The sequence below is a fragment of the Bufo bufo genome, chromosome 10 (genome assembly GCF_905171765.1).
Source record: "Bufo bufo chromosome 10, aBufBuf1.1, whole genome shotgun sequence".
Lineage (NCBI taxonomy): Eukaryota > Metazoa > Chordata > Amphibia > Anura > Bufonidae > Bufo > Bufo bufo.
The window spans coordinates 147,455,478-147,527,566 of record NC_053398.1 but is presented as its reverse complement, the minus strand read 5'-3'; positions in this window follow the sequence as shown (position 1 = coordinate 147,527,566).

Sequence of the window (72,089 nt, the reverse complement as noted above, 5' to 3'; positions counted from 1 at the left end):
GTACAGACAGCCTATCACACCCCCTATATACCAACCGAGGGAACTGTGTACAGACAGTCTATCACACACCTTATATACCCACGAGGGAACTGTGTACAGACAGCCTATCACACACCTTATATACCCACCGAGGGAACTGTGTACAGACAGCCTATCACACACCTTCTATACCCACCGAGGGATATGTGTGCAGACAGCCTATCACACTTTATATACCCACAGAGGGATATGTGTGCAGACAGTCTATCACACCTTATATATCCACCGAGGGATATGTGTGCAGACAGCCTATCACACTTTATATACCCACAGAGGGATATGTGTGCAGACAGCCTATCACACCTTATATACCCACCAAGGGATATGTGTGCAGACAGCCTATCACATCCCTTATATACCCACCGAGGGATATGTGTGCAGATAGCCTATCACACACCTTATATACCCACCGAGGGATATGTGTGCAGACAGCCTATCACACCTTATATACCCACCGAGGGATATGTGTGCAGACAGCCTATCACACACCTTATACACTCACCTAAAGAATTCTTAGTGCCCCCATACTAATACGGAGTTGACCCCCTTTTGCCTTCAGAACTGCTTAATTCTACGTGGCATTGATTCCACAAGGTGCTGATAGCATTCTTTAGAAATGTTGGCCCATATTGATAGGATAGCATCTGGCAGTTGATGGAGATTTGAGGGATGCACAATCCAGGGCACGAAGCTCCCGTTCCACCACATCCCAAAGATGCTCTATTGGGTTGAGATCTGGTGACTGTGGGGCCATTTTAGTGCAGTGAACTCATTGTCATGTTCAAGAAACCAATGTGAGATGATTGGAGCTTTGTGACATGGTGCATTATCCTGCTGGAAGTAGCCATCAGAGGATGGAGACATGTTCTCATTCTGTTTACCCCAAATTCGGACTCTACCATTTGAATATCTCAACAGAAATCGAGACTCATCAGACCAGGCAACATTTTTCCAGTCTTCAACAGTCCAATTTTGGTGAGCTCGTGCAGATTGTAGCCTCTTTTTCCTATTTGTAGTGGAGATGAGTGGTACCCGGTGGGGTCTTCTGCTGTTGTAGCCCATCCGCCTCAAGGTTGTGCGTGTTGTGGCTTCACAAATGCTTTGCTGCAGACCTCGGTTGTAACGAGTGGTTATTTCAGCCAACGTTGCTCTTCTATCAGCTTGAATCAGTCGGCCCATTCTCCTCTGACCTCTAGCATCCACAAGGCATTTTCGCCCACAGGACGGCCGCATACTGGATGTTTTTCCCTTTTCACACCATTCTTTGTAAACCCTAGAAATGGTTGTGCGTGAAAATCCCAGTAACTGAGCAGATTGTGAAATACTCAGACCGGCCCGTCTGGCACCATCAACCATGCCACGCTCAAAATGGCTTAAATCACCTTTCTTTCCCATTCTGACATTCAGTTTGGAGTTCAGGAGATTGTCTTGACCAGGAGCACCCCCCTAAATGCATCGAAGCAACTGCCATGTGATTGGTTGGCTAGATGATTGCATTAATGAGAAATAGAACAGGTGGCACTAATAATTCTTTAGGTGAGTGTATACCGACTGAGGGATATGTGTGCAGACAGCCTATCACACACACCTTATATACCCACCGAGGGATATGTGTGCAGACAGCCTATCACACTTTATATACCCACAGAGGGATATGTGTGCAGACAGCCTATCACACCTTATATACCCACCAAGGGATATGTGTGCAGACAGCCTATCACACTTTATATACCCACAGAGGGATATGTGTGCAGACAGCCTATCACACCTTATATACCCACCGAGGGATATGTGTGCAGACAGCCTATCACACCTTATATACCCACCGAGGGATATGTGTGCAGACAGCCTATCACACTTTATATACCCACAGAGGGATATGTGTGCAGACAGCCTATCACACCTTATATACCCACCAAGGGATATGTGTGCAGACAGCCTATCACACTTTATATACCCACAGAGGGATATGTGTGCAGACAGCCTATCACACCTTATATACCCACCGAGGGATATGTGTGCAGACAGCCTATCACACCTTATATACCCACCGAGAGATATGCGTGCAGATAGCATATCACACCTTATATAACCACCAAGGGATATGTGTGCAGACAGCCTATCACACCTTATATATCCACCGAGGGATATGTGTGCAGACAGCCTATCACACACCTTATATACCCACCGAGGGATATGTGTGCAGACAGCCTATCACATCCCTTTTATACCCACCGAGAGATATGTGTTCAGACAGCCTATCACACACCTTATATACCCACCAAGGGATATGTGTGCAGACAGCCTATCACACCTTATATACGTAACCAAGGGATATGTGTGCAGACAGCCTATCACACCTTATATACCCACCGAGAGATATGTGTGCAGATAGCCTATCACACCTTATATACCCACGAGGGATATGTGTGCAGACAGCCTATCACACCTTATATACCCACGAGGGATATGTGTGCAGACAGCCTATCACATCCCTTATATACCCACCGAGGGATATGTGTGCAGACAGCCTATCACACACCTTAAAAACCCACCAAGGGATATGCGTGCAGACAGCCTATCACACCCCTTATATACCCACCGAGGGATATGTGTGCAGACAGCCTATCACACACCTTAAAAACCCACCAAGGGATATGCGTGCAGACAGCCTATCACACCCCTTATATACCCACCAAGGGTTATGTGTGCAGACAGCCTATCACAACTTATATATTGACCAAGGGATATGTGTGCAGACAGCCTATCACAACTTATATATTGACCAAGGGATATGTGTGCAGACAGCCTATCACAACTTATATATTGACCAAGGGATATGTGTGCAGACAGCCTATCACACCTTATATACCCACCAAGGGATATGTGTGCAGACAGCCTATCAAATCCCTTATATACCCACCGAGGGATATGTGTGCAGACAGCCTATCACACCTTATATACCCACCGAGGGTTATGTGTGCAGACAGCCTATCACACACCTTATATACCCACCAAGGATATGTGTGCAGACAGCCTATCACACCCCTTATATACCGACCGAGGGATATGTGTGCAGACAGCCTATCACAACTTATATACCGACCGAAGGATATGTGTGCAGACAGCCTATCACAACTTATATACCGACCGGAGGATATGTGTGCAGACAGCCTATCACAGCCCTTATATACCCACCGAGGGATATGTGTGCAGACAGCCTATCACACCCCTTATATACCCACCGAGGGATATGTGTGCAGACAGCCTATCACACCTTATATACCCACCGACGGATATGTGTGCAGACAGCCTATCACACCTTATATACCCACCGAGGGATATGTGTGCAGACAGCCTATCATACCCTTTATATACAGTGGCGTAGATAGAGAAGTAAGGGCCCCATAGCAAGGATCAAACCAGACCCCCCACACAGGGCTGAAGGGTTTCCACCTAAACCCTTTTCAATGACCATTGGGCCATTTTTCCACTGCCTCATTTGCTAAAAGTTGTTCCTTTAAAAGGTACAGTCCTGACCAAGTTTTCACGCCCAGTAGAAGAGGAGATGATCCCAACTTGGCCCCCTCTTGCCCTGGGCCCCATAGCAGCCGCATGGTCTGCCACTATGGTAGTTACGCCCCTGCTTATATACCCACCGATGGATATGTATGCAGACAGCCTATCACACCCCTTATATACCCACCGAGGAATATGTGTGCAGACAGCCTATCACACCCCTTATATACCCACCGAGGAATTTGTGTGCAGACAGCCTATCACCCCTTATATACCCACCGAGGGATATGTGTGCAGACAGCCTATTACACCTTATATACCACCGAGGGATATGTGTGCAGACAGCCTATTACACCTTATATACCACCGAGGGATATGTGTGCAGACAGCCTATCACCCCTTATATACCCACCAAGGGATATGTGTGCAGACGGCCTATCACCCCTTATACACCCACCGAGGGATATGTGTGAAGACAGCGTATCACAGCCCTTATACCCACCGAGGGATATGTGTGCAGACAGCCTATCACACCCCTTATATACCCACCGAGGGATATGTGTGCAGACAGCCTATGACACACCTTATATAGCCACCGAGGGATATGTGTGCAGACAGCCTATCACACCCCTTATATACCCACCGAGGAATTTGCGTGCAGACAGCCTATCACACACCTTATATACCCACCGAGGGATATGTGTGCAGATAGCCTATCACAACCCTTATATACCCACGAGGAATATGTGTGCAGACAGCCTATCACACCTTATATACCCACCGAGGGATATGTGTGCAGACAACCTATCACACACCTTATATACCCACGAGGGATATGTGTGCAGACAGCCTATCACACCCCTTATATACCCACGAGGGATATGTGTACAGACAACCTATCACACCTTATATACCCACGAGGGATATGTATGCAGACAGCCTATCACACCCCTTATATACCCACTGAGGAATATGTGTGCAGACAGCCTATCACACACCTTATATACCCACCAACGGATATGTGTGCAGACAGCCTATCACACCTTATATACCCACCGAGAGATATGTGTGCAGACAGCCTATCACACACCTTATATACCCACCAACGGATATGTGTGCAGACAGCCTATCACACCTTATATACCCACCGAGAGATATGTGTGAAGACAGCCTATCACACACCTTATATACCCACGAGGGATATGTGTGCAGACAGCCTATCACACACCTTATATACCCACCAACGGATATGTGTGCAGACAGCCTATCACACCTTATATACCCACCGAGAGATATGTGTGCAGACAGCCTATCACACACCTTATATACCCACCAACGGATATGTGTGAAGACATCCTATCACACCTTATATACCCACCGAGAGATATGTGTGCAGACAGCCTATCACACACCTTATATACCCACGAGGGATATGTGTGCAAACAGCCTATCACACACCTTATATACCCACCAACGGATATGTGTGCAGACAGCCTATCACACACCTTATATACCCACGAGGGATATGTGTGCAGACAGCCTATCACACCCCTTATATACCCACCGAGGGATATGTGTGCAGACAGCCTATCACACACCTTATATACCCACCAAGCCCGCTCAAGGTGATCAGAATAATGGGACTCCACTGTGTATTATGTGATATTAATCTGCTGCTTGTCTTCCAGAAGCTGAACTTTTAATTTTTTATTTTTTTGTGCATTTTAGAATTTCAGTATTTGTGGTTTAAATAAATGTCATAATTTTTATAGGCTGGTCACACATCCCAAGTAAGTGGGGTTATTAATTCAGATGACAGCTTGTATAACATTACTATTTATAGGTCAACTGTATGAAAAAACTCTGGAAATAAAAGAACTCTGGATATTACAGCAATGTTCACTGAATGCCCTGAATCGTGTGAACTGCGAAAAAAGTATTAAAAAAATCAACAGTATTAAGTGATTAAATTAAAACAAGATTCAGAGGAGAACAAAGTCATGTCCAGTACACAGAATGACCTATGACCTACAAGACCACAAGCTGTCGATGATCATGGTGAGGATGATGATGGTGATGAGGATGATGTTGGTGGTGATGATGATGATGATGGTGGTGGTGGTGATGGTGATGGCGGTAGCAACTTCCCTTTAACTGAGGTGTTTTGTGATAATATAAATTCATCTAATTTGCATAAACCATTGTCATGGTGATATGTATCCTTGTATCATATTATATGTTAGTAACAACTTAACTGTAATATTTACAAAAATGCTACTAAAATGATTTTATTATTACAACAGACCATACTAATATCCTTCTTTTAGCTTTTCTTTACAGATCACTGCCTGTGATTATTACTAATTTGGTTTCTGGATTTCCTGCCCGTCCCAGAGCCATGCCAGCTGCCAGATACCCCAATGCCCTGTGCTGCCCAGACCAACGTCCTGCAGAATTCCCCAGATAAACTCCCCAGCAAGCTCCGACTGGAATCACTCACAGCGACCATTAGTCTTTCTGCGGCTAATCCCCGAATAATGGTCGATATAAACAGACCTGGAGAAATGTTTTAAAGGCTGAGGATTTACTGTATTTGACATTTCTAAATTAGAAACTTTACAGCATTAAGTCCTCCATTTTTTTGGCAGTTGGGCGGTGGAGGACACTGATAAACGTGCAATAATGATAGTACGAGCTGCTGCTACAGACCCATAAACCTCAATGTGTCCTCATATAACTTCACCACACTCTGCATGGATTTTATAGAACCAAGTCCGCGGGGGCAGAGGGGCTTCAGTGGAGATCTCACAAACTTTATAGAAAAACTGCTGTCAGAGGTGAAAATGGCTTTGTCCAGGTGGCCCAATGGTCTGCCCTGAGCTGCTGTTAATGTGACAGACCAAAGGCACCTTCTGGGGTAAATACAGGATCCAAGATGCTGCAGACATTGCAGGGCCATGCAGAGACTTGGATTGAGGTCTGACAACTCTCTTCTCATGGTCTTGTGGCGGACCTGGAGGACAGCCTGAGGAAGCACCAAGAGTCAGATTAGTCTTGTATTCCATCTCTCAGTCGTGGCTCAGTATGGTGAGCAGGCACAGGTCATGTCAGGCGGCAGAGAATCAATGTCCAGGAAACAGGCAGACGTCAGTACACAGGCAGACAAAAGGACATAGCTCTGTTACAAGGGCAAGCAGACCAGAGGACCTGGCAGGATCTGTGGAGACCAATTGCACAGGCAAGGACTAAAGGAAACGACCTGGGCTAGATAGGAGCAGCTGATTAACAAATGGACATAACCATGCAGCAGCACACAGAGCAGGAGAGGATTAACCCTAGCAGTAGTAAAGACAGAGGTACAATGAACACAAGCCCTAGTTCACACACAGGAAGCAGGGACAGGACAGCAGTGGCAGTGAACCGCCATTGTAAGAATCCCGTTCCCAATTACTTTTCTTCAAAGTGTCATTCCAGCCGCGATCTATCAGTAAAATGGTGATAAGAAGGAATCTTGCATGCATTATATACTTGTATCGGGGCAGCACGGTGGCTCAGTGGTTAGCACTGGTGCAGCACGGTGGCTCAGTGGTTAGCACTGGAGCAGCACGGTGGCTCAGTGGTTAGCACTGGTGCAGCAAGGTGGCTCAGGGGTTAGTACTGGTGCAGCACGGTGGCTCAGTGGTTAGCACTGGTGCAGCACGGTGGCCCAGTGGTTAGCACTGGTGCAGCACGGTGGCTCAGTGGTTAGCACTGGTGCAGCACGGTGTCTCAGTGGTTAGCACTGGTGCAGCACGGTGGCTCAGTGGTTAGCACTGGTGCAGCAAGGTGGCTCAGGGGTTAGTACTGGTGCAGCACGGTGGCTCAGTGGTTAGCACTGGTGCAGCACGGTGGCTCAGTGGTTAGCACTGGTGCAGCAAGGTGGCTCAGGGGTTAGTACTGGTGCAGCACGGTGGCTCAGTGGTTAGCACTGGTGCAGCACGGTGGCTCAGTGGTTAGCACTGGTGCAGCAAGGTGGCTCAGGGGTTAGCACTGGTGCAGCACGGTGGCTCAGTGGTTAGCACTGGTGCAGCACGGTGGCCCAGTGGTTAGCACTGGTGCAGCACGGTTGCTCAGTGGTTAGCACTGGTCCAGCACGGTGGCTCAGTGGTTAGCATTGGTGCCTTGCATCACTGAGGTGCTGGGTTCGAATCCGACCAAAGACAACATGGAGCTTGTATGTTCATCCTGTGTTTGCGGGGGTTTCCTCCCACACTACAAAGACATATTGATAGGGAACTTAGATTGTGAGCTCCTGGGGACAGCGTGATGTGAATGTCTGTAAAGCGCTGTGGAATATGTCAGCAATATATAAGTGCATAAAAATTTTTTAAATATTTTACGTCTGAACTAATTGAGAAATGTTTCCTAAAATCGAAGTATTCCTTTAATTTCTTGGTCATTCACATTGCACAGGTCCCGGTCAGTCCAAGATTACTTTTCTTCACTGGACTCAAAATGATTGAATATGGGATATAAATGTATGCAGTTATAAAGAAAACCAAGAAAGACGGTGCCCCCCATATAGTGCCCCCCATATAGCGTTCACCCAGGCCTAAAGAGAAGGTGTGACAGCGCCCCCTAGTGGTGGCACCCTCCCTGCTCTTGTGCATGTGGAGCTCTGGCCTTATAAAGGCATTTCTGCTCCATAATCCCTGCTATTGGAGTTGTCTGTGACCTTTCCCTTCCAAACTCCCACAACCAACTAGTCAGAGCCCAGAAGGGGAGAAGCTGCATAAATCTCAGCGCCTGACAGGGACCACCTGGTATCTGCACCCTGCATTGTAGGTGCTGGGCCTGTCCGTGCTGCTGACTGGGCGTTTTTATCAAGTTTTATGGCTGTTGCAGAGGAGAATCTGTCTGTTTACACCGAGGAGAATTATATTCACTGTCCCTGAGAAATAGAGAGTGATTCCCCCTCTCATCCCAGCCACCTGCCTTCTGGAGGCATCGCCAGGACCCAGCCCGCTGGAGTGCGGCCGACATCTTTACTGAAGCTTTCCTATAAAGACTATACGGGGAGAAGTCATTATATTAAGCCGGTTTGTGTCTTAGAGGACAATTCTCTATATCCGCCAAAGATGCATTCCACTGGCTATTACATGATCTGTGCGGCCATATTGACACATCTGCTGTACCAGTAAGAACATATAGGGGCACATTTACTAAGACCAGCGCTTTACACCGCACTCAGTTTCCCCTATGCGCTGCATTTAGATTCATGTAATTTATGACGAGACGTGCGTTTTTAATGCTTAAAATAGTTGCAAGTCCCTTAGTAAATGTGTCCCATAGTATTACCTGTAAACCTCTGTCCCATTCCTTGTACCACTCCAGACTCCTCTGTCCCCTCCAGACTGATCTGTCCCCTCCAGACTCCTCTGTCCCCTCCAGACTGATCTGTCCCCTCCAGACTCCTCTGTCCCCTCCAAACTGATCTGTCCCCTCCAGACTCCTTTGTCCCCTCCAGACTCATCTATTCCCTCCAGACTCTTCTGTCCCCTCCAGACTCTTCTGTCCCCTCCAGACTCTATTGTCCTCTACAGACTCCTCTGTCCTCTCCAGACTCCTCTGTCCCTTCTCCAGACTCTTCTGTCCCCTCCAGACTCCTCTCTCCCTTCTCCAGACTCCTCTGTCCCCACCAGACTCTACTGTCCCTTCTCCAGACTCCTCTGTCCCCTCCAGACTCCTCTCTCCCTTCTCCAGACTCCTCTGTCCCTTCTCCAGACTCCTCTGTCCCTTCTCCAGACTCCTCTGTCCCTTCTCCAGACTCCTCTGTCCCTTCTCCAGACTCCTCAGTCCCTTCTCCAGACTCCTCTGTCCCTTCTCCAGACTCTACTTCTCTCTTCAGACTCCTCTGTCCCTTCTCCAGACTCCTCTGTCCCCACCAGACTCCTCTGTCCCTTCCAGACTGATCTGCCCTTCCAGACTCCTCTGTCCCTTCTCCAGACTCTTCTGTCCCCTCCAGACTCCTCTCTCCCTTCTCCAGACTCCTCTGTCCCCACCAGACTCTTCTGTCCCTTCTCCAGACTCCTCTGTCCCCTCCAGACTCCTCTCTCCCTTCTCCAGACTCCTCTGTCCCCACCAGACTCTTCTGTCCCTTCTCCAGACTCCTCTGTCCCTTCTCCAGACTCCTCTGTCCCTTCTCCAGACTCCTCTGTCCCTTCTCCAGACTCCTCAGTCCCTTCTCCAGACTCCTCTGTCCCTTCTCCAGACTCTTCTTCTCTCTTCAGACTCCTCTGTCCCTTCTCCAGACTCCTCTGTCCCCACCAGACTCCTCTGTCCCTTCCAGACTGATCTGCCCTTCCAGACTCCTCTGTCCCTTCTCCAGATTCTTCTGTCCCCTCCAGACTCCTCTAACTCTTCTCCAGACTCTTCTTCCCTCTTCAGACTCCTCTGTCCCTTCTCCAGACTCCTCTGTCCCTTCTCCAGACTCCTCTGTCCCTTCTCCAGATTCTTCTGTCCCCTCCAGACTCCTCTGTCCCTTCTCCAGATTCTTCTGTCCCCTCCAGACTCCTCTGTCCCTTCTCCAGATTCTTCTGTCCCCTCCAGACTCCTCTGTCCCTTCTCCAGACTCTTCTGTCCCTTCTCTAGATTCTTCTGTCACCTCCAGACTTCTCTGTCCCTTCTCCAGACTCCTCTGTCCCTTCTCCAGACTCTTCTTCCCTCTTCAGACTCCTCTGTCCCTTCTCCAGACTCCTTTATCCCCACCGGACTCCTTTGTCCCTTCCAGACTGATCTGCCCTTCCAGACTCCTCTGTCCCTTCTCCAGACTCTTCTCCCTCTTTAGACTCCTCTGTCCCTTCTCCAGACTCCTCTGTCCCATCCAGACTCCTCTGTCCCTTCTCCAGATTCTTCTGTCCCCTCCAGACTCCTCTGTCCCTTCTCCAGACTCCTTTGTCCCCACCGGACTCCTTTGTCCCTTCCAGACTGATCTGCCCTTCCAGACTCCTCTGTCCCTTCTCCAGATTCTTCTGTCCCCTCCAGACTCCTCTGTCCCTTCTCCAGACTCTTCTCCCTCTTCAGACTCCTCTGTCCCTTCTCCAGACTCCTCTGTCCCATCCAGTCTCCTCTGTCCCTTCTCCAGACTCCTCTGTCCCTTCTCCAGTCTCTTCTTCCCTCTTCAGACTCCTCTGTCCCTTCCAGACCTGTCTGTGCTCCCCAGACTCCTCTGTGTCCTCTGATCGGGTAGTTGAAATAAAACACACTGATCATTACCTCCCCATTCACATTAGGCACCCGGTTGGTGCTGTCTGACATCTATGTAATGTGTGCGGTCAGCCTAATGGGCCTTCTACACAAGCTGATGCCCAATTATTGGCCTGAGTAAAAGTTCTGCTGATCTCCGGTCCAACAAGCAAGTCCTAGAGTTTTTTGGGTGATTGCAGCATTTATCTGCCAACAAATCTCATCATTCATCAGCAGTGCATCGATCTCAGTGTGCAGGGGACGTGCTGCCAACAAATGAAAACTAGGAGGGATGAATGATCGTATTGCTGTACCCCTGATGATAACTGCATGTAAACTGCATTTAACAAGCACTGTATTAGTTAAAATGCAGAAATCTCCTGCAGTAAAAGGACCCAAAGTCCCTGAGTCCTCAGCCGCCGCACTGGAACGCTGCTCTCAGCCCCATCTGTCTCCAGGTCATGACATTGTTGGAGACACCTGGTTGTCCCTGTGCTGATATTTTGGATAGCATTTCTTGATGGAGACACATGACCCAAATCTGATCATGAGAGCTAGACGCGTGACTTGGCTGCTGAGAACAGGGGCAATATCTGCAAGCTTTGGACATGGAGAGGAGCTCTTGGCTTAATGTAGACAGCACCGGGCAGCATAGGAGTTGTAGTCTTATACAGAAAAACTGATCCAGGGGCGGACTGGGAACTTAAAGTGGCCCTAGAAAAAATACTAAAAGTGGCCCCGTTTTGTAGTTGGGTCCAAATTGATGGAAGGCAGGGCCAACGCAAGTAGACGGGGCCAGCAATACCATATTGTGACACATTATACCACCCAACAGAGCCAAATACCACAGTCCATCACAAAATACTGCTGCCAGCAGCACAAAATAAATCCCCAAAATCTTCCAAGGGCCGGTTATGAGGAGGGCTCCGGCGGCCCCTGGGCATCGGCCCACCTTGAAATTTGGCCAACTGCCCCTGAACTGAACTACTGCATCCTCTGGAGCTCAGCTTTATTCAGTCACCAAAATGGGGTTCACAACTTAACCAAGCAGGTGTGGAAGAAATGTGTTCCCCGGGAAAGAAGTTCTGAAGTCAGATCTAAGAAGGAAACATGCCCTGATGTTTGGAGAGCGGTCGTAGGCGGACAGACCAAGATGATTTTTATGTGAATCTGCTGACTGTTCCTGGGAATGGAAGATTGTCCGCACTTTGGCTCCTTCCCTCAAGTCAGAGGATGGAGGACTTTAAAATAAGAAGCCTCGTGGACTGACGTCAATGCAGCGGTGACACTTCCTCCAGCTATGTGTGTCTCCTGCCAGAAAGCAAGAGCTGGAGAGACGGAGAACTTGTTCTATGTGTGTATATGTTCCATTACACAGAGCCTCCATGTATCTCCAGCAGTCACTGGACTTCACTCGCTGCTCTGACATTTGTCTTCCTCAGATCCTTAAGACTTGGAACCACTCATCTATATTCTTCTGAAATGAAGGACATTAACGGATTTTCCCTACTGCTACAAAATGCGGCCGAGCCAAGAATGTTCCAGAAGAAGTAGGAACTGGAGAGCTACATAGGAAACACGGCAAGCTCCAAAATTAGAAACAGGGAGCAATGCAGATGATGCCCATGTGGACAGGGACTGTAGTAAGAGTGGTCGTGCATGAAGACAGGTCAGGAGATAATGGTGGTCCACATCCACACATCTTCTCTCAGAGGCAGCAGATATAACAGGAGTGCTGTCACCTCCAGGCCACATCACTTGGTGCCACGGTTTCTCCCGGGCGCTCCCAGGTATCTCCCCCCTTGCAACCATTGCTCACACTATAATAGGATTTGGCGCGCCCACCAAATAGTACTATTCTTATTAAAATGTTGGCAGTGGGTAAGCCATTGGCTGGAGCACCTTGATCCATTGTGACCAGACGGGTGAGCCACTTTAGCATTGCTCCCACTTTGCACTGCCTCTGTCCTACTGCTACACAGTCCACGGTGTCTACCCCTATGCTCTGACTTCCTCTGCAATGCTCAGCTGCATCTTTGTCATATCTCGTCCCTGGGGTGGCGCACCTTGGTGGCTGGCGTCACCCACCTCCACTGCTAGCTAACTACACACAGGAATCTACAGTCCACACCAGTGTCTTCTCTCCTTTGTTTGACCACGAGGTCGGCCTCTACTTCTGTATATTGCCTCTGGGGAACTGTTAGCTTGCTGCGGGATGTAACCCTCAATCCGACCCCTAACACGGCAGTTAACCCTTTCACTGCTACCAGAGGTTCACATAATACAATGCAATACACATTATATTCAGCGGGGCACATTTACTTGCGACTATTCTTGGCATAAAATAGTGGCAAATCCCCTTTTTTTAAATGCTTGTGCAACAATATTTAGTAGCACACCAGGCTTTACGCTGTGTCCACCAGTTGAAAGAGGCGTAAATGTTAGTGAAAGGAGCAAGAACTGCCACAGATCATCCTGATCAGGGGGGCATCTAGCCTTTCTGCCCCATGCCAAATTCTCAACCTAACCCCTTCCCTCCAGCCTTACTCTTAAAGGCATACTTGGAAAACATTACACATAGTGCTACGAAGCATAAGGGTTAATATAGCGATACAGTTGAATATGCAGCGATCAATGCTTCCCAAGGCCTTTCCGCTACCCCCCCCCCCCCCCCAGTGCTGATCATCTGTAAGGTCCCTTGACGCCCTGTCCTAGGCAAATGTCTCTTCTTAGTTGTCGGTCCATAGTCACCATTTACATCCAGTTATGACTATAATTCACACAGGGCATTTTACCCACAGCACATGACACTGGAGGTCCCCGTCCCCGGTGACGCTGCTGGTTGTCACCGCACGGCGCTCACCCGCATCCTCACAGCAGATTTTTGTCTATCCATAAATTTACAATAAAAAACAAGCCGGAGTGAGCGGACATTTTTCGGGCATTCTACGTGTGGTCGTATCGGATCTGAACAAACTTGTTTTTATTGATCGCCGTCCAAATCGGCTCTAACCCGGGCTTTGATCATCTCTACGGGAACGGCAGGATGCTATAATAAGGCTGATTCTATTTTAGCTGCCTTATTACATTAAGGAACGTCTCTAGGAAAGAGGTTACTCATTGAGAAAATTCTGCCAAAGTCAACTCAGGAACACATTATCCCATGCGCCACTGTTACGAGAGCGGCAGAACACAATCCCTGGATATCCAACATTCCCCAGTGAACGGGAACCCACGCTGACCCGGCCACTGATATCGGACCATCGCGGTCCGGCTCACTCACATTCCTCAGGGTACGCGGCCAGTTCCTGTTTCATTACATTTTTGCTACACGGCCAATGTTTTCTGGAGCTTTATGGGGATGTTCTGGATGCTGCGTGGTTCACGGCTCTGCTACATTGTTCGATGTGACCTTTTGCCCCAGTGGCCGCTCAGAGTTACTTGTCTCACACAGCAGCTTAAAATCTGTTTTGTTTCCAATTTCTTTTTCAGTTCCTCATAATTTCAAGATCTCTGCTTACTGTCAGTGAATGTGAACATCACACATATCCCAAGCTGATATTTATCACAGCTGAGAGTTTGATACAGTTGTATCCAGTCTAGAAAGTCCTCCGATCAGCAGTGCAAACCTCCTGCCCTGATTAGTTTGTTACAATGTATCAGTGCAGGTAAAATGTATCGGTCTGAAGTCCAAGATATTTACATCAAAGGGCACTATCTATATTGGACATAATTGTAACAAACCCTCAGCTGTAAGATGTATTAGGTCAGGACATATGTTTTTGCTTCTGGCTGTAATCAAGATGTTTTCCACTTGCTGACAGCAAGCAGAGATAGTGAAGAATTGAAACACAAAGTCCATTAGAAAGTTGAAAAACGTTTCACTTTATAATGTTTAAACCTTAATCTAATCTGAACAGGAAGCCAGGAGGATGAAGCCCCGCCCCCCTGACTCCTTAGAGAGAAGGAACTTCCTGTCTGAGGGTTGTCAGGTGAAGTCACGTGAGATGGGTGCAGAGCTGAGTTTGTGCCCCTGTAGGATGCAGCGCAGTGTCCCTGGATAGTCACAAGTAATAGAGGGACTACAGGTCCCAGCACAACTGGTAAGAATACAGCTCTGCCCCGAGATAAAACTTCAGTTGAATTATACAGATGTCTTCACGTCCTCCAAGAACATTCTGTGTGATACAGTCTGCTGAGCTGTGTATCTAATCCTATCCTGTGTGATACTGCCTGCTGAGCTGTGTATCTAATCCTCTCCTGTGTGATACTGCCTGCTGAGCTGTGTATCTAATCCTCTCCTGTGTGATACTGCCTGCTGAGCTGTGTATCTAATCCTCTCCTGTGTGATACAGTCTGCTGAGCTGTGTATCTAATCCTATCCTGTGTGATACCGTCTGCTGAGCTGTGTATCTAATCCTATCCTGTGTGATACTGACTGCTGAGCTGTATCTAATCCTCTCCTGTGTGATACTGACTGCTGAGCTGTGTATCTAATCCTATCCTGTGTGATACTGTCTGCTGAGCTGTGTATCTAATCCTATCCTGTGTGATACTGTCTGCTGAGCTGTGTATCTAATCCTGTCCTGTGTGATACTGTCTGCTGAGCTGTGTATCTAATCCTATCCTGTGTGATACTGTCTGCTGAGCTGTGTATCTAATCCTATCCTGTGTGATACTGTCTGCTGAGCTGTGTATCTAATCCTACCCTGTGTGATACTGACTGCTGAGCTGTGTATCTAATCCTATCCTGTGTGATACTGTCTGCTGAGCTGTGTATCTAATCCTATCCTGTGTGATACTGTCTGCTGAGCTGTGTATCTAATCCTATCCTGTGTGATACTGCATGCTGAGCAGTGTATCTAATCCTATCCTGTGTGATACTGCATGCTGAGCGGTGTATCTAATCCTGTTCTGTTTGATACTGTCTGCTGAGCTGTGTATCTAATCCTATCATGTGTGATACTGCCTGCTGAGCTGTGTATCTAATCCTATCATGTGTGATACTGTCTGCTGAGCTGTATATCTAATCCTATCCTGTGTGATACTGTCTGCTGAGCTGTGTATCTAATCCTATCCTGTGTGATACTGACTGCTGAGCTGTGTATCTAATCCTATCCTGTGTGATACTGTCTGCTGAGCTGTGTATCTAATCCTATCCTGTGTGATACTGCATGCTGAGCAGTGTATCTAATCCTATCCTGTGTGATACAGTCTGCTGAGCGGTGTATCTAATCCTGTTCTGTGTGATACTGTCTGCTGAGCTGTGTATCTAATCCTATCCTGTGTGATACTGCCTGCTGAGCTGTGTATCTAATCCTATCCTGTGTGATACTGTCTGCTGAGCTGTGTATCTAATCCTCTCCTGTGTGATACTGTCTGCTGAGCTGTGTATCTAATCCTATCCTGTGTGATACTGTCTGCTGAGCTGTGTATCTAATCCTATCCTGTGTGATACTGTCTGCTGAGCTGTGTATCTAATCCTATCCTGTGTGATACTGTCTGCTGAGCTGTGTATCTAATCCTATCCTGTGTGATACAGCCTGCTGAGCTGTGTATCTAATCCTATCCTGTGTGATACTGTCTGCTGAGCTGTGTATCTAATCCTATCCTGTGTGATACTGTCTGCTGAGCTGTGTATCTAATCCTATCCTGTGTGATACTGTCTGCTGAGCTGTGTATCTAATCCTATCCTGTGTGATACTGTCTGCTGAGCTGTGTATCTAATCCTATCCTGTGTGATACAGCCTGCTGAGCTGTGTATCTAATCCTATCCTGTGTGATACTGTCTGCTGAGCTGTGTATCTAATCCTATCCTGTGTGATACAGCCTGCTGAGCCGTGTATCTAATCCTATCCTGTGTGATACTGTCTGCTGAGCTGTGTATCTAATACTATCGTGTGTTGCAATATTTACCATTATATATCTTTAGTATCTAAAGTGTTGTACCCTACTGGGGGAGCCTCACAGGGATATTCTTTTAGTCTCTTTGATACCCGGGGGGGGGGGGGGGGGGGGGGGGGCGACAAGTTGTTTAGGAAGCTGGAATAGTAGATACACTGTAACTGGTCCCATGAAGTAGATACGCTGTAACTGGTCCCATGAAGTAGATACGCTGTAACTGGTCCCATGAAGTAGATACGCTGTAACTGGTCCCATGAAGTAGATACGCTGTAACTGGTCCCATGAAGTAGATACACTGTAACTGGTCCCATGAAGTAGATACAATGTAACTGGTCCCATGAAGTAGATACGCTGTAACTGGTCCCATGAAGTAGATACGCTGTAACTGGTCCCATGAAGTAGATACGCTGTAACTGGTCCCATGAAGTAGATACGCTGTAACTGGTCCCATGAAGTAGATACGCTGTAACTGGTCCCATGAAGTAGATACACTGTAACTGGTCCCATGAAGTAGATACACTGTAACTGGTCCCATGAAGTAGATACACTGTAACTGGTCCCATGAAGTAGATACACTGTAACTGGTCCCATGAAGTAGATACACTGTAACTGGTCCCATGAAGTAGATACACTGTAACTGGTCCCATGAAGTAGATACGCTGTAACTGGTCCCATGAAGTAGATACACTGTAACTGGTCCCATGAAGTAGATACACTGTAACTGGTCCCATGAAGTAGATACACTGTAACTGGTCCCATGAAGTAGATACACTGTAACTGGTCCCATGAAGTAGATACACTGTAACTGGTCCCATGAAGTAGATACACTGTAACTGGTCCCATGAAGTAAATACATTGTAGCAGCTTTTAGAATTGAGACCACACGCATTTGCAGGCAGGTTCCACCTGAACAGTGAACGCATGACTCGAGAATCGCCTGATTGCAGAGGTGACGTAATGAGGGCTCTGATTGGATGCAGAATTAGAACCTCAATGGCCTCCACCAGCATGAGACTGGTACCTAGGGCCCATCAAGGCTGAGTCTGAGGCCAAATCTTTCCAAGAAGTAGATATTGAAGTTTCACATTATAGGTTATCCCAGAATTGCCCTTCATGACTCTGGGAAAGCTGGGTGACATACCATAGGTTAGTTCTCTTACGGCCGGTCATCTACAGGTGAAACTCGAAAAATTTGAATATTGTGCAAAGTTCATTTATTTCAGTAATGCAACTTAAAAGGTGAAACTAACATATGAGACTCATTACATGGAAAGCGAGATATTCCAAGCCTTTATTTGTTATAATTTGGATGATTGTGGTTTACAGTTTATGAAACCCCAAAGTCACACTCTCAGGTCCCCGTTGCTCGGGGGGTATGGATTAATTAGCCGACTAGAGTCTGACACTTTGAGCCGAGAATATTCAACCTTTTCACGAAATTAAAATTTTAAGCTGCATTAATGCAATTCCTTTTAATTTGCATTACTGAGATAAATGGACTTTTGCACAATATTATTTTTATTTTTATTTTGCCTGTATATGTTTCTGGGACAGGGATAGTTTTGCCACTTGTTGTGTGTTGTGTGGTCTGTAACTTCCTCTCCTGGAGGTGGACAGTTCCTGCTGAAGGATATGAGCTCCTCGTTCTACATCTGCAGCAGAGATCCCGGTTTGATGGTTCATAGGTAAATTTGTTCTGATTGATGCATAAAAGCTGAAGGAAGGGTTTATATCAAATTAGCAGAACGACATGATTTTCTCCTGATTGCTGGCTGCACGCTTGTATGACGGGCACAGAGTACGCAGAGGCCAAAGTCGTCATCATCCCAATATGTTTCCAGCATGTAATCGTTATAGATTAATAGTCCGGTATATAACTGTACAGCCGGTATAAGGGCACTTTCACACTAGCGCTATTCTTTTCCTGTATTAAAATCCGGTAAAGGGTCTCAATACCGGAAAAAAACCTCTTCCGTTTTGTCCCAATGCATTTTGAATGCAAAGCAATCCGTTCAGGATGCATCAGGATGTCTTCCGTTCTGTCCCTTGTACGGTATCTGACTGGAAAAAATACTGCCGCTTGCTCCGGTATTTTTTCCGGCCAAAATTCCGGAACACTACTGCACTTGCCGGATCCGGCATTAATTTCCATTGAAATGTATTAATGCTGGATCCGGTACCAAGTGTTCCGGAAATTGCCGCATTGCTAGATCTGGTTTTCCGGTCTGCGCATGCGCAGTTGTTTCTAGCTATGAAAAAAATTAAATAAATACCGGATCTGTTATTCCGCATGATTCTGTTTGCATACGGATTTCCGGATCCGGCAACAGAACTGCCTGCCGGATTCTAACGACGCTAGTGTGAAATACCATAACCCGGGTTATGTGGTGGGTTTGTCCGATTGTGAGGAACCACAATGGGAGAAGGAAATGCTTGGTCTATTGTTTGTGGAGCTGAGCTGTACATGATGAGAGTTGGAGTACATGGTGAGTAGTGATGGACGAACATCGGCTGGGACGATTCACAAATGTGCGTTTGCGGTGGGCCCCATTCACTTTAATGGCGGGCGAACCTGAAAAACCTTCAGGTCATATTTGCAGCCAGCAAACACTTACTAGAAGTGCACAAATAGTCCCACAACATGGACAGTGACCTACCAGAGGGGGGTCATTGGCAAAAACTCCCACCAAATTTCTTTATTTTAATCAGGGGCCATTTTTAATGCGTCTTAAGGGGAAAATTTCAAAAATGTGCCCTGCTGGAGCCTACAATTTTTTTTTATTTCCTATCGGTTTGATGTATACAAATGTGCAGCACTCCACGTTTTTGTATCCTGCAGAGTCCATTAAAAAAATCCAGACGTTAATGTAAAAAAAAATTCTACAATGGAACAGTATGGTGAACGGACGCCACTGTACGGCATCAGTCTGAGGCATCTGTAACGTATACATTAAATGGATGGCAAAAATAGGATGTGAACCCATCACCAGTGTCAGAATAAGCCCCAGTACACGGTGGAGCAGTGTGGCGGAGAGGGGAGGCCGCCATGTACTGACAGAGCGCTGCCTGGTCCTGGTGGTCAGGGGTGAGGACTGTGCTTCCCAAGGATCATTTTCTACTGGGAAATACAGGGCCCAGAATAATGCACTAGAATCTATATAATATAAAGATATTGGCCCTACCCCCGAATGATAATACAATTAGGGGGTCATTTATTATATAGAAATACGTATATGTTAGGCGTATTTCTGACACAGATTGTGGCGCTAAGGTCCTTAGCACCGCAATCTGCATATTTTTACCACTCATGCCAGGTATAAAAAAAGATGGCGTGGGCAGGGAAAGGGATACAGTTATGGCCATCCAGATATTGGATACCACCGCCATACCGTGACCGGATAACACCTCTGTACAATGACCGGATAACACCGCCATACCGTGACCGGATACCACCGCCATACTGTGACCGGATAACACCTCTGTACAATGACCGGATACCACCGCCATACTGTGACCGGATAAAAGGGTATAAGAGAACACAGTACAAGGAATGACTAGGGGCACTGCACAGGGTGTGGTAAGAGGGCACAATGCAGCATATAAGGGGGCACAGTACGGGGTGGGGGGCACAGTACGGGGTGGGGGGCACAGTACAGGGTGGGGGGCACAGTACAGGGTGGGGGGCACAGTACAGGGTGGGGGGCACAGTCACATGACCATGTGACATTAGAAGGTCCTTATGGTAAATGCGGTTCATACGCCACCATAATGAGAGGCAGAGGAGTGAGACAGGGGTGCGATTATGTGGCTAGAGATAAAAAAAATTTAACTGTCGGCCCGTACAGGCTCTAAAAATAAGGCAATAGGCGTTCACCTGACAGCAAAGAACTTTGGATTCTATGGCTGGAGGTACATTAGGCGGTCACAAGATAAATATGTAACTGTCGGCCAGTACAGGACCCAAAAATTAGGCATTCACCTGACAGAAAAGGCCTTTTATACCGCTGTATATACATAAGACACGGACCATTCTTTGTTCTGGGTGGTGGCGGATATGTGTGGGCTGGCATGAGGAGATTCAATTACACATGGTCGTCACAGGTGTTGAATTCCTCCGAGATCCATGCCTCATTCATTTTTAAAAATGTGAGGTAGTCCACACTGTCGTGAGCTAGGCGAGTGCGCTTATCGGTCACGATCCCCCCTGCTGCGCTGAACGTCCTTTCGGACAGGACACTGGACGAGGGGCAAGCCAAGAGTTCCATGGCAAATTGTGCCAGCTCTGGCCACAGGTGCAGCCTGCACACCCAGTAGTCCAGGGGCTCATCGCTTCTCAGAGCGTCCACATCAGCCGGTAACCCGATGTAGTCGGACACCTGTCGGTCTAGGCGTTCCCTGAGGCTGGATCCGGAGGGCGGCTGTCGATGGGTCGGCTGCAAGGATGATCTCATATCCGAAGTGACCAACACATCTTCACACCGCCCTCTTCTTGCAGGCGCTGTTGGATTGGTACCTGCACCTGTTTCTCTGTGGGTGTAAATTCCTCTGCCAGCGCCCGCAACAGCAGAATGCAGCATCTCTCGCAGCAAGGCCTGGAAATGCTGCATTCTGCCAGCGCTCTGTGATGCTGGTAACATGTCCGCCATTTTGTGTTTGTACCGGGGGTCTAAGTACGTTGCCACCCAGTACTGGTCCTTGCCCTTTATGCTTTTTTATACGGGGGTCCCTCTTCAAACACTGGAGCATGAAGGCCCCCATTTGCACTAGAAGCGGTGGAGCGGCCTGGCTCCTGCTCATCATCCAGGAGAATGTCATCCTCGTTCTCCTTCCCTCCAGCCACCGACAACACCAGGGATCCCCGAAAAGTTTAAAGCCTGCTCTTCTTGCTCCTCCTCCGCCCCGGCACCATCCTCCTCTGACTCCTCTTCAGACTCCTGCTGACTTGTCTCAGATGGAGTCGCCCCCCTGGGAATTCATCCAGCATTGCGACTTCCTCATCTTCCTGCTCCTCGACGTCTTGATCAATGACACAACACAATACATGCTCCAGAAAGAAGGCGTAAGGTACGATGTCACTGATGGCGCCCTGGCTGCGACTGACCAGTTTGGTGATCTCAGATCAGTCTGCATGCGTCGCGCATGAGCAGCCACTGGCGCGGTGAAAAGAAGCCAAGCTCCGCAGAACCTGTCCTGCCGCAGAGTTCGTACAGGTAGTCGCTAACGGCACGTTTCTGCTGGAGCAGCCTATCAAGCATATACCAGGTGGAGTTCCAGCGCGTCCGGCAGTCACAAATCAGACGTCTGACGGGCAGGTGGTGTCGCCGCTGAACGTCAGCAAGGCGAGCCATGGCCGTGTAAAATCTTCTAAAATTTTCCCGGCCTGCCGCAAGACGTCCTGGACCCCGGGGTATTTGGCAACGAATCGCTGCACGACCAAGTTCAGGCTGTGTGCCATGCACGGCACGTGGGTCATTTTGCCCTGTTTCAGCGCGTTCAGCAGATTGGCACCGTTGTCGCACACCACTTTACCAACTGTCAAATTGGGCAGGGTTAGCCACTGATCGCCTGTGACCGCAGAGCTGAAAGCCGTGCCGGACCGGTGTGGCTCTTGGCTTCCAGGCACAACAGCCGCAGCACAGCATGGCAACGTCTCACCTGGCACGTCGAATAGGTTCTGGGGATCTTGGGGGGCGCAGTGGAAGAGGCGGTAGCAGAAAAGGAGGAGTCAGCCGAGGAGGAGACGGATGATGTAGTAGGAGGAGGAGAAGAAGAGGCAGGCCTGCATGCAATCCGTGGCGGTAACACCAAATCCACACGGGTGCCACGGGTTACATGCTTGACGGCTGTCAGAAGGTTCACCCAGTGGGCAGTAAAAGTTATATACCTTCCCTGCCGTGTTTGCTAGACCACGTGTCTGTGGTCAGATGTATCTTGGCACCGACACTGTGTGCCAGAGATACATTCACTTGCCGCTGAACGTGGCCATATAGCTCTGGGATGCCATTCTAGGAGAAATATTTCCTTCCGGGGACCTTCCATTGCGGTGTGCCAATGGCCACAAATTTTCTAAAGTCCTCTGAGTCCACCAGTTTATATGGCAGTAGTTGGCGGGCTAGCAGTTCCGACAAGCCAGCAGTCAGCCGTTGGGCAAGAGGGTTATCCGGGGTCATCAACTTTTTGTGCTCGAACATTTGGGCCACGGAAGCCTGCCTTGTGCCAGATGAACGCAACGACGGCACGGTGGAAGGTGGAGGACAAATGGGAGGAGAGAGGAGAAGGAGATAAGGCAGGACGTGGAGCGCCGGGAGTGTGGCTTTGTGGGTTCTGACGGCGTTGCTCCCACTGGGCTCGGTGATGGGAGGCCAGGTGCCTTCTTAAGGCGGTCGTCCCTAGGTGAGTGTTGGGCTTACCACGACTTATGCGTTGACAGCACTGGCTGCAGATGGCAACACTATTGTCAGCAGCGGACATGTAAAAAAAAAAGCCCACACTGCGGAGCCATGTGCCGGCGTCCTGGGAGCGCCAGATGTGGCCGTGCATGGTGGATGGCTCTCTCCAGATACGTTTGCAGTCTGGTTTTTGCCTCCTGTGCCCTGCGAGTTCTGCCTGCTTCTCCTCCTTCTCTGCTGCTCCGTCTCTCCCTCTGAACTCCCCTCCTCTTCCTCTCTTGTGGGCACCCACGTGACGTCCATCGACACGTCATCATCGTCACCTTCTCCACCACTGACATTAGAGATCTCGGAGTAGGCAGCAACAGCGGGGACCACCCTCCTTGGGGCTGATCTGGGTACGGTCGTCAGACCGCTGGGTGGCGGCCGGTGCTAGGCTGCGCATCGGTAAGGTCTGGGAATGGATGGGAAAATAATTCCTCTGACTCGAGTGGAGGGGCTATGGTGATGGTGGTGGTGTCTTTGGGGGTGCACATAGCAGAGAGTGAGGAGGGTGCAGATACAGAGGATGAGGAGGGTGCAGAAGCTGAAGGCTGAGTGAGCCACTCAACCAACTCTAGTGCGTCGCACCTTCTCCAACTTCCCACTTAGGCCCCGGCCTGGTGCACCTGCCCGACCCCTACCACCCCTGCGGAACGGCCTCTTCCTTTGCCTGTCATTTTCTAAATGACCCTCTGCCTAAGTCCCTAGAGAAGAGCAGTATTTTGTGGAAGCAGGTATATGGCAGGCCTCAATCAGTATTTGGTGGAAGAAGGTATATCGCAGCCCTCGAGCATTATTTTTTGGGGCAACAGTTATATCACACCCGTTGCAATTAGTTGTTCCAATAGCGTTTGTCCCTCTATCTAGCTGCAGTATCGCAGCAGAACCGCACACAACTGCTGCCCATCACAAATGCACTATAATACACTTTCTATGTTATAATAGTATATTATAAGTATATTACACCCCTCAGTATATCACACCTATCGATACAACACCTATACCAGTCCTTAAAAGGACTTTTGTGGCCCTATTAGCCAGCGTTCGGTGTCCCTGCTCCACACAGCAACCTCTCCCTACACTGGCAAAAGACTGAATGTAAAATGGCGGCCGGATCGGGTTCTGTTATAGGTAGGGGGTGTGTCCATGAGCTGAAACGTCTCAATTGGCTGTCCTGTACCACCTGACGGATGTGTCATGGGTCAAGGTTCGGCGCTATGGCGTGCGAATATCGCCATATGTTCGCAAGCTCGGCGAATCGCGAATACGCAAAGTTCGCTGCGTTACGACCGCCGGGTGAACTGCAAGGCCATCTCTAATTGTGAGCATGTGTTCTAGAACATATTTGGAGATGTAGTAGAGAAGACACTTATTTCAGGATCAAACACAGAAATCTTTCCCACATGGATGATGTCGCTCTGGCTGCTTCTCGTCAGACACTCGGCTTCTTGTGTCCATTCTGTGGAACTCCCGGGTGTCAGATATAAACGGAGAGGAAAGTTATAGAAGTCTATTCCCGTTTCTGGACAGGAGATCCCGCTGTGCGAACAGCGATCTACAACGAATGAGTAATAGCAGTCGCCATCGCTCGTTCTCATGCAGTGGAGGTGATTGCCGCATGTAAAAGCAGCTCTTCACCTCCGCTGACGGGCAGGCCTTCCCGCTAATTGCCTGCTCATCAGCGTGGTGTGCATGCTCCTTACGTTCTGGGGTCCAAGCGGCTGTCCGGGTGCAGAGACGGCACACAAACCCATCTGGAAATAAGAAGATTGTGCATTAGGACCCTGGAGCTTTAGGTTCCACCTCTGCAGAGCATGAAGCGAAACCAAGTAAATTCAATGTTGCATTTTGTGATTCTTTGTTTCCTGTCGCTGGCAATTCAGAAAACTGGTGGCCATGTAAAATAGGGGAAGGAAGACCAGAGAAGGTAGGCCCCCCATTTCCTGCTTCCTATCTCAGCCATAATTCTGCCGAGGTTCCTTCAGGCTAAAGGATATGGGAACAATTCCCAGCCCCTGGTGGACGTGGGGATATACTGGTAGAGTGGTCCTTTCTGGAGGTCTTTGGAGAAGAACCCGCTGATAATGAAGCATCTTGTCCAGTTTTTGAAAACCTTGATTGAACTTTGCACGGTTTGTTGTTGCAGCCAGTGGGGGAGGGGAGGAGGTGCTGAGTGGTCTTCTTGTACATAGATAGACCCTGATAGGGTCAGGTGTGTGAACGGCTCTGCAGAGTCAAGAAGAGGTCACTGGACCCTGCTGTCAGCGGCTTGTTGGCATCTCCTGAAGGGCTGTCGTGATAGAAAGTGCGCATGGAATCCGTCACGCGGGGCAGACAGCAATGAAGTTGAAGATCAGGACACAGGATAAGACCACCAAAGCAGACCACATTAAAGCGAGACCTCCCTCATTTTCATCCAAGAGAATGTTTATTATTGTACAAATATAGGACATGAATAGATGGAATTAGGAATTACATGACCTAATGGACCGGGGTGAACGCCAACCTGGAAAAATGTGAGGGACGGCGGAATATTGTGTGGTTTAAAGGGTTCTCATTGGCTGATATGTCCATGTGTCATGAAATACAATGTAGCAAATAAAAAATACATTAAAGTTATACATATCGGAGGCAGTGTTCTAAAGAAGAGCGTCATGGAGATTGTCTATACCGCTCCACATTCGGATCGAGGCCAAAAATGGGTGCACCCCAGTCTGACCTCGAAGTGACTCCTGGGGTCCAGTCAGAGGATCCAAGTATTATCTTCATCATTCAGTGGAGCCCATCATTAAAAAATCTAAGGATCTGGACCAGATTATTGAATAAATCTAACCAATGCCTAGATCTGGGCCAGCACGATATGGGCGGACTTCTTACTTCGATGGAACAATATTGTATTTTCATACATGTGGTAAATATGTTTTCATCGGATCGGCAGTGTAATCCCGCAACATGGAAGCAGAACAGGTAATGCCACAAAAAGAGGTACAACGTAATACTGAAACCTGAGCCAATGCAAACACTTTACAGAGATGTTGTAATGTGTTCTTATCCTGCTAATTCCTTAGAGCCCCTTAATCCAAGGACTGGAACCTCCTTCAATCTCTCACATCCCAGATCGTTTGTCAATCACCAGTAAATGGTCCTTTAGGACTCTGCAGACTCAACACAAAGAAAAAAGACACCAGAGACACACTCCTCTCATTACATTAGTCTGTCAATAGTTTTTAACATATTGTCCCCTGAGCTTTCTGTGGAGGCAGCTTTGGTTTTAGACACAGATTAACCCAAATATCTGTGGTAAAAGCTGAACATAAAAGAAGGCAACCACAATAATACTGCTCCTATATACAAGAATGTAACTACTATAATACTGCTCCTATGTACAGGGATATAACTACTATAATACTGCTCCTGGGTACAAGAATATAACTACTATAATACTGCTCCTATGTACAAGAATATAACTGCTATAATACTGCTCCTATGTACAAGAATATAACCACTATAATACTGCTCCTATGTACAAGAATATAACTACTATAATACTGCTCCTGGGTACAAGAATATAACTACTATAATACTGCTCCTATGTACAAGAATATAACTACTATAATACTGCTCCTATGTACAAGAATATAACCACTATAATACTGCTCCTATGTACAAGAATATAACTACTATAATACTGCTCCTATGTACAAGAATATAACTGCTATAATACTGCTCCTATGTACAAGAATATAACCACTATAATACTGCTCCTATGTACAAGAATATAACTGCTATAATACTGCTCCTATGTACAAGAATATAACTACTATAATACTGCCTCCTATGTACAAGAATATAACTCCTATAATACTGCCTCCTATGTACAGGAATATAACTACTATAATACTGCTCCTATGTACAAGAATATAACTACTATAATACTGCTCCTATGTACAAGACTATAACTACTATAATACTGCCTCCTATGTACAAGAATATAACTACTATAATACTGCTCCTATGTACAAGAATATAACTACTATAATACTGCTCCTATGTACAGGAATATAACTACTATAATACTGCCTCCTATGTACAAGAATATAACTACTATAATACTGCTCCTATGTACAAGAATATAACTACTATAATACTGCTCCTATGTACAAGAATATAACTACTATAATACTGCCTCCTATGTACAAGAATATAACTACTATAATACTGCTCCTATGTACAAAAATATAGCTACTATAATACTGCTCCTATGTACAAGAATATAACTACTATAATACTGCTCCTATGTACAAGAATATAACTACTATAATACTGCTCCTATGTACAAAAATATAACTACTATAATACTGCTCCTATGTACAAAAATATAACTACTATAATACTGCTCCTATGTACAAGAATATAACTACTATAATACTGCTCCTATGTACAAGAATATAACTACTATAATACTGCTCCTATGTACAAAAATATAACTACTATAATACTGCTCCTATGTACAAGAATATAACTACTATAATACTGCTCCTATGTACAAAAATGTAACTACTATAATACTGCTCCTATGTACAGGAATATAACTGCAATAATACTGCCCCTATGTACAAGAATATAACTACTATAATACTGCTCCTATGTACAAGAATGTAACTACTATAATACTGCTCCTATGTACAAGAATATAACTACTATAATACTGCTCCTATGTACAAGAATATAACTACTATAATACTGCTCCTATGTACAAGAATATAACTACTATAATACTGCTCCTATGTATAAGAATATAACTACTATAATACTACTATGTACAAGAATATAACTACTATAATACTGCCTCCTATATACAAGAATATAACTACTATAATACTGCTCCTATGTATAAGAATATAACTACTATAATACTGCTCCTACATACAAGAATATAACTACTATAATACTGCTCCTATGTACAAGAATATAACTACTATAATACTGCCTCCTATGTACAAGAATATAACTACTATAATACTGCCTCCTATGTACAAGAATATAACTACTATAATACTGCTCCTATGTACAAGAATATAACTACTATAATACTGCCTCCTATGTACAAGAATACAACTGCTATAATACTGCCTCCTATGTACAAGAATATAACTACTATAATACTGCTCCTATGTACAAGAATATAACTACTATAATACTGCTCCTATGTACAAGAATATAACTACTATAATACTGCTCCTATGTACAAGAATATAACTACTATAATACTGCTCCTGTGTACAAGGATATAACTACTATAATACTGCCTCCTATGTACAAGAATATGACTACTATAATACTGCCTCCTATGTACAAGAATATAACTACTATAATACTGCTCCTATGTACAAGAATATAACTACTATAATACTGCTCCTATGTACAAGAATATAACTACTATAATACTGCTCCTATGTACAGGAATATAACTACTATAATACTGCCTTCTATGTACAAGAATATAACTACTATAATACTGCCTCCTATGTACAAGAATATAACTACTATAATACTGCTCCTATGTACAAGAATATAACTACTATAATACTGCTCCTATGTACAGGAATATAACTACTATAATACTGCTCCTATGTACAAGAATATAACTACTATAATACTGCTCCTATGTACAAGAATATAACTACTATAATACTGCTCCTATGTACAAGAATATAACTACTATAATACTGCTCCTATGTACAAGAATATAACTACTATAATACTGCTCCTATGTACAAGAATATAACTACTATAATACTGCCTCCTATGTACAAGAATATAACTACTATAATACTGCTCCTATATACAAGAATATAACTACTATAATACTGCCTCCTATGTACAAGAATATAACTACTATAATACTGTCTCCTATGTACAAGAATATAACTACTATAATACTGCTCCTATGTACAAGAATATTACTACTATAATACTGCTCCTATGTACAAGAATATAACTACTATAATACTGCCTCCTATGTACAGGAATATAACTACTATAATACTGCCTCCTATGTACAAGAATATAACTACTATAATACTGCTCCTATGTACAAGACTATAACTACTATAATACTGCTCCTATGTACAAGAATATAACTACTATAATACTGCTCCTAGATAGTAATTTATAAATCTGTTGTGAATATTTGTGAAGTTGTAGGTATCGGGTTTAGTAACGATACTAGAAGAGACTCTCTATGATGGTGTCACTGTCCTGGTGGTTTGTGTTAGCACCTCCTGTCACCCTCGGGCTCTACTACATTGGTTCCCTCCTGCAGGGAGAAGTTGTCTTCACTTTTGTCCACTAATGCAGTTTTTGTAGGTAGACTGTAATAATATTATGAAGTCTGTCGGTGTAATATGCCGGGAGATGTGTATCAGCACATTTACATTTTATTAGAGTCTCGCGTTTCAGGCTTTCACTTAATTGTGTTTTGCTTTTCGCTATCTGTGTGCGGAGATGGATTATAGAAGGTGCCGGAGAGGAAACGTCTCGTTCTGCGCAGTAATATGACTTTCCAGAATAACAGCTGCTAATCTCTTGCAAAAGCAAAACAATGTTTGCGTTGGACGTGTCGCGGCGCAATGGCGTAAATCTCCATATTTGCAGAACTGGTAATTGCTGGTGATGGCGCTTCACCTCCAGTCACAGGCAGCGAGGACGGGATCTGGAGAAGATGATGTTACATGGGGCGACCATCTTTCCCAATCACATCAGTTCAGACATTTCCGGGAAATAGAACAGAAATACGGAAAGCTGCGGGGGAGGGGTATCTCATTTCAAACAGGAATTCTGCTAAATTATTTCCAGGTATCGGGGTTATTGCTATGACATAGTTTATAAATTCCAAAATGAGAAAAAAAGTTTTTTTATCCTTTTATTTTTTTTTATTTACTTCCACTACATCTTCATATTTTGTCCCTTCCTTCTCTTTATTCTTTACATTCTTTCTGTTCTTTTTACTTCCTAATCCCCTTATTACTGTCTGTGACTTCCTGTCCTTCGTGTTCTGTCTCCTTCATTTTCTTCCTTGTCTCCTTTACTTTATTCATTTACCTCTTCTTCTTCTGCTTCATCTTCTTTCTGCTTCATTTCCCTTATTTTTCACTTATCCCTTTGCCTTCTTTCCTTTAATTACTTCCCTCAGCGGTCCAAAACGGATACGTTTTGCCCTAATGCCTTCTGAATGGAAAAGGATCCGCTCAGAATGCGTCAGTTTGCCTCCGATCCGTCTCCGTTCCGCTCTGGAGGCCGCCCGCAGCGTTTTGCTGTTCGCTTGACGAAACTGAGCCAAACGTCCTGACACACAATGTAAGTCAATGGGGACGGATCCGTTTTCTCTGACACAATCTGGCACAGTAGAAAACGGATCCGTCCTCTATTGACTTTCAATAGAGTTGATGACGGATCCGTCTTGGCTATGTTAAAGATAATACAAACGGATCCGTTCATGACGGATGCATGCGGTTGTATAATTGTAACGGATCCGTTTTTGCAGATCCATGCCGTATCCGCCCAAAACGCGAGTGTGAAAGTAGCCTTATTCATTTACCCCTTGTTGTTGTTCTTCTTCCTAAACTTCTTTCTGTTGTCTTTCTTTATTTTCTTAATTTCTTGCCTTATAACCTTCTTCACTTTCTCCTTTAAATTCTTTAATGACTTCCTCCATCTCTTGTTTATCTTCTGTATCTTCTTCTTCACTTCCTTTCTTTCTTTACTTTATTTGCCTTCCCTACCCCTTAGTATCTTTACCTTCTTCCTTATGTTCTTTTCCTTTATATCTTCTTCATTATCTTCACATCATTTCTTGCCTCCTTCTTTACTTCCTTTCCCTGTCGCTTGTTCATCTTCTTTATACTCTTCTTTGTGTTCTTCTTTCTCCTCTTATTCTTTTTCTTCTCCCACTTCATTATCTTCTTCACTTTCTTCAGTGTCTTCTTTATCTTTTTTATCCTCTTTCCTCACTTCTTTCTTTTTCTTTTTCTTCTTTTTTTTTTTCTTCTTCTTCTTCATTCCATTTTCATTCCTTCTTCATTCCTTCTTTTTCTTCTTCATTCCGTCTTTTTCTTCTTCATTCCGTCTTTTTCTTCTTCATTCCGTCTTTTTCTTCTTCGTGTTTTCAGTTTTGTTACCTTTTTAATGTTTCTTTCTTTATCTTCAGTTCCTTGTTCCTACTTCTTTATAATGTTCACTTTATTCCTTGTCTCCTTCTTTACTTTAGTAGCCTCCTCCCCTATCTCTTCTTCCTCTTGTTCTCCTTCTTCACACTCTTCCCCTTCTCTGATGTGTTCATTATCATTTCACCATCTTGCCATTCTACTTTACTCAGTCTCTTTGCTTCTATTTCTACAGTTTCTTCATTGTCCTCTCTTTTTCCATGGTCTCCTTCCTTTCGTTCATCATTTCCTTCTCCTTTCACCTTCTTTTCTTTACCTTCTTCTTATTGCCTTTATTAATATTCTTCTTTTTTGCCTTCTTCTTACTCTTCCTATCTTCTTCCTTTTATTTCCTCCTCAGATATTTCCTCAGTGAACTTTGAAAACCAAAAACATTTTAGAAGATGTCTTCTATTAATATTACTAGAATCCTTACAGGAGCTTTAACAGCAGAACTCGTCACCTGGAGGTGGGGCTGTGACAACCTCTGAGTCCTTTCCCAAATCCCATCTGGTTTGTGCAGACATTTTGATCATCATTGTATTGATTGGGCCCAGTTCACACTTCAGTTATTTGGTCAGTTGCTCCCATCCGTTCACCAGCAGTGAAGCCTCCACAGAGATCAGGTGTAATGGAAGATTCCCTCCTGGTTTTGGCTCACAATAACTGATGGAAAAAACTGACCAAATCACTGAAGTGTGAACTTGGCCTGAATTGCATAATTAAGTTCTGCCTCTAATATACTTTGTTTCGTGTCCTCACCATTGTCAAGATCAATGCTTGGTCTCAGTGAATGGAAACCTCGTTGTGTACATTGTGAGGCATCCTGACCTAGTTCTACTCCTTGAGCTGCAGTTGCATACTGGGATGCACAGCTTGGAGATCCCACTAGGAGGATGATAGAGCATATCCCAGTGAAGAGCCCTATGATTATCAGATGGCAATACCCCTGGAAATATAGTATTAATCCCAGCAATCCGGCCGTGCAGCGAGCGCCTTTGCTCCTGGTAGGCTGAAAGCCTTGTGGAGATTTGCCCTGTCTGCTGTCACTGGCTTCAGTTTATTTTCCATTTAATTCCATTAACCTCCATATGATCATGTCAGGTGATAAGATAAGCGTCCATTTATCACCGCTGATTGTTGACATTACTGAACGTATGAATTCCTAGTCATACATCTCCATCTCTTGGGAGGACATGAGGCATCTGCTGCCGGGCCCTAGCAGAGAACATGTCCAGGCTCTCAATCGGATGTCATATATATATATTATACAAAGGCAAAGGGGGCCTCAGAATGTGAAGCAGGGGAAGCCCCCAAAAGTCGCAAGACATTTATACCGTTTGGTCCCCTTATGATGCAGAGGGGTGTAGGGGCCCCTCAGATCCCAGGCTGGTAAGGTGGAGAAGATAATTCATGGGGATGCAGGTATATTTGTGGATATCTGCATATTATATGAAGTTATGGTCCGATTATGTTTTCATTATTTTGGATCCTGCTTTTTCTCTATAATCCCCCCCCCCCCCCCCCCCCCAATGTATTTGCGTCCACTCCATGTATTCTGGACGTCCTTGTATTGTGATTGGCCTGATCACCATCTGTTGTGGTTAGCCTAATTTTCTTCTGACTTTCCCGCCTGATGAAGGTGACGGCCGCCACTGAAACGCGTAGCTCGCCTTTTATTTATAGTGTGTTATGTATGTTTTTAATAAATAATCCTATAGATAGCGGAGCAGGGCGCTTTTCCTTTTCTTTTTCTGCTCCATGTTGAGGGAACATGTTCCTATGTGTATTCCGGACTCCATCTGGAGGATCCTGGCGAACAAGCGCAGCAGCCTGACCGATACAGGAGAGACCGCGACATTTCCTAGTGTTCTGCGTGGATCTGCACAACATTATTCGGTAAGGTATTCTCACCTTGAGTCCTTATCTGGGAACCCTAATGTATTTCACAAGGGAGCGCCCCCTAGTGTTTTAGATTTTTAATTTTTTTTCCTTTGGATTGAATGAAACTATTGATCATGTAAAGTTATGAATTGCTTGTGGGCGGAGCTTGTGATACTATTATGGGCGGACCCTTGTGTTGTCATTTCCTGTTTTACCTCTATTAGTTTTGGAGGTTTGGCTCATTTGTTATGTGCCTGATGAAGAGACTGGTTTGCTCTTGAAACGCGTAGCACTTTATTTTGTTTTAATAAATTTGTCTACTTTAGGAGGGCTCTGGAATCTCCATTTAAATATATATATATTTACCATGTAGACTGGTGATGTCATAGGGATGTGAATATGTAGACTGGTGATGTCATAGCGATGTGAATATGTAGACTGGTGATGTCATAGTGATGTGATATGTAGACTGGTGATGTCATAGCGATATGAATATGTAGACTGGTGATGTCATAGTGATGTGTATATGTAGACTGGTGATGTCATAGCGATGTGAATATGTAGACTGGTGATGTCATAGTGATGTGATATGTAGACTGGTGATGTCATAGCGATATGAATATGTAGACTGGTGATGTCATAGGGATGTGAATATGTAGACTGGTGATGTCATAGTGATGTGAATATGTAGACTGGTGATGTCATAGCGATGTGAATATGTAGACTGGTGATGTCATAGCGATGTGATATGTAGACTGGTGATGTCATAGCGATGTGAACATGTAGACTGGTGATGTCATAGTGATGTGATATGTAGACTGGTGATGTCATAGCGATGTGAACATGTAGACTGGTGATGTCATAGTGATGTGATATGTAGACTGGTGATGTCATAGCGATGTGATATGTAGACTGGTGATGTCATAGCGATGTGAACATGTAGACTGGTGATGTCATAGTGATGTGATATGTAGACTGGTGATGTCATAGCGATGTGAACATGTAGACTGGTGATGTCATAGTGATGTGATATGTAGACTGGTGATGTCATAGCGATGTGAATATGTAGACTGGTGATGTCATAGCGATGTGAATATGTAGACCGGTGATTTCATACTGATGTGAATATGTAGACTGGTGATGTCATAGTGATGTGAATATGTAGACTGGTGATGTCATAGTGATGTGATATGTAGACTGGTGATGTCATAGGGATGTGAATATGTAGACTGGTGATGTCATAGGGATGTGAATATGTAGACTGGTGATTTCATACTGATGTGAATATGTAGACTGGTGATTTCATACTGATGTGTATATGTAGACTGGTGATGTCATAGGGATGTGAATATGTAGACTGGTGATGTCATAGCGATGTGATATGTAGACTGGTGATGTCATAGCGATGTGAATATGTAGACCGGTGATGTCATAGCGATGTGAATATGTAGACTGGTGATGTCATAGGGATGTGAATATGTAGACCGGTGATGTCATAGGGATGTGAATATGTAGACTGGTGATGTCATAGCGATGTGAATATGTAGACCGGTGATGTCATAGTGATGTGAATATGTAGACTGGTGATGTCATAGCGATGTGAATATGTAGACTGGTGATGTCATAGTGATGTGATATGTAGACTTGTGATGTCATAGCAATGTGAATATGTAGACTGGTGATGTCATAGCCATGTGAATATGTAGACTGGTGATGTCATAGTGATGTGAATATGTAGACTGGTGATGTCATAGGGATGTTAAGTGGCCATGGGGGATGTGTATAGTATACAGTATGTATAGAGGATGACCAGTGCGAAGTCTATGACCGACCAATCACAATTATACTTGAAAATGAGATCTGTGGCGAGAAAATGTGAGTTTAATCCGCAGCTCTTATCAGTGCTAGAAGTCGCCTGCCAAAACCTCTCTTCTTCCCTATCTCAGAACCAAGTGAAGGAAACTACTTTACAAAGGCAGGAAAAGACTTCAAACAAAGCGTCTTGGCAAAGCCGTGTTCTCTCCTATAGTGACTGTCAGAGTTCAAAGGCAGCAGATCATTAGGAAGGTAGCGTCCCCCCCCCCCCAGCGTCTCCGCACCTTGTGGTTATACGAAGGTTGCCATTATAAAGGAGAGGATCGGGTCACTGGGAGTGCACCCTCCAAATAACCCAGCGGAGGTGGTAAATGTTGGGGTGCCCAACTTTAAGAAATGGGGGGATGTCTAAGACCTGACAGTGGTATCTACTATGCCGCAGTCACATGACAGCAGGGGCGGATTAAGTGGCCCAAGGGCCCGGGGCTCTTCCACAAGCTTGAATCTCCCCAGAAAAAAAACTGTAAACTGCACAGTGTACCCCTCCCCCAGCCACAGGGATAAAGACATCAAGTTCTGCAGGGTCACAGATACGGGGTAATACCGCACCTCACGCCTCTTACATCCAGAGAAGCAGACCGCCATGTTAGTTTAGCACACAGACTTCTTACTTTCTTCAGTTTTCCATCATCCACCCCAAAAGCGCGCTCAGCATTTCTAATCTGAGATGAGCGCAGCGAGCTTTACATGTTACATCCGAAGTCGCTTCGTTCAATACATCGGAGACTGTCTCCGTACACTATTAAAATGTATGGGCTCTGATGAGGCGAAGTCAGCTATCCGCGAGTGACTTTGTTGAATAACTTCGGTAACAGATTTAACACTTGGAACCGAACTCGTATACAAACAGTGAATTTTGCATTGCCACTTATCTGCCTCCCAAGAAACCGCGTGGCCATCAGGAGAAAAGACCAGAGGAGCCCGCAGGGAGCCCTGTGCCAGGGCAGAGCCTGACTGCTGAAGTGACCTAGCTAGCGCTCCGTATTTCGCGTTCCGCCCGGTATTCGGAGCAATGTGCCGTGGTCACATGACAGTGGTATCTACTATGCCGTGGTCACATGACAGTGGTATCTACTATGCCGAGGTCACATGACAGTGGTATCTACTATGCCGAGGTCACATGACAGTGGTATCTACTATGCCGTGGTCACATGACAGTGGTATCTACTATGCCGTGGTCACATGACAGTGGTATCTACTATGCCGTGGTCACATGACAGTGGTATCTACTATGCCGTGGTCACATGACAGTGGTATCTACTATGCCGTGGTCACATGACAGTGGTATCTACTATGCCGTGGTCACATGACAGTGGTATCTACTATGCCGTGGTCACATGACAGTGGTATCTACTATGCCGTGGTCACATGACAGTGGTATCTACTATGCCGTGGTCACATGACAGTGGTATCTACTATGCCGTGGTCACATGACAGTGGTATCTACTATGCCGTGGTCACATGACAGTGGTATCTACTATGCCGTGGTCACATGACAGTGGTATCTACTATGCCGTGGTCACATGACAGTGGTATCTACTATGCCGTGGTCACATGACAGTGGTATCTACTATGCCGTGGTCACATGACAGTGGTATCTACTATGCCGTGGTCACATGACAGTGGTATCTACTATGCCGAGGTCACATGACAGTGGTATCTACTATGCCGAGGTCACATGACAGTGGTATCTACTATGCCGAGGTCACATGACAGTGGTATCTACTATGCCGAGGTCACATGACAGTGGTATCTACTATGACACGGTCACATGACAGTGGTATCTACTATGCCGAGGTCACATGACAGTGGTATCTACTATGCCGTGGTCACATGACAGTGGTATCTACTATGCCGTGGTCACATGACAGTGGTATCTACTATGCCGTGGTCACATGACAGTGGTATCTACTATGCCGTGGTCACATGACAGTGGTATCTACTATGCCGTGGTCACATGACAGTGGTATCTACTATGCCGTGGTCACATGACAGTGGTATCTACTATGCCGTGGTCACATGACAGTGGTATCTACTATGCCGTGGTCACATGACAGTGGTATCTACTATGCCGTGGTCACATGACAGTGGTATCTACTATGCCGTGGTCACATGACAGTGGTATCTACTATGCCGTGGTCACATGACAGTGGTATCTACTATGCCGTGGTCACATGACAGTGGTATCTACTATGCCGTGGTCACATGACAGTGGTATCTACTATGCCGTGGTCACATGACAGTGGTATCTACTATGCCGAGGTCACATGACAGTGGTATCTACTATGCCGAGGTCACATGACAGTGGTATCTACTATGCCGAGGTCACATGACAGTGGTATCTACTATGCCGAGGTCACATGACAGTGGTATCTACTATGCCGAGGTCACATGACAGTGGTATCTACTATGCCGAGGTCACATGACAGTGGTATCTACTATGCCGAGGTCACATGACAGTGGTATCTACTATGCCGAGGTCACATGACAGTGGTATCTACTATGCCGAGGTCACATGACAGTGGTATCTACTATGCCGTGGTCACATGACAGTGGTATCTACTTTGACACGGTCACATGACAGTGGTATCTACTATGCCGAGGTCACATGACAGTGGTATCTACTATGCCGAGGTCACATGACAGTGGTATCTACTATGCCGAGGTCACATGACAGTGGTATCTACTATGCCGAGGTCACATGACAGTGGTATCTACTATGCCGAGGTCACATGACAGTGGTATCTACTATGACACGGTCACATGACAGTGGTATCTACTATGCCGAGGTCACATGACAGTGGTATCTACTATGCCGAGGTCACATGACAGTGGTATCTACTATGCCGAGGTCACATGACAGTGGTATCTACTATGCCGAGGTCACATGACAGTGGTATCTACTATGACGAGGTCACATGACAGTGGTATCTACTATGCCGAGGTCACATGACAGTGGTATCAACTATGCCGTGGTCACATGACAGGCAAGGTAAGAAAAAAAGTGAGAGACCACTTCCTTGGCGCTGCTGGCATATAGAGGAGTCTTCAGGATTAATAGATATTCTTTTTATTAATTTCAGTCAACACATTTCAAGGGCAAAGGGCCCCCCTCATCCGGAGAATTATTACAGAATCGCTGTAAGAGGTCACATGACATCGATACATCACTGGATTCTACTGACTTTCAGTTATTTGTAATGTTTTTAGCAATATCGAGCAGCAGGGGCTAAGAGAAGCATATTACACAATTTGCGCCATTTGCTCTGCCTCGTGAATTCTCAATCTGTTTCTATGGACGAGCGTCATCGCCGTATAATCTAGAACATGTTTATAATAACATTGTCATAGCTACCAGGGAGAATTGATACATTTTGCTTCATGGTAGAGGATGCACAGGAGGTAAGCCCCGTCTACAATGTTGTGGCTGTGCGTCCTGCCTGCTCTGCCATCGGCCACCCACCTTTAGGGGTCAAGGTAGGTGACCTGAGCACATTCCGCATTTAATTTCATTAGTGAGGAGAAGCTCTCAAACAATTCTTCTATTTTCCTTAAACATTTGCTCTAAATTCAGATTTTGCAGAAGAACTTTATGAACAGATGGAGGAAGAGGAGCGCGGATGGTGGCCAGAGGGGCCGTCACCCAGCTTTCCAGGGGTACTGAATGCCATTTGAATCTATATAGTTTAAAGAGCTGTATTCCCTTTCTCTTTATGTCAGTATTCACTTAAACTCTGGAATTTTATTCTTAAGCATGGAAATAAGGATGAACGGAGCTAAATGTTCAGCCCGGATCGGGATGTGCCCTGCTGCAGGTAATGATGGGAGGACATGTAAAATGGAATGTGAATACCTGGATAGGTGACCAGAATATAATCTTCATAAGCTCTGTTTTATCTGGCCCCCGGGGTCCTCTTGATCTTGTAAAGTTATACGATTATAAGTCGTAATAAAGTGTTAATATTCCAATCGTGTTTACAAGCAGAGGTAATTCTGAAAATTAGCCTGTAGGGCGGTGCCACATCCACACTTCTGACATATGTCCTGCTGCTTGCATTCTGTAAGGATAGGTTCACATCTGCTGCTTGCATTCTGTAAGGATAGGTTCACATCTGCAGCCTGCATTCTGTAAGGATAGGTTCACATCTGCTGCTTGCATTCTGTAAGGATAGGTTCACATCTGCAGCCTGCATTCTGTAAGGATAGGTTCACATCTGCAGCCTGCATTCTGTAAGGATAGGTTCACATCTGCAGCCTGCATTCTGTAAGGATAGGTTCACATCTGCAGGCTGCATTCTGTAAGGATAGGTTCACATCTGCAGCCTGCATTCTGTAAGGATAGGTTCACATCTGCAGCCTGCATTCTGTAAGGATAGGTTCACATCTGCAGCCTGCATTCTGTAAGGATAGGTTCACATCTGCTGCTTGCATTCTGTAAGGATAGGTTCACATCTGCAGCCTGCATTCTGTAAGGATAGGTTCACATCTGCAGCCTGCATTCTGTAAGGATAGGTTCACATCTGCAGCCTGTATTCTGTAAGGATAGGTTCACATCTGCTGCTTGCATTCTGTAAGGATAGGTTCACATCTGCAGCCTGCATTCTGTAAGGATAGGTTCACATCTGCTGCCTGCATTCTGTAAGGATAGGTTCACATCTGCTGCTTGCATTCTGTAAGGATAGGTTCACATCTGCAGCCTGCATTCTCCGGATCCGGCACTGCTGGATGCAAAAAAATCCCCCCCCCCAGCAAAAATGCGGAGAATCGGACGGACACAAATCGCACTACGCTGCGGTTTGTGTCCGTTAATTCCCTGCATTCTCTGCCGGATCTCCGTGCCGCAGATGTGAAACTAGGGATCGACATGTAGGGTTCTCCATCCCTGGAGTTATTCTGATAACAACATCTTGTACAATTGCTCGCAATACAATTCCCAAATGTAACATTTACAGTGTCACCAATACCTGAAGCCTTTCAGGCCACGTGTCTATAACAGGAGGTTCGTGCACATTCTGGATACTGAAGCAAGGACAACTGTGGGGGCAGCAAGCAAGGCATTTGTCAATAGCCCCCTCTTTTCTAGGGGCCCCTGACGATGGGAACCCCAGAAGCAAACCATAACCACTGGTATTAGTTACTAGTGTGTGACGGCATTAGGTGGAAACTCTATGGCGGCATTATGCAGGCTCTTTATTATAATATGTATGGTCACATAGGGCAGTTTTTGTGTGGACTATATGGCAGTATCATGTTGATGGTATACAGCAGTATTGACTAGTCATTGTAGGGTGGTATCGTGTGGACTATATATGGAATTATTGTCTTGTTACTATATGGAAGTATTATGTGGCTTGTATATGGCAATATTGTCTCAGTACTAGCTGGTGATAATATATGGGCTATAGATGGTGGTTTTTGTGGGGACTATGTAATGGAATGTATGCAGTACTCGTGTGACACTATAAAGTACTATTATGTGGGCTTTTCTTAGTGCTATATGGCGGTATTATATTGGCTGTCAATGGCCATACTGTTATATCACTATGTGGGCTGTATATGGCAGCATTATCTTGTCGCGATATGGTATTCCTCTATGGCCAGTGTTATCTTGGTACCATGTGCTGGTAACATATGGACTGCATGCTGCAGTATTATCCTGCCTGTAGTACAACAAGCTGATCCCGCGCGTTTCATCATCAGGAGCCTTAATTCCTACCAGGCATCCTGAGCCCAGATCCTTAGCACATGTGCCCGAGTGTGAACACCCCTCTCCCCTAAACACGCGGGGTCCAGGCCACTGGCACAATGATCGCATTGACGGAGCCTGACGCGGCTGAGAGGAGAGAAGGACGATGTCGGCTGAAGACTGTTCTGTAAACAGAGGATGGGTGGCGCGCCCCCCAAAGTGCCTTTTTTCCCCGGTCTTGACAGCCAGCGGCGGCGGTGATGAATTTGTGAAGTTATCTAATTTTCCACTGTTTTAATTAGAGGCCCGGGCTCTGAGGACTCGCAGCTGGAGCTCCGTGATGCCTTCAGTTGCCTGACAGAGAAAAATGCTGCAACTTCAGCCAAGATTTCAGCCAATGGAACTTCTGGGGTTTATAAACTTGTGGCCTGAGGACGGATCGCTTTCTTCGAAACGCTCTCGAGCCCTCCCAGCAAATTAGAGCGAGTACGTGATGAACGCCCCCTCTGCAGACATGGAGCAAATGAGTAACAACCCTCAACATCCCACCCAGAACACTTACCACCCTACCTACCCCTGCCCTTCACAACATCGCCCCATGCACAACCATAAAGATCCATGGTGCCTGGAGGAGAAGCGTGTAGACCGCCGTCATATCCAGCCGATCTCCCCCTGGTTCCATAGTGGTGAGATGGCTGGCAGGATTTTTGGGCTAGATATGGATTCAACTCCCCCCTGCACAGTCCTCACATGGGCCCCTAGGATGCATACGCCTTAGTGAGCCCTGAAATCCAGCACACTGACTCCATGGTGTGTGTTACCCTCCAGTGCAAGCGATAATGGAGCAGCCAGTGCCCTGGTGGGTGACGTCCCCCATAGACGGTGACTCTGTGTCAATAGCACAAAACAGAAGTCATTGACCCTCCGCTGTTTACACTGAGATGTTAGGACATTTGGCTAATTGCACTTCATAGACTGTGGCAGCAATTTAATGAGCAAAGTGAAGGGGGGAGAGGGTGTTAGCATGAGGGGCACAGATCTTCAGATAGGACTGCTAAAATTACCGACACCCTGCAGTAGTAAGACATGAAACATGAGGGCGGCTAATAAGAAGTGCAATATTACAATGCAAGTGTACGACTGTGGGCACTGCTACATCATGGCCCTAAGGATCAGGAGGATCACTCTGGGCACTGCTACATCATGGCCCTAAGGATCAGGAGGAGCACTCTGGGAACTCCTACATCATGATTCTAAGGATCAGGAGGATCACTCTGGGCACTGCTACATCATGATCCTAAGGATCAGGAGGAGCACTCTGGGAACTCCTACATCATGATCCTAAGGATCAGGAGGAGCACTCTGGGCACTGCTACATCATGGCCCTAAGGATCAGGAGGAGCACTCTGGGCACTGCCACATCATGATCCTAAGGATCAGGAGGAGCACTCTGGGCACTGCCACATCATGATCTTAAGGATCATGAAGAGCACTCTGGGAACTCCTACATCATGATCCTAAGGATCAGGAGGATCACTCTGGGCACTGCTACATCATGGCCCTAAGGATCAGGAGGAGCACTCTGGGCACTGCTACATCATGGCCCTAAGGATCAGGAGGAGCACTCTGGGCACTGCTACATCATGGCCCTAAGGATCAGGAGGAGCACTCTGGGCACTGCTACATCATGGCCCTAAGGATCAGGAGGAGCACTCTGGGCACTGCTACATCATGGTCCTAAGGATCAGGAGGAGCACTCTGGGCACTGCTACATCATGGTCCTAAGGATCAGGAGGAGCACTCTGGGCACTGCTACATCATGGCCCTAAGGATCAGGAGGAGCACTCTGGGCACTGCTACATCATGGCCCTAAGGATCAGGAGGAGCACTCTGGGCACTGCCACATCATGGCCCTAAGGATCAGGAGGAGCACTCTGGGCACTGCTACATCATGATCCTAAGGATCAGGAGGAGCAGACTGTACCACTGGGAGCACTCCTACATCATGATCCTAAGGATTAGGAGGAGCACTCTGGGCATTGCCACATCATGATCCTAAGGATCAGGAGGAGCACTCTGGGAACTCCTACATCATGATCCTAAGGATCAGGAGGAGCACTCTGGGCACTGCTACATCATGATCCTAAGGATCAGGAGGAGCACTCTGGGCACTGCTACATCATGATCCTAAGGATCAGGAGGAGCACTCTGGGCACTGCTACATCATGGCCCTAAAGATCAGGAGGAGCACTCTGGGCACTACTACATCATGGCCCTAAAGATCAGGAGGAGCAGAGGGGCCACAGAATCTATTCATCAGGACTTTGAACCTCAAGGTCGCCCCTGTCCCATGTGTTATTGGGGTTCTTAATGGAACATTTCATCCTTGTCACATTTCATTCCCAGATCTCGGCCAATGTTTGTTCCAAGTAACTTTTTGAAATCTGGTGAATGTTGTTTGCAGAGGTGATTCTGGAAAGTGTTGATTATGATCTCATGGGGCCTCCTCCATGGCCAGGTCTCTAATCACCCCCCACCAGAGGCAGGTGAGGTCTACAGGGGGCCTTTTCTTTTTGAAGAGCCCATTTGCATGCTGCAGGCAGGGAGCAATGCCTGGCACTCTCCCAGTGTTTACTTAGCGCTCTAATGAGGTTGCTGGTTTGTTTCTGATGCGAGATCAACCAGCGCCTCCCGTGGAGTTGTGCAAACTTTCCCTCCTTTGTGAATTCCCAGTGATGTGCTCCCTGCTGAGAGGGGCGCCCTGCTTGTCCTGTGTCACCCCCTCCTCATCTACTGTCTGTCACTCAACAGCATTCCTTGGGATGGGAGATGTTGATACATTGTATCTATCCCAGGGCTGTCCTTTCCTCCACAATGTTACACCTCCAAGCCTCCACATCTGCCATCCTGAGGGCCGTGAACACTGTAAGGGCTCATGCACGTGAACGTTGGCTGCTTTGCGGTCCACAAATTGGGAATCCGCAAAACACGAATACTGGCCGTGTGCATTCCACATTTTGCGGAATGGATTGGCCGACCCCTATTAGAACAGTCCTGTCCTTGTCCACAATGCGGACAATAATAGGACATGTTCTATTTTTTTGTGGAACGGCCATGTGGACATACGGACACAGAATGCATGTGGAGTCATTTACGTTTTTTTTTTTTTTTGCTGCCCCACAGAAGTGAAAAAAAATGGAATACACATGGCAAAAAAAATATATGTTTGGGTGCATGAGCCCTAATAATGAGATCAGACATGACATCCAAACACCTTACACTACAGGAACATCTATTACTGCTGACAACCTGCCTGTATATCCTGTCTGAGAGGTAGTCACAGCCCCGCCCCCTGCTGATGACATCACTGATATAATGACATGTGATCAGACATGAGATCCATACATCTTATACTACAGGAACATCTATTACTGCTGACAACCTGCCTGTATATCCTGTGTGAGAGGTAGTCACAGCCCCGCCCCCTGCTGATGACATCACTGATATAATGACATGTGATCAGACATGAGCTCACACACCTTATACTACAGGAACATCTATTACTGCTGACAACCTGCCTGTATATCCTGTGTGAGAGGTAGTCACAGCCCCGCCCCCTGCTGATGACATCACTGATATAATGACGTGATCAGACATGAGATCCCCACACCTTATACTACAGGAATATCTATTCATCTATTACTGCTGACAACCTGCCTGTATATCAGGTCTGAGAGGTTGTCACCGCCCCGCCCCCTGCTGATGACATCCGTATATTTGGATCTATTGAGTGGTGGTCTGGGGAGCAGGACTTGGTATAGGCTGGCTGTTGGTGTCCGGTGAGGTGTTGTCGCTGTGTAGTAATCTTCTCTTTGTACTGTTGTTACCTCTTTGTGGCTGTTTTTGGCTTGTCCTTCACCCCGCTCTGTACTTCCTATAGAGTGGCCTGGGAGAAGCCGGTGTCTCAAACAATGGAACTGACTCTGGACCTGAGCGGTGAAGCCTTCCGTATAATTACGTAGAGCGTGAACCCTCCAGAGCCCGCGTCTCCAGATTACTGTCCAAAAATACTTTGTGGAGTTTCCTTGACTTGGTTTGTGCTCTGAACCTGAACTTTCCTCTGATGTTATATTTTCATTTTTTCTGTTTCTTCCTATAATTAACTTCCTCTGGGGAGAAAGGAATGGGAAAAGCAAGAAGTGGAGGGTAACGTGAGGACACCGGGCTCAGTGGTACCAAGACAGCTTGTACATGACAGCTTCCCCTGACAGAAGGCTCAGCCCCGCCATTATTGGGGTCTCCACTCCCTTCATTGGAGGAGTCCCTCACATCACACAGCACATCATAGAAGGATTTCTCCAGGCTCCTTTGATGTGTCCTTATCTGCTCCACACTGATAGACCCTGAAAGGAAAATCTCTTCTTTCTTTTCTTCCCTAAATTGGCTTCCATCAAGGAAACCATAAAATGTAATCAGTCCATAGGGGTCATACATACTAGAGAAGTGGAACTGATAGGGAAACTCCACCAATTTGGGTCTTCATTGTAATTTATGCCCATATACAATGTAACCAAAGACTGCCTGCCTGTGTATCATGTGAGAGGGGTTGTCACGGCCCTGCCCCAGTTACTGATCTCACTGATGCAATGGCAATATCATTACATTGTGAGAAGACATCTATATCTAATATAAAGTGTACATAATGTCAAAGTAGACCCATCAGATTTTAAGTGCATCTTGAAGTCAACTTATAGACTGGTCTTCCTGATGGAGTTCAGTCAGTAAGCACTGGAACTAAGGAACCCTTGTCATTTATGACCTTCAGCACTGGACATGGAAACCACACAAGCTGATTCAGTTAAGTTTCCATGACTGTGTTTTCTATACATTATGCCCCAAGGTGTCTTATAATGATTTAGGACCATCATTAGAGTATGTGAGTGTGATAAATGTCCCGTTCAGCTGTGACCACGAACAAAATGGGACTGAATATGAATATAGATTTTTTTTAATCTACTACCAAAGTTTTCCCACAGCTCTCTATAAACTGTGGAACATCTATTATTGAGTGGAAGACTTTACCCTTTTCCCCCGTCCACCAATACTGCATGGTCTATGAGCTCAGGCTGTAATTTATCAGGCGGCTGTCATGTAATGGGTTCTAGTTTTACAATGTTTTCCCATGTTAATTTACTGCTAAATGTATTGAAAAGAAAATTTTTACGACATTAGAAGAGACCTAAGCCATTAAACTCCATGTCTCTCTGGGTTCTACTACCATTAAGAGGCTCTAGACCTAAACTCATAGAAAATATGACTGAGTGAAGACTAAATCAATAAAACCAAGTTATGTAGACCAAGACATGAGGAGTCGCCATGAATCCGAAATCATGAACACTCAATAGAGAAGACTTAGATCATGAAATCTAAGCCATAAAGATTTAATCACAAGTAAGAAGCCACCAATCGTCAACCATAAACATGAAGACCAAATCACAAAGACCCAGGAATGGAGATGCAACATCAAAGACTCAATCATTAAAACCAAATCCTGAGATCTCAACCATGATGACCCAATCATAAAGACCATTTTAAATAGACCAACTAAAACCAATGAAGACTTAACTGAAGACAAAAATCATGAAGACTCAATCAGGAATATGAAGCCATGAAAAGTTTCCCATTCAGACCAAATCACACAGACCCAGGCATGGAGGCTCAAAGACCGAATTATTAAGATCAGCCCTTGAAATCTCAGGCATGATAACCCAAGCATTTCTAGCAATTCTATAAACCAAGCCATAAAGATTCAGTTGTACAGAAAACATAATGACCAAATATGAGGACCTAGTCATAAAGACTCAACCATGAACACAAAATAAAGAAGTCTCAAAGGTCATGCAATGAAGACTCTACAACCTTAACCCAGTCATAAAAAAACAATACCAAAGACCAATCAATGGAGACCAGACACCTTTACTCAACCTTCAAGGTCTTGTTTTACCGGGTCATGGGCAGCTTTTACAATGTGTTACTAAGGTTAAGCTAGGTTCACATCGGCGGGTCAATATTCAAGTACTCAAGTATTTTTTTTAAAAATGTTTTATTTTATGCACTTATATAGCGATACTATATTCAGCAGCACTTTGCACACATTAGCATCACACTAAGTTCCCTATCAGAATGTCTTTGGAGTGTAGGAGGAAACCGAAGAACCCAGAAGAAACCCACACAAACACGGGGAGAACATACAAACTCCATGGAGATGTTGTCCTTGGTCAGATTGGAACCCAGGATCCCAGCGCGGCATGGCACCAGTGCTAACCACTGAGCCACTGTGCTGCCCACTACTGTATCTGGCATAGCCAGTGTTATGCAAGCGGGTGTGGACCCACTGCGCCATTGACTGGCTATACCCTGGATGGGGCGTGACTAAGTAACTACCTGGTCTTCACTAGACCCTCTGAAGGTGAGGATAGGCTTGGGCCGTTAGGGTAGTTACCAGGTGCCACTCCAGAGCAGTCCCCGGGTCAGTGGCAGCTGACCAGGGGGTCAGAGATACCGGTGCAAGCACCGAGGGGAAGGACGTGTTCAGGAAGTCTGGAGTCAGGACAGGCAGCGATCAAGCAAAGTCCGTAATCAAAGTCAGAGGCAGGTGGCAAACAAGCAAAATCCGTTAAATCAAGAATCAGGGTCCGGTACACAGAAAAGCAGAAACTTCCAAAACATTTTCACACTAGGAACTAGACAAGCTAGTGACCAAGATTGCTCAGGTGCCTTTCTGGGGCAGGAAGCGCCTTTAAATACTTCCTGTAACCCAGCCATAGGAGATAAAGGGCGTGTATGTGCTGCCTCACAAGGGAGGAGAGACCCGTCCGTGCATGGCCTAACGACAGTACAGGACTTAGGCAGGAAGTAAGCTCTGGCATGGGGCGCAGATAGAAGATAAGCTACCTGCTGCCCACACTTGTCAGCACGGCACACAGCAACAGGGGAATGAGGGAGCCCGGCGCCCGTGTCCATAGATGTGGACATTGCTAAAGTCTAACATCTAGGTCTAGGATGTATGAGAGCAATCCCACAGTCTGCTGGTGTCTACTATTGTGAGGAAACAAGGGTTGACATGTGCTTTGTTCAGGCTGGAGATAAGCGTTGTATCTTGAGGCCACTTATTGCAGGAGTATGACAGGATGAGTCTGAGACTCTGACCCCTAGTAGTAAAGGAAGCCACTTTACCACCTATTCGACTAGGGGGAACTGGTTGGTGAAGCTCTCTGGTCTATAATCCAGTCCTGAAGACCTTCTTGCATGACGCTCACACATGGGCACCACCACTATTCTTTGCTTGCAGTAAATATAATGTGACCTATGTCTCCTGACCCACCACTGTGTTCACAGCGTAGACTGGACCTAAGAAAAGGACTTGTTATGGGGCAGTGTTGTGAATGACACCTTTGGCGGAGGAGAACCATGTAAGATGAGCTCCAGCCTCAGGTTTATGATGATTGAATATCACATTTTTCTTTTCCTCCTCTGCAGCTCAGTAATGTGAAAACCGACGTTGTGTAATTTGTCTGCTGCAGACAACCTGGGGGATTGCAGCTCGGCGCTGTCTAATCCGCACACCTGTTCCTACGCACCATTCCTGCACCATGACACACTCCTCATATCTGATCCACAGACCTTTCTGCACTATTTATCTGGGTTTTGCAATCAGTTGACGGATTCCTATCCTATCACCCCGGGGGTGGCACTGACTGGAGGCCTCATTACAGGTGCCCAGGTTATGATCTACAGCGTCTAAATGAATGATATATTATTATAACTAGGTATGATGGAGGATAGAATGTAATAAGCTATGTATACCACCTGATCTATTATACAATCAGGTATTGTTAGATGGGATATTGACTCATAGATCATAGAGAAGATGCAGCAAGTATTCCTAAAGCTTTACAATGGCTATAACGAATCCTCTTATATACCTGTCTATGATATATGATACTCCTTTTATATACCTCTCTATAATATACTTCTCTATGATATACCTACTATATATGAAACACCTGTCTATCACATACCTGCCCATGATATACCTGTCTATAATATACTTCTCTATTATATACCTATTATACACCTGTCTATAATATGCCTGTCAAATATTTCTCTAAGATATACCTCTCTATCATATACCTGTCTATGATATACCTTTCTATCATATACCTGTCTATGTTATACATGTCCATGATACACCTGTCTATGCTATACCTGCCCATAATCTGCCTTTTTTTTTTTATACCTGCTTATGGCACATCTACCTCTGATATACCTTACTATCATATACCTGTCTATGACACACATCTCTATAATATACCTTTCTGATATACCTGACTAAGGTACACACGCCTATGATATACTTGGCTACAATACACCTCTCTCTAATATACCTGACTATCATACACGTCCTTATTATATACCTGTCTATAATAAGCCTACCTATGTTATACCTGTCTATAATAAGCCTACCTATGTTATACCTGTCTATAATAATCCTGCCTATAATACACTTGTCTATTATATACCTGCCTAATTATACCTGTCTATAATAAACCTTTCTATGTTATACTGTAATGCCCTGGAGTACAGGTACTTTGAAGTCTGGACATTTGTGTACATTTGCCTACTGCCCCTATGCAAAGTCATCAACTTCTTACTTTATCTCATTTGAAAGGGTTAATGTGCACTGTTTAATACTGTAATACTGTTTAACTGCATTTTATATGTATGTTGTGATACCACCAAAATCAGATAGACTGACCTTGTGACCGTCTGGTTTTAGCTTTGTTGTTACGTCTGGATAAACAGCTGTGTCATTGCCATTGAGTATCACTGAAGCTCTAATGTAAGTCTATGACAGACAGGAGTGGTAACTTTGTAATTGTTTGTGCTGAGTTTCTCCACTCCACCCCTCCTGCTAGAAGGTTCCAGTCTAGCTAGAAATGGTATATAAGGAGAGCAGTCAGAGCCCCTAGTGTTCTGCAGTTAGGGACCAGTGCTTGGGGGGGGGGGGGGACTCTGCCAGACCACTGAGTGACCAGAAGAAGACGCCGAGACTGGGATACTGAGCCACAGACCATGGGTCACCAGCCCTGTGACCAAGGAGCCACCTGGACTACTGAACAACAGACCGTGGCCTATCAGCCTTTGGCTAGGGTACCAGCCTTCTGAGAGAGAGGAACAGCTAGCTCAGGCCTTTCCTCAGCATCAAGCCCTTCTTCTGCCCAGGAGGAGACTGGAGAATCCAGCCATATTCCTTGTCTCAGGGAAGAGACTAGAGAAGCCAGCCCTATGCCTTTCCTGTATTATTTTGCACCTGAATTCCTCCAGTAAAGAAGCCCCCTGGTAATTGCCGACGAGGGGCGTTGCTAGGGTCTCAAAAGATCCGGTGCCCAAGCCCCAATGCATATGGCCCAATTCTCTAAGTCTACCAACCGACTCCTAAGCCCGCTATAGCTATACACCAGCACTTACCTCTCACATCCAGTTTCTCCCAGGTGACATCTCCTCTAATCTCCTCAGATCTTCTCTGTCATCTTCTCCATTCCGTCCAGACAACTTCTCTTAGATGCGCCTCGTCTCTACAGAGTGTGATACACAGACATCTTAGCTTCCTCATTTTTCTGTACCCCCAAATACTATCCTGAAGAAAAATGAGTGCCCCCCCCCCCCATAGTAATAGTGCTCTTCATAGTCCCACGAATAGTTATTCCCTTCTAGAATGCCCTCATTAGTAATACTGCCCACTACAGTGCCCCCAACTGTGAAAATGCTCCCCAAGAGTGACCCTATTAGTAGAAGAGCCCTTTAGTATTAATAATGCCCTTACAGAGCCCCCATTAGAAATAAGTCCCACTATTGTTCCCCCAGTGGTATTAAAGATACAGACCCCTCAGTAGTAATAAGACCCCCACAGTGCTCTTATTAGAAATAATGCGGATCTATAAGTCCCTCCTCTAGAGCCCCCAGTAGTAATAAGAACGCCTAATGTCTCCTGGATTTAAAATGCCCCCACAGTGCCCCCAGCATTTATAATGCCCCCTACTGTTAAAATGCTCGCCCTGAAGCCCTCCCAGTATTTATAATGCCCCCTGTAGTTATATTCCTCCATTTACTGTCCTCACAAATTATAATTCCTCAGCCCCTCCACCATACAGTCCTATGTAAATAACATTATTTCCCTTCTCCGTCATAGAGTGCCATGTATCAGTCCATTTCTCCAGCCCCCTCCAATATATAGTCCCATGTATATAACATCCCTTTCTTTCTACAGCCCCCTCTAAATTACAGTCCCACGTAAATAACATTACCCCCTCCCCAGCCACCTTCAACATACAGTCTCATGTAAAGAACATAACCCTCTCCCCAGCTGCCTTCAACATACAGTCCCATGTAAATAACATCACCCCCTCAATATTCAGTCCCGTGTAAATAACATAACTTCCTCCCCCAGTCACTTTCAACATACAGTCCCATGTAAATAAAATTACCGCCTCCCCAGCCACCTCCAACATGCAGTCCCATGTAAATCACATTACCCCTCAACATTTAGTCCCATGTAAATAATATCACTCCCTCCCACAGCCGCCTTCAACATATAGTCCCATGTAAATAACATCACCCTGCCCCAGCCACCTCCAACATGTATTCCCATGTAAATAACATCACTCCCTCTACTTTCAGTCCCATGTAATCACAGGTCCTTGAGCTCTTGCAGGCCATTAGATTCATCTGTATTGCGGTCCTGAGGATGACAATACAGGGCCTGAGACAAAAAATCAGGGGCCCAGCCCCAAATGTTTTAACCTAGCAACTCTCCTACTCCTGACCCTGACTTTCTGGACTTATTTCCCATTGGGGTGAACCACTCCTTACCATCCCTTCTGGAGAGCAGCAGCACGTGGTGACGCCTCGAAGGTGTTAGGGGGACACAGCTTAGGCTACTTTCACATTAGCGCTTTCAATTCCGCTATTGAGATCCGCCATAGGATCTTAATAGGGGGAAAAAAACACTTCTGTTTTGTCCCCATTCATAGTCAATGAGGACAAAACTGAACTGAACCAAACGGAGTCACCAAAATGCATTCTGCTCCATTTGGTTGCACTCCCATCGCGGACAGAATAACGCTGCAAGTAGCGTTTTTCCAGCCGCGATGTGGTGCGGAGCAAGTTGGATCCGTCTTGGCACACAATAGAAAACTGATCCGTCCCCATTGACTTTTTTTGGTGTTCAAGACGGATCTGTCATGGCTATAGAAGATATAATACAACCGGATCCGTTCATGATGGATCCGCAAAAAACACTATTGTGAAAGTAGTCTTAGCATTGGGGCCACCCAAAACCTGACCACTCCAATACCGGTCTATAAAAACCTGCCTATGTTATACCAGTCTATAATAAACCTGCCTATGTTATACCAGTCTATAATAAACCTGCTTATGTGTGTGGACTGATGGAGTGATGAGTCCAGTCTAATGGAGTAAATGCAGGTCTGGATGCTTGGTCTTCATTGAGAGATTGCAACGTCAGAAGGAGGTGATGCAACCCACATAAATCTAAGAACGTTGTCCAAGGTTCCATCCCAAGTGTCAGAAGAGAAGATCAGGAGACCAAATGCATCATCACCTGACAGTTCGCATCAGCATCTGTTCAGTGTCTGCTGAGAGCTTATGACTTCCTGGGATGGAAGATTCTCTGGCTCGTATCCCCATTAAACCGTTAACCCGAAGAAAGACTCATCAGCCTGACTTGGTGTAAAAGGCCGTAGTGTCAATTTATTAACAAAACAATAATTACCATGCATTGTACATATACCTTGTAACCAAAGTAACATTAATCCAACATGTAACTTTTCCTCCCTTCCTGTCCCAGAATATTCCTATATGACGCAAAGGAATCCTAGAAGGCAATCCCAGTAAAACATATTCGCCACTCGTGAACCTCCACTTATGATCCATGTTTTTAATCCAACTTTACCCTCGGCCACACTCTCCGACCCAAGGGCACCAACTCCTCGAAATTATAACCCTGCAAGGCTATTAGCCCAAACAGGATCCCCCAGATTTCCATTCACCAGAAACCTCATAGATGCACGCCGAAAGAGAAAGAGCCATGCACCTACTCCAAGTTTTGCCTCCCAGGATCCCCCTTTACCTTTTACCACCAGACGAACATGGGTGTCACCTCGCCTATGCTCGTCCCTCCAAACCTTGAAAGTCATTTCCAAGCCATCTTGCAAACCCAAAGTCCACAGGTCAATCCCCACATCATTCAGATGGACCCCATCGCGCCTCAAAAACATTGTGGACACATCCTCTAATTCTTTATGCCACACAACAAACCACCCTGTTGCCTTATAAAACGGCCTACCTCCTTGTTGACTTTCGCCTGAGGTTTGTTCAGTTGTTCAGCTGACCTCACCAATCTTGAAACCCGACGCGCCACTATGTCTGACCAACAATGAAGGAAACTCCGCCCACAACGTAAGCAACTCCAACTTAATTCCCTAATAACATCTCTGGAGCGACGAATGCCCAAGTCGTTCCCTCCCGCATGCAACACCACAATATCCGGAGGACGATCTAGGGAAACATAGAAACAAAACTCTGGATGCACCCGTCCCCACAACAAGCCGCGTAAGCCAATCCAACGAACCTGTAAGTCGTTGGCATCAAAACCCAACTGATTTCCATTCCTGTGCACATCCGCTCTTTGGGCTCCCCAATACACGTAGGAATGATGAAAAATCCAGGCTAAACACGGAACGGACCCTGCAAAATCTAAAATGACCAAATCAGTAAGATACTACCACAACCAGTACCTTATATCGCCCCAAAAGCATAATCACCTAATAGCCGCTACCCCTTGTCTCACATTGCGACAGCAAATGAGGACGAATATAAGAACGAAAACAAGCAGACTCCCAGACTTCTGAACACCGCAAAACGTCCTCCCGCCGTAAACCGCCTACCCCCATTCTACTACGTGCAATTAATTCTGACACTCTAAACACGCCAAAAACACTAACGAAAAGAACGCACGAAACAAGCACATCTCATAACCAGATACGCAAATTGAACCCACCTGTCTCCACAAAAGCTGCAAAATCTCGTATGAAACCGGGCGACGCTTATCCCTTGTAAGCGTGTTTCACCGGTAACCTTTTAACGCTTGACGCACCAAGAAACATTTGGAGACGTCCGTCAGACCCCGCAGGCGCAACCAAAAGTGAATAAATCAGCAACCAACAAAATAAATTAAAAGCGTCCAGAATTCATCCGCCGAACCACAACCCCCAACCTGCTCTATCAATCGTTTCCACTGAAACCACACCGAAGCATAAGTTGACCACGTACCGGTACTCACGGATTGCCTGGACACCCCAAGGCCACGTTTTAGAGCCACTGAGGACAAGGACGCCCTTGCTCTTCCGTTTCCGCACCAGTCGGCGAAAACAATCCCACTGAAAACGAGAAAGAGCATCAGCCACTGAATTCTCTACACCTGGAACATGAACAGCCACAAAACACGCATTCAAAACCAAACCCTGCAACACCAAGTGCCGCAACAAGCGAATCACCGGCGGCGAACTTGCAGATTGCGCATTAAAAGCTTGTACCACGCCCATGTTATCACAACAAAAATGTACTCGTCTATTCCGTAAACAATCCCCCCATAACTCAGTAGGCAAAACAATAGGAAACCGTTTCAATAATGCCAAGGTAGTAAGGAAGCCCACCCTGCGCCACTGTTTAGGCCACGACCCCGCACCCCATTGTCCCTGACAGAAAGCAATATAGCCAAAAGACCCTGACGCATCTGTTAAAAGCTCCAAATCCACATTAGAAATCTGCCCCCCCCCCCAAATCCATACCGATCTACCGTAGAACTGAGACAACAATTGCTCCCAAACCTCCAAATCAGCCCTTACTTCCGCAGACAACCGCACAAAATGGAAAGGGGCGGACGTCCCCACCGTAGCCATGGCAGATCGCTGGCAGAAAACCCTACCCATAGGCAAAATCCGACAGGCGAAGTTAAGCTTACCCAATACCGACTGTACCCTGCGCAACTGGGCATTTTTAACCCTCCGCAAACCGGTCACTTCAGCAACCAGATCAGTCACTTTCTCATCTGGCAACCGACATTCCATGTTCACTGTATCAATAACAATACCCGAAGTAGCTGGACCTTCCGTCTTTTCCGGTGATAACCGAACCCCAAACGCCCCCGCAATGCGCTCCATCGTATGCAACAGAATAGAACAGATACGAGTGCCGGCCGGTCCCAGAAATAAAAAATCGTCCAAGTAGTGAAGCAGGGAATCACATCCCGACTCCTGCTTCACCACCCATTCTAAAAGTTTCGAACAACGAACAAGAAATTGCACAACCCATAGGGAGAAAGCAATCTACGTAGAATTGCCCCTCCTATTTGAAACCCAACAGGGGAAAACTATCCGGATGTATTGGCAGCAAACAGAAAGCCGCCTCTATATCCGTTTTTGCCAACAATGCACCTTGCCCTAAATGACGAATCCAAGCGACTGCTGCGTCAAAAGACGTGTATGACACAGAACAGAGTTCCTGGTCCATATCGTCGTTCACTGAACTTCCAGCTGGGTAGGACAAATGATGAATGAGCCCGAAACTTGTTTGGCTCCTTCTTCGGTACCAGCCCCAATGGAGAAACACGCAACCCTGGCAACGGCATGTCCGTAAACGGTCCCACAACACGACCCGCCCTCACTTCTTTCTCAATCTTCTCCTTAATGACTCCCGGCCTACTGAGTGCCGAAGCTTGATTTCAAACGCCACCGCCCAACCAAACTGAAGTTCAAGGAATGCGAAAACCCTCCACAAAACCCCTAAGTCACAAATCCACCGCCGTCCTATCAGGATACCTATTTAGAAAGGAAGCATCTCGTCCACCCTCACCGGCATCAAACCTCTTCTGCGCAGCCTCCTGTCCCTGTCCCCGCTTGAAACACCGGGTAAAGCTATTGGCACCACCACACCCGGAGCATTCGTGCTTAAAACGGCGTTGGAAAGCAACTTACATTACCCTTCGTTAAACTGCCAGCAGCAACCTTTTCTCCCGCCAGAAGCACCCCCTGACGCCCCTCGAAAGGGCTGAGCTCCCCCTTTAGGGGCCACCATAAGCCGCATCCATGAACTAATATCCTTATGGTCCCACCGTATACTTGGCCGGATAGCCTTACGCTGGCGGAACGGTTCATCGTATCTCAACCACGCTACCCCGCTGTATACCCTGTAAGCTTCTCCTATGGAATCCATGTAACCAAAAAGCGCAGAACAATGCTCCCCAACTACACTTGCCAATATTGCAAAGGCCTGCAACCAATTCAGAAATGTGCGTGGTGTCAAACGATACCGACGCCTCTCCTCTTCTTTCCTACTCTCATCCGGCTTCACCCTATCCAAATTAAACTTCTCTAACGAGAGCAACGAAAAGATCTCGACATATTTCATCTTTATAAATCTTTTCCTCACTTCTGGTTTCAAGTAGGCCCCCAATGGCCCCTCAAAACAACCGCACCACATCTACCGTACCTGATTTCCCACCACTAGCCGCCGCCTCAACAGATGCTGTAGCCGATGACGCCGCCGCCTCAGGCACGGAAACCACAGAAGGAAATGCACTCCCAACAGCAACCCCAGATCGGTCGACCACAGTAGTCATCCCCGATCCAGGTTGAACCGTCGATGTCCAAACCGCCGCAGGCGAAGCCACTGATTTAGACCTGACCCACATCAACAACGCTGTAATCCCCTCCAGCAATTCCTGCACTGCCCGATTGCCGCCACCAACCGCTGACGATCCCGCTGCAGACCTATCTCCTACTTCCCTATCCCCCTGTAACATAACCTCACCTGGCTGTCCCTGGGGATGGATCCCAGCAGCCGCCGATCTCCGCGTCCCTCGCTCTTGGATAATCCTGGAACCAACAGCCGCCGCAGCGGCTCAGCAGCGGTCCCCATCATCGCTTCCAGTCCATCTTCACCTTCCTCCATTTCCTGGGTTAATTCGCCATCCTCCTAGGACCTCCAGGTCCACAAGGAGCAGGGTCACGATCCTCTTCTCCCCCTAGTCCTGGCCCACCAGCTGGTGGCCGCAATCTGCTGTCCGGCACCTCCTCTCTGACAGCCCCTGCCACAGGGTAATCAGTCCTGCTGGCTCTCACAGGACTCCCTCTTCCAGCTGCCGAGTTCTTAGGGGCAGAGCCGAAGCAGCCTCACTCCTCTCCCTGCGCTGCGAATGCCTCCGGCTCCCAGCAGGGGGCCCAGCGCATGGACCGCATCCTTCTCCCCCTGCCCGTTGTCCCGCCCACCCGGATACTGTGCTGCGGCCCCGTCCGAAGGTAACTCCCTGCCTCGCTCCCCGCAGCGGATCTCCAGCAGTGGGCCCACCGTGTCCTCCATACCGCCCTCCTGCACATTCAGGGAGGCGAGGCGGGGTTTAACTCGTCCCTCTCCCGCAGAGCCCGGCCGCCGTGCGGGACTCCTCCCAGTGTGGCTGCGGGCAGCACTAGCTCCACAGCCCCGCTGCCACACTGGAGGGTCCCTTAAGAGGCTCCCTAGGAGCTGCCGAACTCAAGGGGTAACATCAGGCCTCGGCCTCTCCGGGGGCCTAGATCTCCGTGCCCGCGCCTTACCCAATGGGGCCACCTCCGCCGACCTGCCCCTTAGTAACACTGCCTAAAGGGTCCCCTGCACCCACTCTGGCCCATGATTAGCAGCCATGGCCCTAACCTGCTCGATAAGTTGCTCCAGGGAAGCCATGGCCGTCCTAACTTCAGCCCACGTTCCTCACACTCTCTAAGCCCCTCACTGCCTTAAATCCCCGACACGAAATTGCCGCTCCATCCCTCAGGCCTCCCCTGCCAGAACTCCATACAACCTAAAATTAACCCCATCCGCCACTACCTTCCACCAAAGTCAAGCCACATTTCGCTACGGCTACGCCCTGCGCCATTGCTTTTCATCTGGTGATTTGTACACTAGAAATTGTAGAATAAAATACCCCCAACCCAGCTGTCTCTGGCAACAAAATGCTAAATAGTGAGTGCAGCTCTGGAGTATAATACAGTATGTAACTCAGGATCAGTACAGGATGAGTAATGTATGTACACAGTGACTGCACCAGCAGAATAGTGAGTGCAGCTCTGGAGTATAATACAGGATGTAACTCAGGATCAGTACAGGATAAGTAATGTATGTACAAAGTGACTCCACCAGCAGAATAGTGAGTGCAGCTCTGGAGTATAATACAAGATGTAACTCAGGATCAGTACAGGATAAGTAATGTATGTACACAGTGACTGCACCAGCAGAATAGTGAGTGCAGCTCTGGAGTATAATGCAGGATGTAACTCAGGATCAGTGCAGGATAAGTAATGTATGTACACAGTGACTGCACCAACAGAATAGTGAGTGCAGCTCTGGAGTATAATACAGGATGTAACTCAAGATCAGTACAGGATAAGTAATGTATGTACACAGTGACTGCACCAGCAGAATAGTGAGTGCAGCTCTGGAGTATAATACAGGATGTAACTCAGGATCAGTACAGGATAAGTAATGTATCTACACAGTGACTGCACCAGCAGAATAGTGAGTGCCGCTCTGGAGTATAATACAGGATATAACTCAGGATCAGTACAGGATAGGTAATGTATGTACACAGTGACTCCACCAGCAGAATAGTGAGTGCAGCTCTGGAGTATAATACAGGATGTAACTCAGGATCAGTACAGGATAAGTAATGTATGTACACAATGACTGCACCAGCAGAATAGTGAGTGCAGCTCTGGAGTATAATACAGGATGTAATTCAGGATCTGTACAGGATAAGTAATGTATGTACACAGTGACTGCACCAGCAGAATAGTGAGTGCAGCTCTGGAGTATAATACAGGATGTAACTCAGGATCAGTACAGGATAAGTAATGTATGTACACAGTGACTGCACCAGCAGAATAGTGAGTGCAGCTCTGGAGTATAATACAGGATGTAACTCAGGATCAGTACAGGATAAGTAATGTATGTGCACAGTGACTGCACCAGCAGAATAGTGAGTGCAGCTCTGGAGTATAATACAAGATGTAACTCAGGATCAGTACAGGATAAGTAATGTATGTACACAGTGACTGCACCAGCAGAATAGTGAGTGCAGCTCTGGAGTATAATACAGGATGTAACTCAGGATCAGTACAGGATAAGTAATGTATGTACACAGTGACTCCACCAGCAGAATAGTGAGTGCAGCTCTGGAGTATAATACAGGATGTAACTCAGGATCAGTACAGGATAAGTAATGTATGTACACAGTGACTCCACCAGCAGAATAGTGAGTGCAGCTCTGGAGTATAATACAGGATGTAACTCAGGATCAGTACAGGATAAGTAATGTATGTACACAGTGACTGCACCAGCAGAATAGTGAGTGCAGCTCTGGAGTATAATACAGGATGTAACTCAGGATCAGTACAGGATAAGTAATGTATGTACACAGTGACTTCACCAGCAGAATAGTGAGTGCAGCTCTGGAGTATGATACAGTATGTAACTCAGGATCAGTACAGGATAAGTAATGTATGTACACAGTGACTGCACCAGCAGAATAGTGAGTGCAGCTCTGGAGTATAATACAGGATGTAACTCAGGATCAGTACAGGATAAGTAATGTATGTACACAGTGACTGCACCAGCAGAATAGTGAGTGCAGCTCTGGAGTATAATACAGGATGTAACTCAGGATCAGTACAGGATAAGTAATGTATGTACACAGTGACTGCACCAGCAGAATAGTGAGTGCAGCTCTGGAGTATATAACAGGATGTAACTCAGGATCAGTACAGGATAAGTAATGTATGTACACAGTGACTGCACCAGCAGAATAGTGAGTGCAGCTCTGGAGTATAATACAGGATGTAACTCAGGATCAGTACAGGATAAGTAATGTATGTACACAGTGACTGCACCAGCAGAATAGTGAGTGCAGCTCTGGAGTATAATACAGGATGTAACTTAGGATCAGTACAGGATAAATAATGTTACATCTATCTGACATTTCTATCAATGACTGATTATTTGGGTCAAGAAGTGCACGATGTCTAGAGAACCAGAATTTCTGAGACGGATGGTGGTGGCTTGTTTGACATATCCGTCTGCCCAGCACATAGACCGATCCATGTAATGTAGGGGGATTTATGGATACAGGAGCATTATCAAGATTTGGATTAGAAGTCAATTTCCGGAGATTTTTAGCTCCATAAATGAGGTCAGAAGGGTCCATGTTGAATGGAGGCCATTAATCTCTTGGCTGTTAGCGAGGAAACGTCCTGGAGCGCAGGTGTTAACAGTCTCTGTGTTATTTTTGGGAGATTGTGAATTGAAACACTCACAGGAAACTCACAATTCCCCGACCAGTGTAACAAGTGTTATTTTAGGCATCAGAACTGAGGGCCGTGAGCTGGACTTTGCTTTCATCGCACCTTTAGGGATAAATTACCTTGTATATAAGAATTCGCCTTCAGCTGCATACGAATTAACCAATTAGCTGCTGACATAAGGGCCTGTTCACCCCAATTCTGAAAACCTTGGATTATCCAGAAGTCTTTTTGAAAATTCATCAAGAAAAGTTAGATGTTAATAAAACTAATATCTGATATAAAGTCACGAAAACATTCTAGATAAGAATTTACCAAAAGAGCTGAGAGCGATAACTCTGCACAGGACAATTCAGGATTTTCCTAAGTTATGACGTAAAGTCATGATTTTATGAAAGACACGGAGGCGAGTATTTGCTTAACTCTTTCTTTACTGAGAATATAGCAGCAAAGACAACTGAGGAAAAAATCATCAGAGTAACCATGGTAACAGCTCCACCCCCCATAGCCCCTATATAAGGCGCATCACTGGACGAACACCTCCTCTTTCTTTGTGGACTTCAACTGCCGAGAACCTGGAACATGGAACCATCAACAACAGCCAGAACGTCGACTGCGGAAAAAACCAAACCGAACTGCAGGAGGGCGAGCACCTGGAAACTGTCGGTAAAAGGCGATCAACCTGGAGAAATCTGACAGAGGGCAATCAACCTGGAGGAAAAAATGAGAAAACATGGTAATATAGTAATAAGTATCCGGATCCGAGAAACTAAACCCGGACCAATAAATAAATGAAAAAATACACAAATAATGTCAAGTTAAAACAAGCGACAGTTCAAGAAATACCATAAATCAGTGGGTGGGTAAAAGAATTAACGGGTGGGAAATACTCGCCTCCGTGTCTTTCATAAAATCATGACTTTACGTCATAACTTAGGAAAATCCTGAATTTTATATCAAGACACGGAGGCTCATATTTGCTAGTTTAAAGCTGAGCAATCACAGAGGAAAAAGCATGAGGAACAGGTCTAAAATAGAACTCTCGAAAGGTAGCAACTCGGGACCAATCCGCCAATCCTCTAAACGGCACCAGCCATGGACATAGAGGTAGCCGCTGCCCCGCGCACCGAATGCGCGGTAAATATGGATGTGTCAATACCCGAAAGAGACAAGATCCATTTAACCCAACGGGACAGAGTGACACTGGTAACCGGAGAAAAAGGGCGACGGAAGGAAACAAACAATTGAGGGGCATTCCCATCGCGGAAAGGTAGTGTGCGAGCTTCATATTCCCGCAAGCAAGCCACTGGACATAACTGTAGAGACGAAGGAAAAGACGGATAAGAAACGGATTTAATACCCGTTTTAGTGCGTCTAGATATATTGAAGAGAACCCCGTCCGGAGTAAAGTAGCGTGCGAGACCCGTTTGCACGAAATCAAGCAAAGAAGGGTTACTAACTTGGCCGAAAGTTGACGAAGAGACAACATAGAGTTGGAAGGCCACAACTCCAGAAATCTGAGAACTGTAGCAACATCCCAAGTGGAAGTAAAACGAGGTCTTGGAGGCCGAGCTAACCTGCAACCGCGTAACAATCTGCATACCAAAGGGTGTTGGCCGGCGGGGAACCCGTCAAAACCGGCATGCCTGGAAGAAATGGCAGAACGGTACACGTTGAGAGTACGGGAAGCCTTCCCTGCCTCAAAGAGTGAAGTGAGAAATTGAAGAATCTCCGTTACAGGAGCCTGTACGGGATCCAAGTCCCGTGGACCGCACCAACGACTCCAGACGTCCCATGAGGCATGATAGGCTCGTCTAGTGCCCGGAGCCCATGCAGATTCCAATAGCTGCCTAGTCGCTGCCGAAAAACTCGAGGGATCCCAGGATCCCCTGAAATTCGACATGCGAGAAGAAGAAGCGATCCGTCTAGAAGTAGAGGGTGAGGACGACTATAAGGGTCGAGTAGAAGAAGAGGAAAAGACGGTAAGAGCCGAGGCTCCTCCGACAGAAGGTTCAGTAACTGAGGGAACCAAGACTGTGTCCTCCAGAATGGCACTATCAAGACTAACTGAGCCTGATGGTGACAAACGTGAGCAAGCACCCGTGGAATGAGTGCGAACGGAGGGAAAGCGTAGAGAAGAGAGTCCTCCCAGGGCTGGAGGAAAGCATCCACCGCTTCTGCCTCCGGGTCCGGACGCCAACTGTAGAATCTGGGGAGTTGTGTGTTCAAACGTGAAGCGAATAAGTCGATGGACAACGGGCCCCAAAGAAATAGAATATCTTGGAAAACCGTTGAATCCAACTTCCAGTCGCTGGAATCTGACAGACAGCGAGAACTCCAGTCGGCCAAAGTGTTGTGGAGTCCTGGAAGGTATTCGGCCACAACCGATATTCCCCTGGAAAGGCAAAATTCCCAAAAGTCTTTGGCTAGAGAGCACAGAACCCTGGAACGTGTCCCACCCAGGCAGTTCACATAACGGACAGCAGAGACATTGTCCATCCGTAAACGAATACGCGCTCAAACCGAGCCTTGTGCAAAGCTGCGGATCGCAAAGGACCCCGCTAAGAGCTCGAGAGCATTGATATGTAAATGCAGTTCGTCCGGGGACCATGCCCCTCCCGTGGATATCCCCTGACAATGGGCTCCCCATCCCATGAGACTGGCATCCGACTCGATGACCAGGTCTGGACGAGGGCCAAAAATAGCACGGCCATTCCACACTGTCAAGTTGTGGATCCACCATACCAATTCGTGTCTGGTTTCCGTATCCAAAACCAGAGTGTCTGAGTATGAGGCTCCCGCTCTGAGGTGAGCGATCTTGAGTCTCTGAAGAGCTCGATAGTGGAGAGGAGCTGGGAAAATTGCCTGGATGGACAGAATAGGAGCAGATACTGAGGATTACACCCAGTATACAGGACAGGAGAAGTGGTACTGTGCAGTGTGTATATATACACAGAATAAGAGCAGATACTGAGGATTACACCCAGTATACAGGACAGGAGAAGTGGTACTGTGCAGTGTATATATATACAGAATAAGAGCAGATACTGAGGATTACACCCAGTATACAGGACAGGAGAAGTGGTACTGTGCAGTGTATATATACAGAATAAGAGCAGATACTGAGGATTACACCCAGTATACAGGACAGGAGAAGTGGTACTGTGCAGTGTATATATATATACAGAATAAGAGCAGATACTGAGGATTACACCCAGTATACAGGACAGGAGAAGTGGTACTGTGCAGTGTATATATATACAGAATAAGAGCAGATACTGAGGAACTCTTTTTTAATTTTATACAAAAATACAAAAACGTTGCCATAAAATTTTCAAAACAAGGTATAAAGTATATACACTTACCCTACTGGCCCAGCTACATGCATACTATCTCATTCATACCTACTAAAAAAAATGGAGAAAATGAAACCTAGCCTAACGTAAACATCCGATCCGGCTGAGCCCCGACTATATACAAATTTATACAAATTAATCAGAACAGAAACTAAATTACAACTTCTTACAATAAAAAATAATAAACATAAAATAATCATAACAGAAATATCAAATAACTCTAATAATTTTTTTTTTATTTTTATTTTTTATTATTATTATTTTTTTTTTTTTTAATTTTAATTAATTTTTTATTTTATTTTTTACACACATATATGAGAAAACAAACCTATACTAACCCTACCAATCTATCTATCCCATCACCCTTACCCAGGGCCAACCTCCGCCTCTTGTCCCTCCATGAGGCCAGCCCTTCCACCACCACCCACACCCAGCCCCTCGCCTCATGTCCTCCTATGTCCGCATAGTCCAGGGCTGGATGCAGGTCTCCCCACACAAAAATATGAACCCCCCCACCCCATCCCACCCAACCTAACTACACCCCACTTACCCTATCATACAATATATACATCTTATAACAACCATATCAATCTATACAAACCAATGTTAAAATCCACCCGAAGGCCCAAGTTCAGTCATTTGCAAACCTTTCTTCAAAAACTCATCTTAAATACAAAACAAAAACCTAATGTGAAAGCCTCAGCCCAACACCAGGAAAAGTGCTACTGAGGCTAAGGCACATCAAAGGTGAAGCCTCTCCAGAGGTAAGAGACCCCATCCGTACCCACCTTCTCGCACTCAAGAGAGCGAACCTTCGCCAGGTCACCTAGAATGTTCCTACACACCTCTTCCACAGGGAGGACTTTCTGCTGGGTTGAAACTAAACACCGTGCGTTCCATGTGAAGTACCTGATCACTATGCTAACTATAAAAGCTGTGCATGGGTCCCTTCTTCCCAAACCTTTGAATGCTCCATAAGCCCATTCCGCATAGGAGAGGTTGGCTAGCCTAGGCCAGCCAATGGATGCACCCACCCGTTTGTATACCTCTGTATTAAAGGGACACTGAAGCAGGAAGTGCTCCATACTTTCCAGTATGTCGCCACACTCCTCCCGGGGACAACCCCTTTCATCAGAGTTCCTGTACTTCAAATTGTCCCTTACATACAGCTTCCCGTGAAAGCAGCGCCAAGCCAAGTCCCAAAACTTCAAGGGGATCCTTGCCGAATTTAACAACTGTAACCCCTTGTCTAGATCCCGGCTTGGGCAATCCTTAAGGGCCAGGGGCTTCCAGAAGTGGGTCAACAAGACCCTCTCGTCAAGGGATCTCCTTGACTGGGTCTTGATTTCCCTCACTCCCAAACCCCACTGGCGGATCACCTTCAGAATCGGGGTGACATAAGCCGGAAGATATCCGTGAGGTGTACGCAAATCCTTCACTTGCCCTCCTGTCTCCCACTCCTGGAAGAAAGGCCGAAACCAACCCCTGCAAGAGACTACCCACGGAGGAGCCCTCTCTTTCCAGAGGTTTGCCAGGTTGATCTTAACAAAGGTGTTCACAAGGAACACCACTGGGTTGACCATACCCAACCCCCCTAATCTCCTCGTACGGTATGTCACCTCTCTCTTGACTAGGTTCAGCCTATTCCCCCATAACAGTTGAAAGAACAGACTGTAAACCCGAGTCCAGAGAGGTTCTGGCAAGACACATACACTGGCCAAATAGATAAGCAAAGGGAGAAGGTAAGTCTTGATCAGGTTCACCCTTTCCCTGAGGGTCAAAGACCAACCCTTCCACTGGTCAACCTTCTGAGCGGCGATCGTGAGCCTGCTGTCCCAATTTTGGGTGGGATAATCCCCATGGCCGAATTGAACGCCTAGGACTTTGGCTGATGACTGGGGCTCTGGGAGGGTGTCCGGGAGACCGAAAGATGGATCACCCCCTCCCAGCCAGAGACTCTCACACTTATCCCGGTTAATCATGGACCCAGAGACTTCCGAGTAGCGTTCTACCTCCGACATCACGTATTCCGCCTCCCCTCCCGAGGACACGAAAACAGTGACGTCATCGGCATACGCCACCACCCTCAGAGTGGCTTCTGGCTCCTCCAGACTCATCCTGACTCCCGCTAACGGTCCCTGATCAATCCTCCTAATAAAAGGATCAATCGCAAACACGTATAAGAGCGGGCTCAATGGACAACCCTGGCGGACTCCAGACCCGACCTCAAAAGGGCTGCCAGACCAACCGTTCACCAGCGGGAAACTCTCTGCCCCTGCATACAAGATCTTTAACCAATCGACAAACCCTCCCGGCAGGCCATATTTCAGAAGGACTGCCCAGAGGTACTCGTGGTTAACCCGATCAAAAGCCTTTGCCTGATCTAAAGCCAGCATGTACCCCTTCCAGTTACCCGCCCTACTCTGCTCCACTGCCTCTCGGACACCGAGCACAGCACTAAACGTGCTTCGGCCTGGAACTGAGCAATGTTGGGTCTCCGAAAGGAGCCGGGGCGCAAACTGCACCAACCGTTTAAACAGTATCTTGGCCAGGATCTTTCTGTCCGTATTGAGAAGCGCTATGGGACGCCAATTCTCAATACGGCTCGGATCTTTACCCTTTGATATAAGGATCAGAGCTGACCTCCTCATTGACTTCGGCAGAGTACCTGAGGAAAGGCACTCATTGAATACCTTAGTCAAGAGGGGAACCAAGGAGTCCTTAAAGGTCTTATAAAACTCGGATGTTAAGCCATCCGGGCCTGGCGACTTCTTTAGGGCAAGCCCTTCGATCGCCAGGCTGACTTCCTCTTCTCTGATTTCTTCTATCAAAACGCCAAGAGAGAGGTCTACTCTTGACTCAGGGATGGTTTCAGCCAGGAAAGCCGAAATCCTGTCCCGATTCAGATCCTTCTTCCTCAAGAGGCACGAGTAGAAGGACTTGACGATTTCCAAGATCCCTGATCTGGACCTATCCAGAGATCCCGTACCATCGACCAGTCCCGTCACCAACTTACTTTTCACTGACATCTTACAGTTTCTGTAAGGGTCGGGCGAGCGGTACTTCCCGAAATCCCTCTCAAAAACCAAAGATGTGTGCCTATCGTACTGGCACCTCTTAAGCAAAGATTTCACCCTGGAGATATCCTCTCGGCTACCTCCAGTCGAGACCAGTTGTTCGAGTTTCCTCCTCAGACCAGGGCCGGATTAACGTAGGGGCGGATGGAGCTGCAGCTCCAGGCCCCTGCATGAAAATAGGCCCAGCAGCCCGCATACAGGGCCGCACTGGCACGGCCCGTTAGGCCGGTAACCTTGACTGCTGCACGGCCGGCCGTGCCGACAGTGAGGAGGCTCCTTGACTGGTGCAGTATTACACAGAGGGACTGACAGAGAGAGGAGCCCATCCCCCGGCCCCGCCCCCAACAGCAGGCTCCAGCACGGACATTGCCCGGAGCCTGACTCCTCCCACACATGTGACTGATCACATGATCGTGACATCACGGAAGGTCCTTCAGCCTGCTAGCTGCTGCTTGTGCAGAGCTGTCATCCGGCTGTTCAGGGCTGTGTATCAGGTAGGACTCGGAGGCTGAGCACAGAGTACAGTCATAGCACACATCCCCTATAACAGTGCATCATCCATAGGTCCCCCATAACAGTGCCAACCACAGATCCCCATAACAATGCCATCCACAGATCCCCATAACAGTGCCATCCACAGATCCTCCATAACAGTGCCATCCACAGATCCCCATAACAGTGCCATCCACAGATCCTCCATAACAGTGCCATCCACAGATCCTCCATAACAGTGCCATCCACAGATCCTCCATAACAGTGCCATCCACAGATCCTCATAACAGTGCCATCCACAGATCCTCATAACAGTGCCATCCACAGATCCTCCATAACAGTGCCATCCACAGATCCCCATAACAGTGCCATCCACAGATCCTCATAACAGTGCCATCCACAGATCCTCCATAACAGTGCCATCCACAGATCCCCATAACAGTGTCATCCATAGATCCCCTCCATAACAGCGTGATCCACAGATCCCCCATAACAGTGCCAACCACAGATCCTTCATAACAGTGCCATCCACAGATCCTGTATAACAGTGCCATCCGCAGATCCCCCATAACAGTGCAGGGGTGTGGAAATTTTTTAAAAAAACTACTTGTCGAAGGACTAAAGCGGGGGCTCGATCTACTTGTCCCTCATGACAACCTACTTGTCCTGATACAAAAAATAATTTTAAATCAAAACCTTATTTCAATGCACCGCCACGCTTTCTTATGCAGGGATGGGTGGCTGGCTTGCGTTCCAGCCTTTGTGGTGTGAAATGACTAAGTTTAGGCCTCGTTCACACCAGATGATTCTGTCCAGAATGCCTACATCGCGGCCGGCTCACTATGTTGTGGGGCAGGAGGGGGCGTGACAATCCATTGAAGTGAATGGCACCGTAGCCACAGGCGCAGGCGATCGGATGCACGGGATCGCAAGGCACAATTATGCCTGAGGTCCGGTCACAAGGCTGCTTGCAGCATTTTGTTTGGACTGGACCGCAGGCATAATGTGCCTTGCGATCCTGTGCAGCCAATCGCATTGCAGCCGTTGGGCATGGTTATGGTGCCAATCACTTCAACAGACCACTACACCCCTTCCTGCCTCACAATATAGTTAGCCGGCCGCAATGCGGTGCAGGGCATTCTGGACAGAATCAGGCCGGAACGCACTGCCTGGTGTGAACGAGGCCTTAATGTGATCACAGCAATTAGTTTAGTGCACACTCTTGCTAATCTTAGCACATTACTACCCGTACCTCTAGGTGGTTTAGGCAAACTAGCTGCTGATGTGGCATGGAAAGGACCCCCGTCACCTTCCCAGTTTGACAACACATGCAGAAAGGGGGTCCTCTGAGGGATGCTGGCAGAGGTGAAAGTTCTATCAATGCCCCTGGCTCTGTAACGGCTCTGTCACTGCTCCTCCCCCAGAACCTTTCATTGCTCCACCCCTCCAGCTCTGTAATTTCTTCTTCCCCACGCTGTCACTACACCACGCCCCCCCCCCCCTTCCCACTCTGTCACCGCGGCTGCGTCACTGCTCTTAGAGATGGGAAGTTCGGATCTTTTTCATGAATCGGATCTTCGGTTCACTTCCTGAGCCGGCAGAAGCAAGTGAACTGAAGATCAATGCGCATGCTCAGCTCATCGAATCTTCGGTTCACTTGCTGAGGCTACTTTCACACTAGCGTTCGGAGCGGATCCGTCTGATGTTTCATCAGACGGATCCGCTCCTATAATGCAGACGTTTGCATCCGTTCAGAACGGATCCGTCTGCATTATTACTTAGAAAAATTTCTAAGTCTGAAAGTAGCCTGAGCGGATCCGTTCAGACTTTACATTGAAAGTCAATGGGGGACGGATCCGCTTGAAGATTGAGCCATATAGTGTCATCTTCAAGCGGATCCGTCCCCATTGACTTACATTGTAAGTCTGGACGGATCCGCTCGCCTCTGCACGGCCAGGCGGACACCCGAACGCTGCAAGCAGCGTTCGGGTGTCCGCTCACTGAGCAGAGCGGAGGCTGAACGCCGCCAGACTGATGCATTCTGAGCGGATCCGCCTCCACTGAGAATGCATCAGGGCTGGACGGCTGCGTTCAGGACCGCTTGTGAGCCCCTTCAAACGGAGCTCACGAGCGGACACCTGAACGCAGGTGTGAAAGTAGCCTGAGTCGGCTCTCAAGTGAACCGAAGGTCAGGAGGGACTCGCTCCTGGCAAACACAGCTCTGCTGCAGTGAATGCCGTGGAGCAGACTGTGATGTAGTGGCTATAGTTATTGCAGGGACTCAGATAATTGTCTGAGAGTTTATTAGTTAAAAGAATGGTGTCACTGAGTCCCTACCAGGCTTCCTGCTCTGCTGCATGCACCCTGTACACACACAGCTCTGCTACATGCTATACTAGCTCTGCTACATGCTACACACAGCTCTGCTACATGCTATACTAGCTCTGCTACTTGCTACACACAGCTCTGCTACATGCTATACTAGCTCTGCTACATGCTACACACAGCTCTGCTACATGCTATACTAGCTCTGCTACTTGCTACACACAGCTCTGCTACATGCTATACTAGCTCTGCTACATGCTCCCCCCCCCCCCCCATGGGGGTTCTACAAAAGAGCTATTGTGGGGCAAAATTCATATTCGTGTTTTAAAATGAACGCTTTCGCCTTTTATAAACAAGTAAATAAGGACACAATGCTGTTCAACTTTTGGTGTGCAACTTTTTCCAGGGCTGGTTTTTATCCCCAGTCCGGCCCTGCCCGCATAGGCCAACCGGAGCTAGGCCCGCATAGGCCGCCTCGCTGAGGTTGCCTGGCGGCCGCCCCGCAACCCTTTAGTAGGACCGAACCGTGCCGACTGTCAGATGATGACAGGGCCGGCGCGCAAGGAGAAATCTCCCAGGCCGGCCCTTTACAGAACTCACCAGGACAGTGACAGCTGACAGATCAGGTCAGGTGACAGGTCAGCTGTGCACGCCGCGCTGCGTCGTCACGTCAGACTCCTCCCCTGGGGCCTAGGCCATGCCGTAAAGTGAAAGACCGTGACGGCTGCTGCACGCGGGAAGTTCAAAATTCTTCCTGCGTGGAGTCAGGGGTGCTGCCAGCGGTGAGTCGCGTTCAGCAGCCTTCAGTGTACTGCCCAGAAAACAACTCATAGGCGGTAAGTAAATCAGCATTGGCTCACCTCACCTACTGTATAATTTATACATGTCATTCAGGAGCATGGAAAAGCTGGGTGATGATTTTTTTCACCTAGCTTTTCCATGCTCCTGAATTGCATATCTGCTTATAGGCATATATATCTTTATAATAGCTGAGCCTGATCTATTATAAACAGATATGCCATTCAGGAGCATGGAAAAGCTAAGTGAGAAATAGTCACCTAGCTCTTCAATGCTCCTGAGTGGTATATCTGCTTATAATAGATCAGCTATTATAAACAGATATGCCTAAAGGCAGATTTGTCATTCAGGAGCATAGCATGGAAAAGTTATGTGAGAAATTGTCACCTAGCTTTTCCATGCTCCTGAATGATATATCTGCTTATAATAGTTCAGCTATTACAAACAGATATGCCTAAAGGCAGATCTGCCATTCAGGAGCATGGAAAAGCTAGGTGACTGTTTCTCACCTAGCTTTTCCATGCTCCTGAATGGCAGATCTGCATATAATAGCTTGGCTATTATAAACATGTATGCATATAAGCAGATATGCCATTCAGGAGCATGGAAAAGCTAGGTGACTATTTCTTGCCTACCTATCTTTTCCAAGCTCCTCAATGGCAGATCTGCTTATAATAGATTAGCTTTTATAAACACATATGCCATTCAGGAGCATGGAAAAGCTAGACGTGAATAGCTTTTCATGCTCCTGAATGACATATCCAGCAGCACTAGTTAACTCCTTGGGGGGTGGCTATACATAATACAGCCATCTATATAGATGGCTGTATATTTAAACTGTGGCCAGAGATGTACATTTAGGCTAAGTTCACACAGCAGATTTTTCACACGCAAACCCGTGCGTAAATCTGCTTCAAAATTACGCATGAACTTTAGTCCGATAGACTTGAATGGGATTACGCAGACCCGTTCACACTTCAAACTTTATGCATGCGTATTTTCACATGTGTAATTTTGCGTAAATTCACACTTTATTTGTGCTATAAAAAGTTGCTCTGCGTTGCGTTTTCATTTTCTATAAAAAGGCCCATTAAAATCTTCTGCACCAGGCCCATGATGCTCTTGATCCGGCCCTGCCTCAGACCCTGATACAAGCGGTACCTGTCCAGGGACCTGAGGCTCGAGAGCTGGCGGAAGAATTTTGCCACCCGATCTTTGAATATCTCCCACCACTCAGACTTAGTGTCACAAAGATCCAGCAACTCTACCTGACTCTGAAGGAAGTCCTTAAAGGATTGTCTCACCTCTGCTTCCTCCAGGAGGGCCGAATTTAGCTTCCAATAGCCTCTTCCCATTTGGGGGGATTCTGCAACATTCAAAGAGAACATAATTAGACAGTGATCGGAGAATTCCACCTCTACCACCTCTAAAGGTGAAAAAGTAGTCTCCTCCTTTAAATAAAACCTGTCTATTCTAGACCTAATCTGACTACCTCTATAATAAGTGAAACCACCGTGGCCTGGGGTGTGCCTAATGTGGACATCCACCAGGCGAGCCTCGCTAGCTATGCTATTCAGGGATACACTATCATAAGCCAGCCGGTTTCTGGCGCCTCCCCGGTCTTGGGACCTTGTGACTGTATTAAAGTCCCCGCCAAAGACCACCTGCCGACTCGTAAAAAGGAAAGGTTTGATCCTCATAAAGAGACGCTTCCGATCCCACCTGGTTTGGGGACCATAGATGTTTATCAGGCGAAGCTCTTGACCCTTCATGAGGACATCTAAAATCAAACACCTCCCCATTTCT